Here is a 72089-nt window from a genome sequence, read left to right on the forward strand (position 1 = left end):
GGGTTGATCCGGCGGAAACCTCTCCGACGCTCAAGTCAGACGTGCGGATAATCAATAATAGCTGAGAGAATTTTTGTAGAAGGAGTGATTGAATAAAAATGTGTACCTTCATTAAATGAATTTAAGTTCTATTTATACTTTATTGATTGAGCCGAGACAATTTATCGGGCCCAACCTTATTTGGATGTGATTGGGCCTCTGTAGATATAACTATTAAGTTGGGCCTGTGGCCCAGTAAATATGGGTCTATCGGGCTGGGCCAATAGGCATATCACTTAATATTTTAGTCAATGATATACGCTATTTAAGATTTAATTGATTAAAATTGCACATTATTAGTTGCTTTATAAATAATTAAAATTATATATGATTAATTTTATATAAAATAATCCACATTAATATATTATTAAGTTATACTTAATTAACTCTAGAAATATATTATTTTTTATATTATGTATAAAGTTCTACCAAAACGTACATTCAACAGTTAATTAACTTGATTTGATGATACGCTAGTATGGGGGGGGGGGGGGGGGGGTTGGAAATCGGAATGGAATTCCCGAATTACGCCATTTTTTATCCGAAAATATTGGAACCGTATTTTTCATTCTGATTTCCGATTCTTTCAAATTTATTATGAACGGAACTGGAAAGGTATATAAAATTACTAGAAATCTGATTTGCAATACGATTTTAGTTCGAAATGGTGTTTTGAAATATGTAATATAATTTTATGATATATTTTGTAATTTCATAATATAACATAGGTTATATTTTATATGAAAATTATAAATACCGAAGGGTCAAGTAAATTAAAATCTTAGAAAAGATTAATTGGCATCAGAAACTTTATGTTACATTTTTCCTTACAAGTAAATCGACGTTTCAATTCGTTGTTCCTACATGTGATTTTTATTTATTGTGTTTTTTTCGAACTATCTTTTAGATTTTCTTGCATATTCCTGCAAAATTTCAAAAAGAATTGAAAAATATTGTGAAAACTTCCATTATATCAGAATTTGGAACAAGATATTATATATTAATGTAATTTCCGAAATTTTTGGAATCGTGCCGATTCTGAGGCGTTCTGAAATCGGAATGAAGTTTTGCATTCTGATTTTTTTGGAACGGAAATTGGAACCCATTTTTTACTTCTGAATAAATTTAAAAAATTTCCGAAAAGACCATTTTCGATCAATTCCGTCTGATTGCCACACCTAAGTAAGTGCAATCTTAATACATGTATAATTAACATCGTTAAACATCATTTCAATAAAATATTCTAATAACTTCTAAAATCATCAGACATACGGCGACCAAAAAGTTATCATCATACATATGTCTCATAAAATAAAATAAAGGAAAAGTAAAAAAATGCAATGGGGCTAGGGGTAGAAATCATAATGGGATTTTGTAATTCCTGCCGATTCCGATCAAAAAATATCCGAATTTAGAATTGTATTTTCATTCCGATTTCCGATTTTCCAATTCTTTGTTGGCACGGAATTGGAATTGTATATAAAGTTATTGGAAATTTCAATTTCCGATCCGATTTTAGTTATGAATATTTTAATTGTTTTTCGAAACATATAATATAATTTTATGATATAATGTCATAATTCCATAATTTAATGTATATTAATTTTATATGAAAAACATGAATACGGTCCACAAAACTAAAAACCACAAAAAAATTAATTGGTAGCAGAACTATCTCTTGCATTTTTTCTTATATCAGAAATTCTGTGTTTCATATTGTTTTTTCTACATTTGGTTTTATTTATTGCAATTTGTTGAATTCTTTTTTGGACGTCCGTGCATTTCTCTATAAAATTCCGAAAAAGAGTGAAAACCTTGAGAAAATTCTCATTATGTCTGAATTTGGATCAAGAGATCATAAACCAAATCCATTTCTAAAATTTCTGAAATTTCGGTGATTCCGAGGCATTTTGGAATCAGAATGTATTTTTGAATTCCGATTTTTTGGAACGGAAATTGGAACCCATTTTTAACTTCCTAGAAAAAAAATGGAAATTTTCCGAAAAAGTCAGTTCCGATCCGTTTCATTTGATGTCCACCCCTAAATGTGGTTCACACTTCACATGTCAAGAATTTGGATAACAGTTTAATAAGATGTTCCATGTAATTTAACTTGGGGTTTTTGTGATAAAGTCCCCAACCAAGCATGTTTATTATTCTAGGTTTATGGGCTATATATCTTTCACCAATAAGCCCATCACTTTAATATTTATTATAAATAAAGGAAACACTCATGTATATCCCAATATTACCCTCAACCATTTATACCCAATTCTTAATTGTAACCCCAATTTAATCAATTTTGTTCACAAAAATCCAATTTTGACCACAAAAATTCAATTTTGACTTTTTTTTGGAGCATACTTTAATATGCTCCAATTTCATCCTTTAACTTAATTTAATCTCAATTTGACCCCAAATTTCACAAATTATTCAATTTTGACCCAAAACTTTTTTTTTTCACAAACATTTTTTTTTCAACAAAAATTTTTTTGCCGCCAGATTCCGGCGTTGACTTTTCAATTCTTTTTTTTTTTCTCTTTCAGATTTTTTCGCCGGTTTCCGGCGTTGACTTTTTTTTTTTTTTTTTTTGCTTTTTTCTTTTCTCTTCTTCCGGATTTTTTCGCCGGTCTCCGGCGTTGACTTTTTTTAGTGTTTTTTTAAGTTTTTTTTTTTTTTTGGTTTGTTTTTTTTTTACGTCCGACGCTAAATGTTGACCGTAATTGTGCTGTCACTGACAGTAAATTAACGTAATTATACTGTCAATGACAGTAAATTAACGTAATTGTACTGCCATTGACAATACATTTATGTAATTGTGCTGCCGTTGACAGTAAATTAATGTAATATTATTATTTTTTATTTTTTGTTGTTTTTTTTTATTTTGTTTGATTTGTTGACAAGTCAACGTTATTATATTACTGTCGTTGACAGTAAAATAACTGTAAACACAATAATATTACTGTCAACAACATCAATATTATTATTTTTTGGGGTTTTTTGTTTTGTTTAAGTTATTCACGGAGTAACGTAATAATATTACTGTCTATTATTGTAATATTACTGTAAACACAATAATATTACTGTGGTTGACGATCATATTACTGTTGTTATAGTAATATTGTTGTCAACCACATCAATATTATTATTTTGTTTGGATTTTTTGTTTGTTTGTGTTATTCATGGAATAACGTAATAGTATTACTGTCTATTATTGTAATATTACTGTGGTTGACGGTAATATTACTGTTGTTATAGTAATATTACTGTCACTCACAGTAATATTAATTCTTTTGGTTTTTTATTATGTTTACATTTGTTGAACGGTCAACATAGTAATATTTCTCTATTACACAATAATAATGAGTTTTGTTATGTTAATATTACTGTGCTAGAGATTAATATAGCAATATTATTGTGTTAAACTGTAGTTTAGTTTAATTTTACTGTGTTTAACAGTAATATAGTTAATATTACTGTCAATCACAGTAATATTGCTGTTTAAACGAAAAAAAAAGGTTACAGAAAGATAGAAAAGAAGAAGAAAAAAAAAATTTGAAATGTCAACGCCGGAATCCGACGGGAAAAAAAAAAGTTTTTGAATTTTTTTTTTTTTTTGAAAAAAAAAGTTTTGGGTCAAAATTGAATAATTTGTGAAATTTGGGGTCAAATTGAGGTTAAAGAAAGTTAAGGATGAAATTGGAGCATATTAAAGTATGAGGGGTTATTTTAGTCCTTTACAAAAATCTGGACCATGTGTGGACTTTTTGGTAAAAGAGTTTTTTGTCTTGATCTCTTTATAAATAAGTACCCATTGATAGGCTTATTTGTAAAGACCCCATTTAACTTTGATACTTTCCATATACGCAATTATCTAATTTTTTGTAATTAGTTTAAATTAATTTACAAACAATGTTCAAGATAACTTCAAATTATGGACTTGTTTTTTGGAAGGTCCTTCACCAACAAAATATTTATTTGTGGTAACGGAATCTATATTTTAAATGTTATTCATCAACATTAAAATGGGTTTATGTTAGGTAAAGAAATTAAAATCATCAATGCACGGAATTATCAAACAATAACCTTTAAACATGAAAATAGATTTTTTAACCATTAAAAATTTACGATTTATCCGCTTGTTGAGTACCCTAATTATGTGAGAGGTTTTTGAAAGGTCGGTATTCAAATTTTTTATTTGACTAAAAAATTAAATGTTAAAAGAGAGAGAACAAAACTTAAAGAGCTCACTTGAGCTCCCATTTAAGGATCAAATTTACTTAGAAAGTGAACTCTCATCTTGGGAGCACACTTAACAAATGTGATCTAAGAGTTTTAAATAATCAACCAACGACCACAAGTCATGCAGCTAGCTAACAAAGCGCGTTGAAGACTTTATATTGCATTTAGTAACCCTCTGTTATACTGAATCGGGAAAAGCTTCTTGTGTTAAAAATATAAGAAATCAAAATTCTTCTTATGCATTTTTTTAGCACACAACCTCATTAATAGGATGTTTTAAGGGATAGATTGCTTATAAAATTAAATTACAGAGGCTTTTGATAATATTTATAACACATGAATTTTTTTAACAATTAGAGTAAACACATGGGTGATAAATGCAATAAACCTCAAACAATATAAGATATAAGTTAAATATTCAACATACATATCATTTATGAAAGTATCATCGATCTTATCATATGCTTTTCATAAAAAGATACTACGATGACATACTTAATCAAATGTAATTTCATTTTACGGGTTATAAAAGTTTCATATATAATTTCTTTATTATTAAAGATGTTTATTTAAATTACACATTTTGATAAAAGAAAAGTTATAAATTTATATCAATTAAAACAATAATAAATAAAAACATTCTAGAGGTTTGAGATGTAAATCATGAAACTAAATCAAAACACTAAAAATATTTTACGGATTATTATAATAAATTGTTTTCTAATGGTTCATAGATCCTAGTCGAATTTGATTTCTCCAATAAATGAAATACAAAATTCTCAACCTTTTATATTTTGTCTATGTATTAAATAAAAGAAAAAAAACAAAAACAAAAAAAAAAAAAAAAAAAAACAAAAAAAAAAAAACAAAAAAAAAAAAAAACAAAGAGAGAGAGCAGTAATGTGTGTCAATATATCAATTTGATATATTTATTGCAATATAAATAACATTTTTACCTAAACAATCATTAAACAATCATAAGTAATACGTACATATGTAATAACTTACTAATACGGGTAGAATATGTATCACAAAAAAGTTAAGAAACAAAAAACATTCATACTTTTAAAGATAGGGAGATATATATAATTGTTAAAACTAGTACTATTTTTAATAATTAAAAAATATAAATATGTACTTAACTTTTAATTTTTAATTATTTTATTAATAATAAAAAATAATATGGGACGGTGTTATGAAATCCTCAAAATATTAAATGCAATAAATTATTAGAATAATTTGGATTAATTAATTAGTTTTTTTTCTTCTTGAAATATGATAAAATTATAATATATACTATTTGAATTAAAATTTAAGAATGTAAATATATTTTTGCAACGTTTTATGAACCTAATATTTTTTAGCCTTCCCTTCCTAATTTTTTATCCCTGCTCCAACCATTGGCCACATCTCAACTTGTGATTGTATGTTTAGGTGGTTGGATTTTTTATAACTCAATTTCTGATAAGTATATTTACATACAAATGAAAATAGGTATATTATCAAAATATAATCCTAATTTAATAACTCCATTCTAGTTAAAAAAAAATTAATTTGATGTGTGTAAATGGTGGTTAAAATGAATATATACCTTGACAACCCACTCAAGTTGCTCTAATCATTGACCCAAACAAATAATTACACCAACCTCCATTATTTGTGACTTATTGCTCTATATTTCTGTCAAATCTTGGAAATTAAAGCAATCTCTCTCTCTCTCTCTCTCTCTCTCTCTCTCTCTCTCTCTCTCTCTCTCTCTCTCTCTCTCTCTCTCTCTCTCTCTCTCTCTCTCTCTCTCTCTCTCTCATACATATGCAATTTGTAAAGTGATATATAAAGAGATACGAAATCTGAGTCTGATTAAGCAAGAGGTCTGGTCCTGTCAATATATATAGTTTCCACACATTATATTAACTCACTATAACATAAAATTACATGGTCAAACGCATCTGACTTCTGAGGAAGTCTTCCCAATTTCTAATTAATATAATAATATTGCACCTTTAATATGATGTAACGTTACATCAATAATATAATATACATACCCACTAAAACTTTTTTTAGTTTCAAATCTTCAAAGGTACAATAAATTCAAAAGTAAATTAATTCTTCAATGGAAGGAATTCAAAAAATTGGTAAGGTATGACGTCATCACTGATGTCATTCATGGCTGCACTACCGGATTCCTCCTTGTCATCTTCACAGCCGCCGCTCCCCAGAGGAAACAGTTGGAGGGTCTGTGCATCTCCGCCACTGCCCCCGGCGGCGGCGGCGGCGGCAGCTGAGTGGTCGAAATTTTCAAGAATGCAGGGTTCCATACAAGTAGAGACAGGAGGATATGGAGAAGAGATTATATGCCACGTGGCATTCCTCTCTGCATGATCGAATTGTAGCCATCCATCTGATTTGCATTCTGCGTCTGCTGCTGCTGCTGCCCCTTGTGTTGCAACATTTTTCTGATAGTAATTAATTAAATGCATGCATGCATGCAAAATTCAGATCCATCAGAAATTAGTATATAAGTCAAACATGCATGCATGCAAACGAATTAAATACTTATAAATATCGATACTCTTAATTCAAAGCAACCAAAAAACACCCCAAAATTGGTTAGAATCACTTAATTGCTGTTAAACCAAAATTGGTGAGTTATTAATAATTTAATATTAGCAAATGCCCCCCTTAAATCAAGTTTTTTTGTAAATTAACCCATAAAAAACTCCACTATTTAGAAGATTGTATGTTAAGCAAATGAACTATATATAGAGGAACTTTTTGCTAATATTAATAATATGATGATTTATTTTAACAATTCGATGTAACATAGGAAAAGTAAATTAAATGCGATATATATACTCGACTAGCTAATATTAATAAACAATCAAAGAATTTCCTATCACGACGACGTTTATGGATTTTCCGGGTCCCCTAAAAGAATATTACGTTGCCTAATATAATCGGCCGGACTTCATATAATTTAACTCCATATGTTATTAGACTTTAATTTCTTGATTAATATTTCACCTTTTACCAAGATTGTCTTCAAGTAGGTCGAGTTGGGGGTAGAATGGTCTTTTACTATACATGCTAGGTTTGCAAGTGAAATAAATAAGCACAGACCCCAAAAAGCCTAGCTAGAGGCAAGCAATGTTTCATAAAAATAGCAGCCCCGACAGAAAGGAAGGATTGCATGCAGCTTTTTCACACTCTCTTTTCATTTAATTTCCCAACAAATTAAAATATAAGCTTTTTTTAATTAATTTGCTGCTGTCTTCCCTCCAAAATATATTTGTATTATTTTTAAGGGACTATAATTTATATAAATATATAACATTTTCTTCGGAATTTAATTAGAGATTTTTATCACATTATAATAATTTTATCTTAATAAAGCAACTCCCCCTACTAATCTATTATACAAAAAAAAAAAGAATAGAAATTATTAATAAATTTGATATTTTTATTAGATATATTGTAATAAAATATTAATGTAAAGACATGATGATGATGATGTAATCATATGCTAATAATGAGGTAATTAGTGGGATTTAAAAATTGCTTTTTTAATTAGAAGATATATATATATATATGCTAAGTGTTACAGAAATAATTAATATAAAGGTGTGTACCTCTGCCAATATTGTACTACTAGAGTTTGTAGGCGATGCCCAGTTCTTGGATTCTTCAACCTCAAATATTACTGTCCCATTTTCCTCTGTCCAAACAAACACAAACAAAAATATTACAGACCAACTTTACAACTCAACCAACAATATTTCCTATTTAATTTTTTTGTTTTATATATATAAATATTAGTATTCTTTTTAATTAAGACATACTATTATTAATTATTATTACCTGGTGATGATGATGATTCTTTGTTTTGTACATGATGATGGGTTTGAGTACTATAGTTATGGGTTGGTGGTTCATCAACGACTTGATCGTGGTCGAGCTGGCGGCGGCGTTTTTGGCGTTCTCTAGCCTTGTGATTCTGGAACCAGTAAAAGACATTTTTGCCCTCAATCTTGCCGTAGCGGCGGAGCTGGGCGGTGATGTGCTGGATTTCCTCCGCGGACGGAGTTCTTGTGCCCCTCCTGTACAATTCTTCTAGGGTTTGTATTTGCTCCAGTGTAGGGTTCCACCGCGTGCTCACCACCACCTGCTGTTTCGTAGCGCCGCCGTTGTTTAACTCTCTCTTGTTTTGATCCCCGCCGCCCATTGCTGCTCAAAATCATTACCCATCGTCAAATAATAATTCATTCAAGTATAAACAAATTAAGAGAGAGAGAGAGAGAGAGAGAGAGAGAGAGAGAGAGAGAGAGAGAGAGAGAGAGAGAGAGAGAGAGAGAGAGAGAGAGAGATGACTTGCCAAGATTGTGATTTAGGGTAAGAAGATCAGTGCCGCTGATGCGGGAGCAGGCGGTTGTCCGTACAAGAGGAATATTCCGGCCGTTAAAGGAATCTTGATTAATGGTGTTGAACTCTACACCATCGTTGTACCCCATCATCCACATGATGTTTTTTTAGGGTTTCTTATAAGGGTTTATTATATATATATATATATATATATATATATATGTATATAATTTTTTGTAAGGAAGCTAAGAGATGAGAATTGGAAAATCTTTATAGGATTTCTAATATACAGATTCAAATGATTCGAAAAAGAAATAATTTCAAAATATGTATTCACATGAAGAAAAGAAAAGGGCTTTCACTAAATAAGAAAATATAGGAAAGGGTGAATTGTATTATATTGCACTTTGACCCTCTCGAGTCTCGAGCATATCTTTTTGGCGTCACTTTGCCCCTCCAAAATTAAGTCAATATTTATACTAAATAAAAGTTATTCACATTCAAATATCAAAAGTCTTAAATTAATTACTTATATAACTCAACCAACATACTTTATAAAAATCAATTAATAAGATACAACAACAATAAAAGAAAAGACAATGTATCAAAAAAATCTGGTTAAACCCTTTCGTTTGGGTAAAAGTATTAGATTGAACCGGTCAGGTCGACCGGGTATAAAATTGGGTTCAACCGGATAAAACCTATTTTAGCTAATATAATCCGATTATTTTATATTATTATAATATTTAATTAGTTTTTGAGAAATATATGACGTCTTTTAATAAATGCAGGACATTTTATTCAATAAATTAAAATCTAGCACCGACCCATCTTTTTGTTTCAATATTTTTCCAGAATATTGCGTTTATTAATCATCATAATACGAATTTATCAAACTTTAGCATAACACAAACTAGTGTCAACCGCAGACGCATATGCTCGTTTTTTCTAGATTTGTGTAGCTTTCCCGGCCACCAAATTTTGTGTATTTTTATTCCACAAAAATCACCATAAAGTCTTTTACTCTAAGCAGAAACCTCTTTTTTTCAATTTCACGACAAATGTATGAACAAATTTTGAGTTTAGTGTTTTTCCCCCAATTAAATTGTACAAGTTAAAAAATCTAGGTCGAATTTAGAAATTCAACACTAAATGTAATAAATTTAAATATAAGAGTGAAATGTACGAGTTTATTTAGAAATAAACTTAAAAGATGACAAATAAATGGAATAATTTTTATTTTTTAAAAAATGATCTACATTTGCTCCTGTAATTTAAGTTTAGGCTTTAAATACTACAAGCATCATAGAGTGGAGGGTATACCCTAACCCAACCAAAAGATACGCAGAAATTAAGAGGTGCAAAACGGGAAAGAACAGTAGGCATATATATATATATATATATATATGTATGTATGTATGTGTGTGTGAGAGAGAGATAGTGATAGAACAATGGGGACAGAAGGAGAAAGGGAAACAAAGGAGAAATGGGTGTTGGTTATAATGGAAACAGATAAAGTTATAAGAACGACATGTGGTTGACGGACGACTGGCGCTATGTCCTATGCATGTATGTACATGTTATCATGATGATACCCAATATAATGGATGCACACACACTCGCACACGCAGATCAGATATCTAGAGAGAGAGAGAGAGTAAGAGATCTAGAGAGAGAAAATAAAAAAGGAGAAAAAGAGAAAGGATGGATGGAAGAAATAGAGCGTGGAATTCTGGGAGTTATTGGGAGAAGTGAAGAGAAAGTGACGTGACGATGATGAGGGTTATCATAACCCTCATCACACCTTCTTCTTACAACCTCATTTATTGTTCTTCTTGTCTCTCTCTCTCTCTTCTTTCACCACTTATTCTCAATCCAAACTGCCCCTCTCTCTCTCTCTCTCTCTCTACATATATATAGATATATATTATGTGTCTTGTCTAATATAAATTATATATTTACACACAGTACCTAGCTCACCAATCACAAAGGCTAATATGTTTGGACTACATTCATGAATAGTCAAGTCGTCTTTTAATATACTATACAGTTTGAGTCAAATTAAAACTCAATTATTTTGTGTGAGTATTTCTTCTTTCCCTTCTTCTATAAGTTTAATTAGTCTATATGATTTAGTAGTTGTACTTAATGAAATGAGCTCTTAATGAAGATACTAATCAAATCATATCATCTTAAGTATACGTACTCTCAACGATCATAATGTACCCATCTAAACTAAGACGAAAACCTTCAAAATATTGTGCATCACATACAATAAAAATGTGAAGCTCCAATGAGATAAAATGGGTACAAAATTGAGAATATTCTATATAATTTATAAAATTCCACTAAATTTGAAAACAAGAGGGTAGACTTGTAAGAGATTTATAGTTGAATGTGGTTGTAAATACCCAAACATAAGGGGGTTTTCGTAATTTATCAATACCTGGAGGTGGTTGTAATTTACCCAAGAAAAGAAGAAGAAGAAGAAGAAGAAGAAGAAGAAGAAGAAGAAGAAGAAGAAGAAGAAGAAGAAGAAGAAGAAGAAGAAGAAGAAGAAGAAGAAGAAGAAGAAGAAGAAGAAGAAGAAGAAGGAGGTTAACTCGTCATAAGTTAATTCCATTTAAGGCCGGTTTGGCTAGCTTATTTTAAACAGCTGATATTCTTACATCTAATAAGATGTTTTAAGAGCGGATAAGCTGTTACATCTTGTTTTTAGAATTAATGTTTAAAGTGTTTGGATAATGAATTTATTTGTCATTCTACTCATTACAGAATCTTAAATAATAATATGGGGTGTACTTTTTAAAAACTCCAACAACTTATTTTTTTAAAGGACGAATGACAAAAATGTCCATCACATGAGACTTAAACGCACATTGATCCACAAAAAAAAAAATATCTCAATTAAACTCATCCCCATGTCTTTAGTCTAAAACACCCTCCATAATATAATTCTTATCAATTCCATCCATTATGCTCTACCTTCTTTAATATTACACATTGACCCCGGATTTAAACAAATATATCACATTAACCTCCGAATATTTTTTTTCAGAAAATGTTTTTTTTTTCTGATTTTTTTTCCGGCTAGATTCCGGCGTTGACTTTTTTTTTTTTTGGAAACCTTTTTTTTCTCATGAATTTTTTTTCCGGCCGGTCAACCACTGTTGACCGCCGGTCTCCGTCGTTGACATTTTTTTTTTCGAATTTTTTTTCTTAGAAAAAAATATTTTAATTAATATTACTGTCTTGGCTACTAAATTACTGTCTGAGACAGAAATATTACTGTTTGGGACAGTAATATTATGAATATTATTTTCCCGAACAGTAATATTATTAATATTATTGTCTAAGACAGTTAAATTACTGTTGGAGACAGTAATTTAGCAGCCAAGGCAGTAATATTAGTTAAGATAATTTTTTAACAAAAAAAAATTCAAAAAAAAATTAACAGTTAAATAACTGTTGGAGACAGTAATTTAGCAACGAATACAGTAATATTAATTAAAAAAAATAATAATAAAAAGGTCAATTAACAGTTAAATTACTGTCTCCGACAGTTAAATAACTGCTGGAGACAGTAATTTAGCAACGAATACAGTAATATTAATTAAAATATTTTAAAAAAAAGTCAATTAACAGTTAAATTACTATCTCCGACAGTTAAATAACTGCTGGAGACAGTAATTTAGCAACGAATACAGTAATATTAATTAAAATATTAAAAACAAAAAGTCAATTAACAGTTAAATTACTATCTCCGACAGTTAAATAACTGTTGGAGACAGTAATTTAGGAGCAAAGACAGTAATATTAATTAAAATATTTTTGAAGAAAAAAAAATAGTCAATTAACATTTAAATTACTGTCTCCGGCAGTTAAATAACTGCCGGAGACAGTAATTTAGTAGCCAAGACAGTAATATTAATTAAAATATTTTTTTAAAAAAAAAAAAAAAAAGTCAACGGCTGAGATTCGGCGGTCAACAGCTGTTGACCGGCCGAAAAAAAATTTCAGGAAAAAAAAAAGTTTTCAAAAAAAAAAAAAAAAAAAAGGGCTACGCCGGCGACCGGCAGTCAACGGTGGTGGCGGGTCAAAATTGAAATTATGGTTAAAATTGGTTAATGGATGAAATTGGGCTAAATTGGGGTGTAAATCATGAAATTTGAGTTGAATTGGGTTTCAATGAAATGGGGGTAATTTTGGTATCTATAAAAGGATTTTCCTTATTTGCAAATAAGTTTGAATGAACTGAATTTATTTGAAAGACAAAAAAGTTGTATGTCCCTCTTTTAATTAAATGTCCTTGTCATGGACCTATTGTCATTTGCCCTTTTTTTAAATTCTAAGATTAAAAAAAAATGCCAAATATTTTGTAAGAGCTTATAAGCTCTTAAACATCTTATAAACCTAGGTAAACACCCTCGTAGTGTTAAATACCGAACGCCTAACTATATATATAAATATATAATAGGGGTAATTACATTAATTGAATGTGATAGAGAAAAATCAAATAAAGTGAGTAAAAGAAAAGATAAAGGGTAAATTACACCGACACCCCTGAGGTATGCTTAAATAACTGTAAGGTCCCTATGGTATCGATAATTACACTCACCCCCTGAAACGTAGTTATAAACTCTAATGGGATAATGCATTGGATACGTTATTACGATAGGATTCTTAGGGACTATTGATTTCAGGAAGTGGTGGAGACGACAAAGAGTTATGGGTGATTTAAAAAATATTTCGGGAGGCATGTCACCCCATTACTCCCCATAACTCTATGTTATCTCCACCACTAGCTAAAAGTAATAGTTCATTGGAACCCTATCGGAATAATGTATCCAATGCATTATCCCGTTAGAGTTTCTAACTACGTTTCAGGGGGTGACTGTAATTATCGATACCATAGGGACCTTACAGTTATTTAAGCATACCTCAGGGTGTCGGTGTAATTTACCCAAAGATAAAAGAAAAACATTGTTAAAAACGCTATATTTTATAGGGTGAATTGAAAAAAAAAATCATGACAAAAGACATTTAATTAAAGAGTCTATTAGAGACACCTCCTCAATATTTATTTTAATAAAACTAAGACTCATTTTATTATTTGTATTTGAGAGATTACTAATTCTCATAAATTCATTTCACCCTTACATTATTTCAATTTCCCACCCCTCTTCCACTACCTATATATTATTCTAATTTCTACCTTTTTTTCTTTATAATAAAATTAATTTAATTATTTTTTTAATAAATACATTTTAATAAATTCGTCTTTTTTTTTTCCTGGTAGATTTACCATATTGTAAACAACTACAAATTACAATAATCAACTACAAAATTATAATCAACTACAAAATTATAATACGACTACAATTTATAAAAAAAACAACTATAAAAAAAACACCACAATCCAACTACTTCAATTTACCGAAAACAACTACAAATTCATCAAAACCAACTACAAAATCATCGAAAGTAACTACAATAGTATCGGAATTTACTACAAATATATTAAAATCAACTACAAAATCAGCGGAACCAACTACTAATTCTCGAAATCAACTACAAAAGAATTAATTTTCTTGTACGACTAAATCGTAAGAGAAGGGCTGCAACCGATACCAAATCCTAGCATCGCCGTGTCAAAACCATCGACGCCACCAAAACCTAGATAGCGACCAATACCAAACCCTAGAGCAACCAATCACGTTGTACCACCTAATATGCGGATATTTGTATCACAACATCTCGTCGTTGTTGGAATAGAAGAACATCTTACCGAGAAGCATCGTGGCTTTGAAGTGGAAGAAAATCACGCATGGAAAAGCACCTTTGTAGAAGATGTTCAAGTGGTTTCCGCCGCCGGAGATTTCATCCCAATCCCGCAAAGCCCTAGCCGCCGACCTAAGAAGAGCGTTGTGAAGAGAAATACACGAGAGAGAGAGAGAGAGAGAGAGAGAGAGAGAGAGAGAGAGAGAGAGAGAGAGAGAGAGAGAGAGAGAGAGAGAGAGAGAGTTGTGAAGAGCGTGATAAAAGAAATTTGTGAAGTCATAAGAAGATGTAGTGTTTGTATAGAATATGAGGATATATTGGATAAATTACCAAATAATGTATTTCTATTTAATTAAGGGAATATTAGCAATAACCCTCTCATCTAGTAAATGTAGTTAAGGAAAACCCTCATCCGAAAAATAATTAGAGAAAATCCCTAGTATTATTAACTTGGATAATTAATAAATGTAATATCTCAATTATATCCTTACTCATAACCCTAAATTTTAACATGTCATCTTACGTCTCTTCTCTCTGCTCTATTCTCTCTTCTCTCTTCTCTCGTCTCGTTCTTTCTTCTCTCTTCTCTCGTCTCGTTCTTTCTTCTCTCTCTTTTTTTTTTTTTCTTCTGCTCTATTCTCTCTTCTCTCGTCTCTCGTTCTCTCTCTCTCTCTCTCTCCCTCTCCTCTCTCTCTCTCTCTCTCTCTCTCTCCTCTCTCTCTCTCTCCCTCTCCCCTCTCCCCTCTCTCCCCCTCTCTCTCTCCCTCCTCCCCCCTCCCCCCCTCTCCCTCTCCCTCTCCTCCTCCCTCCCCCCTCCCCCTCTCCCTCCCTCCCCCCTCCCCCTCCCTCTCCTCCTCTCTCTCTCTCTCTCTCCCTCTCTCTCTCTCTCTCTCCTCTCTCTCTCTCTCTCTCTCTCTCTCTCTCTCTCTCTCTCTCTCTCTCTCTCTCTCTCTCTCTCTCTCTCTCTCTCTCTCTCTCTCTCTCTCTCTCTCTCTCTCTCTCTCTCTCTCTCTCTCTCTCTCTCTCTCTCTCTCTCTCTCTCTCTCTCTCTCTCTCTCTCTCTCTCTCTCTCTCTCTCTCTCTCTCTCTCTCTCTCTCTCTCTCTCTCTCTCTCTCTCTCTCTCCCTCTCTCTCTCTCTCTCTCCTCCCTCTCTCTCTCCTCTCCCTCTCTCTCTCCTCTCTCCCTCTCTCCTCTCTCCTCTCCTCCCTCCCTCCCTCCCTCCCTCCCTCTCTCTCTCCCTCTCTCTCCCTCCCTCCCCCTCCCTCCCTCCCTCTCCCTCTCCCTCTCCCTCTCCCTCTCCCTCTCTCTCTCTCTCTCTCTCTCTCTCTCTCTCTCTCTCTCTCTCTCTCTCTCTCTCTCTCTCTCTCTCTCTCTCTCTCTCTCTCTCTCTCTCTCTCTCTCTCTCTCTCTCTCTCTCTCTATCTCTCTCTCTCTCTATCTCTCTCTCTCCCTCTCTCTCTCTCTCTCTCTCTCTCTCTCTCTCTCTCTCTCTCTCTCTCTCTCTCTCTCTCTCTCTCTCTCTCTCTCTCTCTCTCTCTCTCTCTCTCTCTCTCTCTCTCTCTCTCTCTCTCTCCCCCTCCTTCTCTCCCTCCCGCTCCCTCTCTCTCTCTCTCTCTCTCTCTCTCTCTCTCTCTCTCTCTCTCTCTCTCTCTCTCTCTCTCTCTCTCTCTCTCTCTCTCTCTCTCTCCCTCCCTCCTCTCTCTCTCTCCCTCCCTCTCTCCTCTCCCTCTCCCTCCTCTCCCTCCCTCCCTCTCCTCTCCGCTCTCTCTCTCTCTCTCTCTCTCTCTCTCTCTCTCTCTCTCTCTCTCTCTCTCTCTCTGCTCGATCAGAATTCGACCGGAATCGTTAAATAATGCTCCGACGAATTGGCCGACATATTGGGTGAAGAACCGCTGCAGCCATCGGAATTGGACACAACCATTTTCTCGTTCTGGATTGAACGAGAAGGAGCCTTCCCATTTGAAATATTTGTTGCAGGTTTCCCAAAGGCGAACAACCATCCATCACTCCGACCAATTCCAGCCTCAGTTGCTTTTGTCTGGTTCGAAATCAGCTAGTGTTACCTGTTGCCTTGACCTTACCTTCCATTTAAAGCAATTATAGATCAACTATGTTTTCTGTCTAATTTATTGGTAAATAATAATCTTTTACGACGGCATGGGATACAGATGTGTGGCGACGTTGTGGTGACAATGGGGAGGCAGATCTAGGGTTTTTTGGTGGATCGGGTGGAGGACGGCGCGTGTAGAGAAATTCGCACAAGCTGGAACATTAATCGACTATGTACATATTCAATAGTCGATTAAGCTAATCGACTATGCTCTGGTAGTCGATTAAGGTTGATCGACTCCAATTTTTTATTTTTTTTTGGATTTTTTGTTTATTGATTCCAATTGTATAAATCAATTATAATGTTTGTATATTTTTTTTGTATTTTGTAAAATATAGTTTATTTTGCATTTTTTTTTGCAATTGTGATTTATTATGTTTAGTAGCAGATTCTTAATCGACTATGCTTCATCATAGTCGATTAATATACCTGATATAGAAAAAAATTAAAGAATTTCCTTAATAGGCTATGAAGCATAGTCGATTAAGGCTAATCGACTATGCTCCATAGTCGATTAAGGAAACTGATACAGAAAATACAAAAAAAAAAACTGAAAAAAAAACGAAAAAAAAAAACGCTGAGCGCGTGACACAGTGATGATGTGGTGGGTGCGGGCAAAACTGGAATATATAATGGCTGAAAATGGGTGTGGACTTTTCTCAAATGGAGAGAAATATTTTGGGCCTCTCTCTATTAAAAGAAGTAATGAGGGGTTTTTTCTCAAAGAGTCCCTTTAATTAAAGTATAAAATGAGGAAGTCCGTTGCAAAAAAAAAAAAAGGAATGGGCTTGTAGAAAGGCAAATGTGTTTTGAGGGAATTCTCAAATGGTTTTACTAAATAGTTAGAGCTAAGTGAAGAAATGGTCGTACATGTAGTCCGTTCTGTTTTGATATTTCATGACATACCAATGGCTGAAGACAAACTGTTTTAGTTTCATTAATATATTTCATTATTTTATTTAGAATTGTAGCAGATTTTACTGTATAAAGGTCAAGATTATGCTCTTGATACGCTCTGTTAGAATGCATTCAATTAGACAATCAACTCAGTGATCTAGAAGAAAGAAGGCACATTTTACTACCCTTGAGATACAAGTTCACTTGAGATATATCTTTCAATCTTTGTAACATATCAAATATATCATTGTATGCAAACTTATGGACAATATATAAAGTTCTTCCATGAATTATTTATTCTTTATAATTATACATAGTTTCACTTTGTGAAATTATTATGTCATTACTTTGACAGGATGATGGTCTGGTATATAATATGTCAAACTCAAAATACCCTGAGGTATGTTCTTAAAATATGCAAGTCTCTTTTTTTGTTTATGAGAACCTCTCCTCTTCTATGTTTCGAATTTATCTAAATTCTCTAACTCTTAGACGATCGAGACCATTATAGAGCTACTCTAAACTTGCGTTCATGTGGAGTGATACTCTTTGTAAAGCTTGTACGAACCTAACCTTCTCTTTACATTACTGTGAAGCATATAGACCAATTAAATTTGTGTAGAGTATGTTTGGAACATAATTTACATTCATGCTCATTGCTAGCTGGAAATTATGTTAATGCACCAAGCTTCTGAGTTTTTTGTTTATTTTCCTGATGTATGTTTCATCGTTTAATAAGGCAAAAAATGGAATTGGTTAAAGAGCGGGTAATCCATAATAAGCAGAACATGTTGCATAAGGACTAGGTGTGCCATGAGAAACATTGCAATTGGATGATGCATTTTGGTTATCAGAAGTACATTGTTGTCCTACCAGAGAGTTATAAGAGTTGTATTAGTTTTCAATGATTTCACATAGACATCATTAACTTCAACAACTATCATATTACAATAGCAATAGTAAACAAAATCTCGTAATTGACTGCAAATTTGATCATAAATCTCGAAAAATATGTTTTCCTAGGATTCACCTGAATTTCAATGTATATGCAATACAAAGAAGATAAGAGAGGCCTTTTAAGTTTGATTTGATGTAGTTTATATTTCTCCAATATTTATAGAAGTAGCAATATGTTTTTGGCCTAAAACCAATTGACTCGTATTTTATAAAAGACATTTTGCAACCTAATATGGATACAAAAAAATTATTTTTACCATATAATAATATTACAACACGTGCAACGCACGTGCACCTTGCTAGTTTCGATAAAAAGAGCAAAATGAGAAAACATAATGAAAAGACAACTGAAATATAAATTTATGTCTAGGTATCGAGAAAGCCCTGCCAACGGTGGGTTAGACCCATCGGCGCCATCATATCACCGTCCAAGGCTTCGATCATGACGTCATTCATTCCCATGTTCCATCGGGTCCTCCCTAATTTGGGGCTCGTACTCCATAATCTAGGGCTCCATCATCATAATGATATTTCCAGAGACATTATTAGTTTTGCGCATCTACTTACGGTTAAGTAATACAACTATCCTATAAACATTCATACCACATGCGTCAAGCTCATTCTGGTATGTTTTAGAGTTGCAATGATTCTCAACCGCTTCCTCCTCAACTTTCTTCAAATGGGCAACTCCTTGCGCTGAAGTCAACAAGTGAGAACCCTCCATTGTCTCGTTCAGATATTTCGCCATGAGCTGATCATGCGGAACATGTAGCTCGGCACACTCTTTGCGTTCCTTCTTTTTACATGGCTCAATATGTATCTAGCTCTCCCTTCCGCAAGGCTAGCTCTACCGACAACTCTGATTTCGGACATGGGCATCCATAAAAAGGTTGTTCAACTCCTTACTTCTGGATAAACGCCCTTTGTCCCCCCTTCTCATGAACATGTATGAGCTTGACTATCGTAATATTACTAGCTAGGTTGGCATTCAGCACAACATTAAGTGTATCGACATGTGTCGTTGCCAAGTGTTGTAAATCATACTCGTTGGAAATGGCTTGAGTCTTCGACAAAGCAAATCGATCATTATGCGGGTCCCAAAGTGTGTCTCCACGCCTCCCTCGCATGAGACCCCGATGAGAAACAAATCATGCTCAATCGACATGGGAAATGATGAAGTTTGCTCAGGTTTTGAAAGTTATCTTATTCTCCAATATCAGTAACGTCCACCACATCAAACCCTACCAAACCACGCTTTTTGTGAATGAACGTTGCAAGAGAGTTACAGAGCTCCACATTTTGGTAGTCTAGGAGGCTCGCATCGTCCACATCCCGAGTTAAAAGTTACTCTTTGTCCGCAAACTTACTTTTGGTAACATTGAAATCGTCAAATGTTCGGGAATTGCCACCTCCCGAAAAACCGCTATCCCTCGTACTAGATCCCTGCCTCTTGTGGGGTCTTAGCACGTAGAGAGCTGAAGTCCGCTTCACATCCCGAGTAGGCGCTACCCCCTCATACTAGATCTTTGCCTCTTGTGCGGACAGGGAGAGACAACTATCTGTGTTGTGTCTTAGCTCGTAAAGAGTCGAAGCCCACTTTTCTACTCTCAAGAATCAAAGTTCAAGGATCAAACTCAAACAATCCAATGTTTTGCGACACTTTTGTAATTGGATGATGCCTACATCCCTCTTCTTTTTCAGCTTAGGACCAGAATCAGAATCCGTATCACACCATTCGGTCGATACTCCCCAACCTTGATCTAGAATATAGAAAAATCTTTCGGCCCAATCATCCCAAGTAGTTGTCCTACGAGCTGTAAATTTGCATAAGCTACATGGGTAAAAGATGAAGAATATGCCATTATCCAACTGACGAAAAGTAAATAGCGCTTGAAAAAGGCTGATACTTGGCAATAGTCCGACTTGCCCCACTCGATGACAGAAACCCAAAAACATAAAGTAGCACTAGGCGCAAGTTGCGACATGCGAATCCCATCATCCAAACATATCGACCTCAGTTAATACAGTGTCACAATCAAGCACAAAAAAAAAAAAATCACATGCTTTGAGGCCAGAGGTGTTTTTCCGGCGAATCATCGGAGAGCGAGACGCTCACTGATTCTTTCCCATCACCGCCGTCTGAAACCATCGCCGAGCCAGACAGATGATTCGTCGATCCATGCAGCTTGCTGACAAATTCTCCAACTCGTACCTGAACTCTACTAGGCAAATATGCATGACTCCATTAACAAGGGCCTAGCTGTCGGAACGATCACTCGATTTATAAGAATCATCGCGGAGCAAGATGCCCACTTTTATAATTGTTTTTGATTTTCTAATAAATTTCAACTTTTAGTTCTTGTAATTGAACTTTTAGTAATTTTCAAATTTTAAAGAAAAACAATATGCAAATATATTACATATTGATCAATTAAAAATGGCGGCGGTTATATGCAAGCCCATTTTCTTATTAGTTCAAAACCACATAAAAGAATTTATTAGTTCAAACCCGTAAATTAATCTAATTTTATTACATCAATACCAAAGATGACAAATATACCCTTATCCACAAATAATACTCAAATACAAATAAATCATATTTTTAATTTGTTCAAGACCAAAAATCAAAAATATAAAAAACAAAAAAAAAAAAAAAAATATCAGGACTGCCGCCGCTTGATCGTTGCGACGCCGACCAGTGAGACTTCCACCGCACCGACGATGACCAGCGACCCACCCACCGCACCACCACCAACAAGTAAGTCCTTTTTACTAAACTTTTGTTTGTAAATTCGAAAACATTAATCGAACATCGATGTCTTTTTTACTAAATTTCTATTTGTAAATTCGAAAATATTAATCGAACATCTATTCTTGATAAATATGTATGAACGAACATTAATCTATGCTTATTTCTTGTTGGGTTGCAATGATTTGGCCGATATTGGAAAAAAAAAATGAGATTGAAATTGGTTTTTTTTTTATTTTTTTTCGTTGGTTTCCCAAATCGGTTTATCCAGACCGATTTTGTACACGGAAATCGACGTCATAATGCCGATTTTTGTTAACCAAATTGGCTACACAACGTCGACTTTACAAGTCAAAACCGGCGTTCTAATGTCGATTATTGAGTACAAAATTGGTTTTCGGATACCGATATTTTTTGGATTTTTTTTCTAAATAATACATTATATATTTGGTTAATTGATATTTTTTAAATATTTGAAACGAAAATGTTTATCACCATTCGGTGGCGTCTCCCACTCCTTTAACCCAATCAAGTAGAGCTTTCCGTATCTCAAATATTTATTCATTAGATAATTCATTTGGATATTCCTCCATCAATCCCCTAGGTTGATACACGAAAGTATGAGAAAACGGACTTAAAAAAACACAGATAATAAATCGGTATTTAAAAACCGATTTTTGTAGTACAATTCGGCATGACAATACCGATAATACATAAACCAATCGGTGTTGTCATGCCGATTTTACTACAAAAATCGGTTTTTAAGTACCGATTTTTATTAAAATAATCGGAATGTGGTTACCGACTTTAGTAACAAAAATCGGTATTTGCAGACCGATTTTTTGTATCGTTGAATTTTTTTCCCAACAAAAAAAAACGACCCAATAGCAAAAATAAACGATTAAAATATATTTCATTGTGTTCTCCACCTTTGTAAACCACCATATCATTGTTTTATGGTTCCATTCCATCGTGAATGTTTGATATGTATTTTATAATTTTGGTGTGTAGGATTTTTTGGTGGGTTTGTGAAGAAGAAGGAGAAGAAGAAGGAGATTTTTAAGTCGTGAAATAAGGAAGAGGGATTTCTGGATTTATGTATTTTATTTGGTCTTGCACAAAGAAAATAATTTTTTTTTTATGTTTTAATGTTTTGTGTTTTTTATTTAATTTTAATTTCATTAAGGGTAAATTAGTATTTTTATGTTGGAGGTCTTGAACTAATAAAAAAATGGGCTTGCATATAACGGCAGCCATTAAAAAATTTGGAAGAAAAAAATAACTCCAATTGAGAATGTCATGTAAATATGGTAGAAAAAGAGCAAATGAAGGGAGAAACAAATTTAGTCTGTGTAACACTTATAAATCGACTATATTATATAAAAATATTATAATTTACCCCTATCAAATGCAAATCTTACAATTACATCCCTGGTAGTAGTTGGGCAAAATTGGAATTTTTGTAGGAATATTGGAATCTAAAAGAATCATTTATTATTGAGTCGTAAGGGAAGAAATGTTAGACGATGAATACATTAAGGGGGTAAAAATGTAATTATGCAAACTAGAGGGATATTTTCAGAATTTAATCTTACTTCAAAGGGTATTCCTAATTACTAGGGTTGTGCGTTGGTTGGTTTGGTTAAAACCCGGTCATAAAACCGACCCTACTCATCCAACCAACTTTGGTCAATATTGAAAACCGTTATCGACCCAGTTTACATGGGTTGAGTGATGGTTGCAAACCAATTTATTGGGTCGGTTGATGGTTTGGTTGATGGGTCATTCATCTAAATATTTTTAAATTTTATTTAATATTTTATTAGTCGTTACAAAACTATATTTTTATAAATTAAATATGACTAGTACAACAATATTCAAATAAAAAATTCAAAACATTACGGACCATATATATTTTAATTAAATATAAATAGTTCAACAAATAATAATCGTCCAAATATTTAGGCTACATGTCTTAAAATTAAAATAGTTCAAAATAGATAATTAGGTTAGATTTATTGCTTTTAGGATTTTGGTCAATATTAAACAATTTTATAAATGTGACATAAAATAGAAATTTGAAATAAAAAATGTTAAATATTTTAAATAAATTAATAAATAATAAATTAATAAATAAAGTTGGTTGGCCGATAATACCCGACTAACCAACTTTATAGCATATTAAAAATCATTATTGACCCAACTATACATGGGTTGGTTAAGATTATCGACCCACTTAAATGAGTCGGTTGATGGTTGATTATCCATCACAAATTATGGGTCAAAAATGGGTTGGTTGGTGGTTAAAACCGCACAGCCCTACTAATTACATGAGATTTTATTGATATGATTTTGATAAAGTAAAATTGACAGCAACGAACTGGTATACAAAGTCAACAGATCAAATTTTAATCACGAAACAAATACACATTTCTAGGAATAAAAAATAGAAAATAGAAAATAAAAAACATGAAAAAAAAAGAGATAGAGAGAAAAAAGAAGGGTGCAAATTTAGATCGAATGACCTATTTTAATAGGAAAATCGGATACTATATGATGATTAACACATGGATAGTGTAAATATAAATATAATTGATTCTAATAATTGGAAAAAAAGAAAAAGAAAAAGAAAAAAAAAAAAACCAGTATAACCTGTGAGATTGGTTAACTTGTAACCCCTCTAACCCTAACTATAATAGTGTGATTTATTAAGAGTTATGACTTAAGAGTGTCACATGTCAAAAGATTAGTGGAATCCGATCTATATTAACTATCGGCTGATCCGCTCAGAATTTAATCTCAATAAAGAAACTGCAAAGAAGAATCTGAAAAACAAAACAACCATATTAGATCAAGTTCTCCAATGCATTTTTCCGAAATCACCATTATCGGACCCATGTATTTTCACCATTGATTTACACGATCAAACACACACACACATATATATATATATATATATATATATATATATATATATATGTGTGTGTGTGTGTGTGTGTGTGATTATGCGTAAAATATGTATGGATCTAAATACTTGTATTGGAGGTTTCCTATAACAAACCCATGCCTTTGTGCATGAACAAAGTTCTCATCTTTCATTATTTATTAAAAAGAAAAAAAAAAAGAAAAAAAAAATTCATCTTGGATTCAAATAGAAATCGAAACAAACCATCAAAAGTCGGATAAAAAGAAATAGTTAATCCCCATAAGGATACAAACACAGTGAAAGTCATCATCATAAACTGGTAGAAACTATCATTCAATTGGTCAAAATCATCAATAACCAATTTTATTAGAACAAGTAAAAACCAACTTCTTACTATCTTAGAACATACAAAAGCTACTAAATAGTGAATACCACTTAATTACTACCAAGGGTTTCACTTTTTGTTGGCAATGAATAAACCCCACCTCTGCTCGCCCGACGAGCTCCTAACAAGCTTCGCTTTCCATCCACCAACTATTTCATTATAGTCTTCCTGCAAATCAAATAAAATAAAATAAAATAAAAAAAACGTTGAAAATTTATGTGACAGTATATAAAAGAAAATGATAGCCGAACAAGAACGCACTTCAGAGAAGTCCCTTATAAATTCTTCTTTATCCTTCTCTACTGCATCCAGTTCCTTCTCAAGAACTTTTATGAACTGTAAATAATAAAACCGTAAGTTTTAGTTACTCTCAGTAAAAATAAAAAATGCATATTAACAAGAAAAAAAAACCTAAGGCAAACAAGGGCCCACCTGATCGGTTCGATCCTCAGCAATGACCTCATCAAAGCCAGCATCTCCAAGCATCTGCAAATAAGTACAAATCTAAGGCCTTGTTTGGTGTTTGGTTATTCCAATAATTTTTTTACGGAAATTTTGCTTCTATCTCCCTTATGTAGGCTCGTTTGGGAAATGGTTCGTGTATTAAAGTCTTGTTGGTCCAATTATACAATAGGGTCCTAATAAGAATGTGAATGATATCTTATGTAGACTAAATCCCGTTTTGCAACCAAACGAATCCTAAAGTTACCTGGCTGTAAGCCTTCACATCATGCAAATCATAACCCCTTTGCTTAATATACTCTGCAAATTCAGCAGATGGAGAGCCTACGTTTCTACAGTAGTCACTTATGAGTACTTTGCCACCTGGCTTGAGCCACTTGTAGAATGATCTAAACAGTGCAGGTTTGTCCTGTGAAAAATGTGAGATTAAAAACATTTTATAATCACGCATGTCCAAATTCTAGAGTCGGAACTAGCTTTTGAGAAAATTTATGTTAGAAAAAAATTACTTGGATGTGAAGGATTGTGTCGCGGCTATAAATGACATCAAAGGTTCCGTCGGGATATTCTTTCTTGGTACAGTCAGCAACCTCGAATTCGACGGCACAATTGAGACCAATTGCATGTTCAAGAGCGAAAGAAATCATATTGACGGAGAGATCAATTCCAACAACATGAACATCGTACTTATCGGCCATGAAGAAATCACCGCCTCCAATTCCACAACCAACGTCGAGTACTTTCTGCCCAGGCTTGAGATCCAGCTTCTCTACAAATTCTCGTGTAGTATCTGCTCATGAAAAGTAATTCAAGAATTGACCCACGAATTAAAAATTAAAAAAAAAAACACGAAAAAAAACAAGAAAATCGGACCAATTCCTCCAGTGCTGACAAAGCCACGTCCAAAGACACGCTCGTAACGCAATATTCCACTACATTTGTATTGGACATTATCCAAGAACTTTTGGAATCCTTTGTCATCATCTGAGCCTACCTTTTGCCACATCCAGCAAATCTGTGAAAACAGAGTAATGTTTCAATAATTTCTATTTTCAAGAAAGAAACTTTGTACTTGGTGAAATGGAAGGAATGAAATGACAGGAAATTGATTCTAAAGAAACTCAATCAATTGTAGTAGCCATGTCGGTTGAAGCTTTAGCTTAGTTATGACGGAGCATTTAATACTTCCGAAGTTGTCAAATTAAAGTTATAATCGCTGAAGAAGAAAACAGGGCAAGACATGAAGCAAAAAACAGAAACACATTACCTGATTCTGATTCTTTTTGTTTTTGACATAAGCTCCAATGCATTTGCAACCCATAAGAGCAAGTTCGAATGAATTTCCAGAATTTTCATGCGAATGGCATTCTTTAAACACCTGCAAGTTCAAAATTCTCAATCACAACAACAAAATTTAAAGAAAGCCAAAAGTAATCATCAAAATGAAACACTGACTAACTAAGTCCATATTAACATGTAATGTGAAGGTCATAATATTTTCAATATTCATCGAGAAATCAGCAATGTTTCTAGTGCATACGCATGGAGAGTACACATTGCTAGTTCAACTATAAAAACAAATGTAAATAAAAGTATATAAGAACTGACCTTGGTATAGAATCTTGGTTCACGGTAATGAGTTGGGTTATTCTTTCTCTTGTGGTCTCCAGACTGATGAAAACAAGATTCTCTGAAAAATATGTACCCACCGACCTTCAACCATTTGACCATTCTCTGGGCAAGATTCTCAACCTGAAAAAAATAATGTATAAAAATTGGTTATTACAAAAGCCCATAAAAGTTTCTGACGGGGATTATTGTGACTAGGGTTTTCACCTCTTTGTCAGAGAGATACATCAACAGCCAGTTTGAAAATATCAAGTCGAAAGATCCGTCAGGAAAGCTCAAACTGGGAGAGGTGACATCAGCACACATAAACTTGACATTTTTATGATGTCCGTTGATGATTTCATTCTGTAAAACATTAACGATAATTCGATAAGTAAAAAAACACCAAAACTTAAAAAAAAAAAATGATGTACGACAATGACCTTCTTTATTGAGCCTTCAATGAAGTCCAAAGCGACAAGTTGGCCTGCCTTCTTGGCTAATTCACCGGTGAAACGGCCAATACCAGCTCCCAGTTCTAGAACTGACTTTCCTTCATACGGTGGGAGCAAAGATAGCACCTAAAACCATGCATTAGAAATATAGTTGTCTATATATTATGTCCCAAAATAGAAGGATTTGTTCAATAGCGGCACTGATAAGGTACAACATAATCTTGATTTTTGCACAAACAGAATATACCTAGAAATATAAGGAAAGTGTACAATGAGAATGGCTATTAAGAAGTTGTCGTGCATACAAAAACTAGTAACAGTTAAGAGAAAATAAAAGGTGTCGAAAACAGAACTGTGCTGTAAACATATAAAACATTGATCTAAGCAAGACATAACTTGAAAAACGAAGCAGCAATTTATACTTCGGTCGCATATGGCAAACTTGCAGGTGTTAATGGAAGGAGCTGTACTAATCTTACAACACATTTTTTTAATGGAAGTATCCTTGCACAGTACAATTACTCTGAAATCAATTTTATTTTTACTGTACACGTGATAAAATAATTTCGCTATAGAAAACGATTAAAAATCATTTAAAATCATAAAACTACAAACATGTCCTCTAAAGTTGGTCCCTACTAATATAACTAACTGAGAGCACATAATAATATTTATTCAAACTCTGTTGACAGACCGTAGGGCCCTTCGATTTTATTATAAAATTCCCAAAATTCAATGAAAACAACATTGACAGCTACCAAATAAACCTTAGTATGCATATTATTTTAAATTTCGCATGGACTCTTTTTTAGTCGAATCCATTGAATGATCTCCGATCGAAAAATGAGGTACTCAAATGCAAATGATCCAATATTATGGGTATATTAAATGAAAAGATCCACCTAAATTTCATGGAAATCACATAAAACAATAAATCGAGATAGAAACTTACCGACTCGGAGATAATCGAGATACAAAATGATCAGATTGATAACATAACAACAATGCAGTATTCTCTCCAGAGAAAAAGGTAAGCAGATTCACATATATGAATTATATACTTATCATATGCATTTAAATCCCCCAGAAAAAAATAAATTAAAAAAAAAAATAAACATATCATAGAGATACCTCAGGCCTTTCTTCTTTGTCGAGATCAGATGCTTTGGAATCAAGCATCATAGATTCCAAAGTGAGGTCGACAGAGTGCTCAACCCAGTAACTCTTTTGCATCTCGCGCTCTTCATCTGTACATCAAAATTCACAATTATTCAAATCTCACTTACCAAAATGTTACGAGAAAATCAACCCAAAAAAAAAAAATTTAAATACAATAAAATCACGAGAGTTGAACGAACGAACCTTGAACGGCAGCCATGGAAAAAATGACGACGACAAACAGCAGCAAGTAACAATGGGAGTGAGTGGCTATTTAGTGAGAGACGCGATTCTAGAGAGAGAGAGAGAGAGAGAGAGAGAGAGAGAGAGAGAGAGGAAGGGAAAAATGGTGGATTTGGAAGAATGAAGAGTGATTAAGAACCCTCAATGGCAATGCGAGATCTAGAAAACGTCCTTGATCTTCGATTATGGGATCTCCCCTTTTGCCGCATTACCTACACACCTGGAATGGAATACAATTTCGCAATAAGATCATATATTTATATATATATATATATATATATATACGGTTGAAACAGAAAAAAGAAAGGGGTGAAATAATATGCTCTAAAATGGCTGGTGAAGAAGAAGAGGATGCTAAATCCTGATATAGATGGGGAAACGGGGTTTAGAGGGGTTAGGGGAGACAAACGGGGTTGGTGAGATTTCCGTTTTTGACTAAATAAATATTGACGTGGCATTAATCTGATTGCACCTCACGTGTTAAGTCAAGTGTGAAGGGTCCGAAATTAAAAAAAAAAAAAAAAAAAAAAAAAAAAAAAAGACTTCAATTTCCGTCGATTTCCACCCATTTATTGTTTATTCTTGAATAAAATATTTTGTCACGAATTTCCAAAGTTCTGATTTCTATTTTTTTTTTGGGCAAATACTGATAAATTCCTAAACCCAAACATAAAGTGCGGGTCAGTCCCCAACAATATTTTTTAAGCGTATTGGACCTTAAATCAAACATAAATATGCACTTAACTCCCTAATTGGTGTGCAAAGACCGAAAAACCCTTCACTTTATTTTGAAATTACCTGCAAATTCTGACAAAACTTTTCACCTACTTTTCATCTACTTTTCACGCGCCGGTTAGAATCACGCTCCATAACTTTTAACTGTCCGTTGTCATTCAATTTTCAAACCATTTCTTCAGCGGTTTCGGACAGTTTTTCTTCGTGCAAGCGATTCTTCAGATTTTTCGGTTTTTGTTTGCTTGTATAAATAACTACAACAAGGCGGAAAGTAGACAGGAAACTAAAGTAATAATTTACGAAGAAGAAGAATGGTGAAGACAAACAAGGGGAAGGAGAAGCAAGGTTTTTTTTTTTTTTTTTTTTTCAGGAATCGATAATAATTAGTGTTGTTGTTTTTTGTTGCTGTTAGCAAAAAACAAACTGCATGTTCTCATATTGAATGATTTTGAACATTTCCAGTAGTGGGTAGTATCCAACGGCGAGATTGGGGTTTTCTGAAATAAAAAAATCGAACAACTGGTTCCAATAAAATGTTGTTTTCTTGTTTATGCTTGCAAAAATTGTTCATTTTCTGTGGAATTGCATGATTTTGAACAGTTTCGCTCTTGGGTATCATTCGTCTGAAATATTAGTATTTTTCCAAATCACTTTTTGTCATAACAAGGGTTTGATTTTGGGCATTAGATGTGTTTAAATAATATAAGTCTTACTACACAACGGTAGTGCTATTGTAGTTAGAAGGTATAAAAAAAGGTAATGGCAGTTCTTCTGATGTAATTAAATAGTATATGTCGTATTGCCCAATAGTATAAGTACTGTAGGTGTATGGTATTGATACAATATAGTGACGGTATAATTACAATACCTACATAGTACCATTGTTATCTTACAATTGTATTTTTTCTGATTATTGTTTTTCCTTTATAATCGTAATACACTTGCAGATGATGACGCCCAACAAGCATGCAGGTGCTCTCCTAGCGCCTTCAAAGAACAAATGGACATAATTAAACCTATGATGACGGCCAGACACTATGCTGCATTGGAGGAAAATCCTTTCGGGCATTTCTTAAACATGCCTAAGATATACCATAGTTTCTTAAAGGTGTCTGTTCTATTGAAGAAGACATACAACGTGGAGACACGTACGTTCTGGTTTGGAGGTAAAACTATCCCTGTCGTCTTTGATCCTAGGGAGTTCTGCATCATGATGGGATTACAGTTTAAGGGGATACCCATCGATAAAAACCTGGAAATAGAAACTCCTTTCATTAGACGTGTTTTTTGGGGTAAATTGACCCAAGTAAAGCGTCATCAAATTGCTGAAAAATTGGAAGAGTATGCTGTTAGGACCGACCAACAATCAATTGAGGATTTTTGTAGGTTGTACATTATTTTCGCTTGCAATACTTTCTTATTGCCAAAGGGCAACTTTCAACTGCCGAGGTACGTTTATCCACATGTTGACAAATTGGAGCGCGTAGGAGATTTTGCGTGGGGAAAGTTGGTGTATGATGTGCTCATTGAAAATATTGAGGCACACTTGGCTGGGGCAGGAGGGTATTTTGATGGTTGCACCATTGGGTTGTTGGCATGGGTGAGTGAAAGGATCACTTCTTTGGGATTCGCAATAAGCGTTTTCGAATACCTAAGATTTTTTCGATGGTCCGACTCTAAAATACCAGCCGATGAACGTCAGGCTAAACATCTTTTTAGAGAACTCACACCAGACAAGGTAACAATTTTGATTTATGCATTTTCATTGTGTTATTTGCTTACGCAATAAACTAATGTACAATTTGTCTATATGTTTATTAGGTGATATCATTCTCCGTGCACAAAGAAGAGAGAAAGTTTTTGGTTTCACCTGTGGAAGAACTATCTGGTCCTGTGGAGGTCGGTGGAAAAGTCGAAGTCAGGCGTGTAAGTGAAGAGTACTATTAATGAGATGGACATGTCCCATTTGTAAACCAACGTGATGTTGTTGTATTACACTAATCATTGTTTATTTTATGTGAACTGCAGCAGCATTTTGGAAATGCACAACAAGTGAAGAGGAAGAATGTGAGATTGGAAGAGACAGAGGGGAAGAAGAAGAGAAGAAGAGCTCTTATTTTTTAAGAGGAAGAGGAGGAAGAGGAAGAGGAGGAGGAGCAAGATGAAGGGAAAAAAGAAGTGGAGGAGGAAGATAATTTTTTTAATGCTGTTGAAGAACTTGGAGATGAGGAAAAAAAAGAGAAAGAAGGAGAACAAGAAGAAGAAGAAGAAGAAGAAACCTTGATAAAAGTACTGAACATGGAGAGGGAGAGAAGGTCGAAGGCAAGAGAAGACAATCGAAGAAGAAAGAGTCGAGGACAAGAAAGCAGCGTAGTCTCTGCTAAACTGCCCACAACAGTAATTATGCCTTATAATTTAATAATAAGTATTATTATTATTATTATTGTTATTACTATTATCACTAATGATTCATTTGGATATAGTTTGTCGTAGATAATTCTACGTACCAGGGGAGAACAGACTATGTATGTCGAGATGAGCTTACTGATGTAGAGAGGGCAGTATTGGATGGGTACCTCGTTGATGTTGATTTGAGGTAAAATCACTAACTTACTGAACATTTGGTATATAATAACTTCTTATGTAGTATCGGCGTACTAAACAAATAGTGCATGTTTAATTCTATTGTAGTGCAATTGTGATCGAAAGAGGCCCAAACGTATTGACTGGAAAACATATGTGGGATCTTTTGTTTGATCAGCATCTGAGTGGGGAGCACATCGACATATACATGAGCCTGTTAAATTCCGAAGCGATCATGGATGAACATGGGCATGAGATTGATTATCTCGAGACCCCTGCCCAGGTATAAACTGGTTTAACAAATATGTTGCATTCTGTGTATACTGGTTTATCTTATATTTTTTTTATTATGTTTCGTAGTATGAGATGCTGGCACGAGATCGAATGCACTTCAGAAAGATGGGTGATACAGAGTTGGATACCTTTTTAAAGAGTTTAACATATTTTGGATCTACCGCAGTTGAGAAGCTTGGAATAGCACGTCTCTACAGCAAAAAATATGTTCTGATACCTATAAATCCCAAAGATCACTGGTTCTTGCTTGTATTGGACCCAAACGAATTTTTTTTTCGACATTGGAACTCCCTAGACCATTCTCCGACGAGCCCAGGAATTGCAAATTATATCGTAAGTCCTTAAATCGATGATTACTTCATTAATTTATATATTGGGGAATGTGGTATATGTTTTATTAATCCATAGTTTGGGTACTGTGATTGAACGGTGCTGCAATATGGTAATGAAAATACATGTATACTAATATAATAGTATATTTTTGTAGGCGAGTTATTATAGCAGGGTGATTGAAAATAAAACCGCGTTGGATATACCTTCACATGTCGAATGGGTAGAAGGATGCAGACAACAAGAAGGGAATGATGATTGCGGGATTTTTGTCTGCATGTGGGCATATTGCCATGCTAGAGATGACGCTGAGACTTGGAAAAAGGCGAAAACTTGCTTGATCAAAAAACTCCGTCCAAAACTAGCACTTGTCTTCTTAAAGCACCAAGGCGTGGATAGAGAGGCAGTAGATGCTGATACTTTGAACATATTTTGAACAATTTTTAAAATTGTTTTTGATTATCTTTGAACAATCTGTTTTATGGGTGTTTTTGGGTTGTGATTGTCACGAACAATATGCTTTTGACTTTCTTTGCATGAACAAGTACTTTTAGATTAGTGTTTTCATGCGACGATGGTTTTAAAACTTGTCCCTTTTTTGTGGTGTTGTGAAACCTATTTTGAATAGTGTAAGTGTTTTGCAAATTAGTTTTTAATACTCTGATCTGTTAGTTTCTTGTCGATGCGTATAACCTACCCATCTATACCATTACCTAAAATGAGGAATACCATAATGTTGATAACTTGAATTGCTCAAATTTGTTTTGCACATTTGTGATCCATAAGTTTGGGAAAGACATTAAATATGCTTTAAATTAAGGTTGTAAGGTTTTTTCAAGTTAGTTTTAACTTTGGGGTTCAAAATGGAAAGAATGTATCGAATTCCTTACAAGATACACTACTAATGTGCAAGGCTTCTATGTATAAGTGATTGTTTTCATCACAAGTGACCATATTCAACAACTATCAACTCCCAAGTTGTTTCAATTCTTGTAAATGAGTCACAGAATGAATAAATGAGGGATGAGATGGTTTTCTATGGTTGTATTTACCCCAAATGATACTATAACAAGGGTATTATTAGTACAGTACATAAGTACTATATCGTTGGGACACGGATACCAAACAACGGTTCCGTCCATCCATATACACGCCACCGAATATACTAGTCGTTAGACCAATCAATACCATAATATTGATGACTTGAATTGTTCGATTTTTTTTTTATACATCTGTGATCCATAAGTGTGGGAAAGACATATAATATGTTTTAAATTAAGGTTGTAAGGTTTTTTCAGGTTAGTTTTGACTTTGGCGTCCAAAATGGAACAAATGTATCGAATTCCTTACAAGATACACTACTAATGTACAAGGCTTCTATGTATAAGTGATTGTTTTCATCACAAGTGACCATATTCAATACCTATCAACTCCCAAGTTGTCTCAATTCTTTTAAATGAGTCACAAAATGAATAAATGAGGAATGAGATGGTTTTCTATGGTCGTGTTTGTTGGGGATCGTGCATGTATACGCAGCAGAATTTAAATTTTTAGATCGAACTAGTTTCGATTACATGCATAAACTAATCACATAGTCAACGTACCTTATCGCTTCCGCCATACATATGGTAATTATCGATTTAATTGGAAAACACGTAAAACCAAAAATTACGAAACATGCTTGTACATCATTCAATAAAATCGAAACACGTAATCACATATTACTCATAATCATAAATTACAATTCATACAAACATGCTCGAATTAATTTACGAAAGTTTCGATTTATTTACCTCTTGTAGCGTGAGATTTCGACGAATCGAAACCTAGAACCAATCACGTACAAGCTGCAAATTACCAATCCTTGGGGCTGCAACTCACGGCTTGAACAAGCTGATCCAGCAGGTGGCGGACGGCGGCGCGTGGCAGCAGCGGCGGCGGCGCGTGCGGTGGTGCAGCGGCGCTGTGGCGATTCCGTCAGGGCAACAGCTCCTCTCCAATTAGGTTTCACTTCGAATAAACCGATCTCCCCCTACTGTAGCACTAGATACAAAGGGGTTAGATAACAAGGGAATACGATAGAGAAAAGAGAGGAAAAACCGGCGACAATCGGCGGCGATCGGCGGCGGCGCGGCGGGGCTGCAACGGCCGAGAGGGCTGAGCGGCTAGGGCTTGGACGGCTAGGGTTTTGGTGCATAAAAATCTGATCTCAAACTCTTGTTTGAGGTCTATTTATACTTAGGGTTCTCAACCCTTGTGGGCTTAAGTCATTGAGCTTGACCCACTGATGCATTAAGTCCATTCCCTCGTCGGCCTCGTTTCTAACAAATGATCGTTCACAAAATTATAACAAAATTATATTTGTGACGAGCTCAAAGTCCCCGTCGATACGAGTGCCTCTTCGAAATTTCCAAATTCCAAAATTGGAAACTTCCACTTCAGTGGACCTGCTAAATCGGGAAACTTCCCAATTTAGAAAGTTCACTAATTTACGCATGTCTCTTTCTCTACGTTTATTCCGACTCGTAATCCACAATCACGAATCTTGGACTCAATCATATTGACCTCCAACTTTGCAAAGATAAACATATTAACCTATGCTCATTGTTATCAAGGATCCGTATTACACGAGAAGTGTGACCCTCAATGGTTCAGGTGTATGCTAGCCATGGGCTCACAACTCTTTGTGATTCGAACAACACATTGTTCTTATACGAACTCCTCCCAAGAGTCCCGATTAGAGTAAAACTCATTTTACCTAATCCCCGATCAAATCGGTGCCCAACGAATCAAGATTGGCGTCTAGCAACTACGCATCATGATTCCCTAGATACAAATGAAGTGCCTGCAAGAACCTTATGATATAGTTAGCGTACAGTACGATCCCTTCGTAGCACATGTCCCGATTGAACTAGAGGCATTGGTTCACCGAGACCTCTTATAAAGTTCAATAACTGTGCGAACGTTCTAGGTATTATAAATCCGTTCGTGTGCGACTTAGGGAAACACATTTCCCTAATCACCCCACTATCAACTCTGGCCAGAGATTCCATGGATTATAAACCGTCAGAACACACAGGACATCCATGACTACTCAAGCGCTCGAATCCCCTACTACAATGCACAGACTTCACACTAGATTTCGGATTGCACGAACGTTGGCCCTTGGAGTGGTCCGCGGTGGGACTCAGGGACAGGTCACGATACAATCGGTCCTCTAGTGAAGTCACGGTGATGTCTGGGTCTTAAGGACTAATGGTGTACAACTATATCTTAGAAACCTATTACTCGATGAATGAGAACCACTTATAGATTTCTAGGGCGAGGGAGTTCAGTGAACTCATCTAATATGAGCACCCACTCAAGTATGCCGATGTCACAACACCGAGGAATAATGAGACGCAGTACACATACACTAAGTGTTAGTCTAAAAAAGGAAAGGCCGGTATCCTCATTATTGGCGTAACCCATCGACTAGGAACAAGGTTTAACAGTTACATTACATTGCTGAGTTATCTCACGATTCTACTAGATCAACTCACAGTAATAGAGTAACTCGTTAGGACTATATCTATGCTACTTGCATGGGATAACAGATATAGAATGCCAAATAAGATATTTTATTATTACGAACGAAAAACGATTGTTTTATTACAAGATAAAAGGAAAGACCACAGCCACAAGTTGGCTTGTTGGTCACCTACTCCAACAGTGTTGACCCCAAATGGTACTATAACAAGGGTACCATTAGTACAATACATAAGGACTATATCGTAGGAACTATAATACGTAGATATTGTACGATCCATGCGTGAGTTGTGAACGTGATATACAGAACAATAGAAGAACAGTAACTATCACTATATTGTATGAGTACATTTCTTACGAACAACAACAATTGATTCATCGATAGAGTTAATTTATTTGTAAGTACCCAAAGTACTTACACATTGACATTACAATACGATTAACGAGCTACAATACACGACACTAACTTTTAACTCGTATTGTTACGGTGATTAGTTAAGAAACAATACATAGGTTTGACAAATCATGTAAACTGCAAATATTACTAGGTTTAACACTATCAAACTTTGAATTACTCCAGCTTCATCTCTGGAATTCTTCACTTTACTTTCGCGATGAACTTGGTTCGTCGATCCACTCGTAGCTTCACTTTCTTCATATCGAGAATAGTTGTGGGAGAAAGTTTGCCCAATTTCAAATGGCTCACACCAATGAAAATAGCCATGGTCTGGGCAACAGTAAAATAGCCTCCCTGGATTCAAACTTGTCTCCGAAACCATGATTATTGTTTTTTTCCCACAATCACGACGCTTGCAGTTATCTTTTTTATATTTTAAGCTACTCTTTTGAGAGTTGCTACTGGAAGAAGCCATGAATGAGAAGCAGATGAACATAATTACGTGATTTTTATAAGTTCTGACGACAAAAATAACGGCTATATTATTGTAACGGTCATAAAATTCAAATCGATTCACTTATTATTCTTCTGTGAACCATATTATGTTGTACGTTATACCATATCAACGTAATAACAATACTATTGTAACCAAAACAGTGCGCTCTATTGTAACTAAAACAGTCATATCATGGTACATACAAATGGATAAATAGTACGAAGTACATGTCAACAAAGTACAAACAACATAAAAAGAAAGTAGAAACAGAGTAGTGCTACGGGACTGGTTGTTTGCACGTACGGCGATTATGTCCAGGTTTACCACACCGTGCACACTTCGTAGCACGGGTTTCGACTTGCGATGGAATTCTTTTCGTCCTTCTACGGCCTGGTTGAGCTTTCGATGCAGGTGGATTAATAAATACATCTTCCGGGACATGATTTGTTTGTGCATTGTACAAATCAAATTCCTCATCAAAAGAAGGAATTGGATTAATTGTGTACTTGTATACTTCTTTGTACAAATCAACCTGGAAGCAAGGATCAACAAATTCAAATACCGAATATCCTTTCGACTCAATACATGCACATGCATGTTTGCACGGAAGTTTATCCAACTGCCAAGATTTGCAAGTACACGTCCTAGTCTCTAAATCAACACCATACGACTTATCCTCTTCATACACCTCATAACGCGTACCACTGGATCTGGTATATTTTAATAAGCGAGAGGCCGTATAGTTGATTAATAATCTCTTTTCAACTCTTGGACACACTGTACCAGCCATGACTAAAGAATCTTCCCATCGATTACCTATCATCTTCATTATTTTGATTCATATCATATCAATCATGGATGGAACTGGCAAAGATCGTTCATCTTTAACCCAACCATTCCAGCATTCAACTTGGTTACTGTTCATTATTCCCCATTTATCCCCAGAAAAGTATGCATTGGCCCAACGATTGGGATCCGAGTCTCGGATAAATGATTCCGCACGAGGCATTGATTGAACTATTTGAGATATATGTTCCTCAAACTCTTGCCGAGTAGGAGCAATTGCAGCCTTATGTAGAACACTCACCCAATATGCTTTGTTGTGCAATGGATACGATCTTAGAACCTTTGTTCTAAAGTTATCCTCCAAATGTCGCAAACAATAAGCATGGTTGCTACCAGGAAATACCAGTGGAATGGCTTTAATAAGCCCCGAATGACGATCAGAGAAAATTGTGTAATTTTTCAATAAATCCCCATTGTGATAAACAAGAATATCTTTCAGCTTATTACAAAACCACTCCCAATTCCTTTCATTCTCGGCATCAACAATTGCATAGGCCAATGTGTATAACTCATCATTTGGATCTTTGGACACAACAGAAAGTAAGCAACCTTTGTACTTATTTTTAATATGAGTCCCATCCAAACATATCATTTGCCTACACCCACGGTGGAAACCCAAAATAGAATTTCCAAAACTAATAAAGATCCGAAGAAACTTTTGAGTTTGAGGGTCAATCTCATAATCGGCACAACTACAAGGGTTATTCTGTTTTAGTGCACGACAATAACGTCTCAGTTTATCATAACAACTCGACTCATCCCCATGAATGTCTTACATTGCTTTTTCCTTACCTCTCCACGCCGTATAGTACTTAAGCTCCACACCGTACTTTCTTTGGACCTCATTCAAAATAGTAATTGGTTTGTAACCTGGCTCATCTCTCAATTTTTGTTTCATAAGTTGCGAAATCCACGTAGCATCGGCTTTGGGATGACCCCTTGTACAAAGAGTAGCATCACCACAACTGTGCTCAAGAATACATTTGCGAATGCCGAATAACTTGTCTGATTTATGAACTGATGCATAAACCCTCCATTTGCAATTTTCAACAATGCATACGGCTATGATCTTTTGTTGATCATTTTTCTTGTACTTAAAGGTTCGATTGTTAGCAATGCAGTAATTTTTTAACATAAACCTAAAATCATTAGCATCTTTGAAAATTTGATTCTCCCCGCGTATGCAATGTCTCCATGCATCAATTGAATCTCCAACCGGATTGTACTCAATTTGCAACGGACTGTTGGAACTAACAGACTCACTGGAAAATGCAAAAACAATGAAGCAAATTGGATTATTACAATGGACTACAAATAAATTGTAACAATTGAAATAAGTACTTTGAGTGGAATGCTTGCATACGAGAACTCAATTTATAAGATACTTGATATACAATCATTCCATACTATTAGTAGCCTTATATGATACTACGAGCTTAGTTATTCTACACTATCACTATAGTAACACGATACTATGTAGTATTATATTCTATGCTATGATCACATAAACAAATTGAAAATGCATACAAAACAGAATGGCTGCATACCCGTTGCTGGGGGTCCTCCTTCTACGCCCATCAAGTTCATCAGTGCGGCTCACCATAATGTCGACCACACTCATGTGCATTACCAAATGCAATGTAACCATATTCACCACGTCTTCGTCAGAAGTCAGTGTGACAAACATTCTTTCATGGGGAGCCAAGTACTGGAGCACCAATTTGTCGGGATGTATATCGTTCCACTTCATTAAGATAGATTCATAGATCTCATTTAAAGTCAAATCATTCTTAATGGAAATGATGTGCAGATAATCACTGTACCGACAACTTCCAATAATACCAGCGGCGATGGGGTTTGATTCACCATTTGCTGCCATTGTGGGAAATTACAGTTTTTTTTCGCGGTCGGAAAACAAAAAGTTGTAACAGAGAATATGAGGAAAGGAATAGGAGAGAAAAACAGAAGAGAAAAAATGGAAGAAAAAGGAGAGATGAGAGAGAGTGTAGAAGAAATAGAAGAAAGAGGAGAGATGAGAGAGAGTGTAGAAGAAATAGAAGAAAGAAGAGAGAGTGTATAAAGTGAAAAAAGTGGGGTCAGGGACTGAACTGCATGTTTATGTTTGCTGTAGGGACTGACCCGCTAGTAAAACATTACTGGGGACTGACCCGTATGTTAGTTTTTGAGTTGGGGATTTATCTGTACTTGTACCTTTTTTTTTGGAATGGAATTAGGGAATATAGATTAAATTCTGATTATCTATTCGATTATAATTCGATTCATATTATTGCTTTTTTAAATAAAAAATTGCACTTATAATACTAGCTTGGGCACCGAAGAATCGAATCGACTATGGGACGACCACTATGCGGCAAAAAATTATAAATATAACCTCAATATTAATTTTGATATTATTAATTCAAGTTACGCCTAATTGATATTGCAAGATAAAAAAAAATGAAAAACCAGAGGGAAATCATTCCACCAACAAAACCCAACATTTTCTTCTTCACACTCATTCTATATATTTTTTGAAAAAGAAACAAGAAAAAAAAAACTCAACTCTTTCATATTCTCAAAAAACCCTCATCACACAAAACCCTCAAATCTTACTAAAACTTGCAAAGGAGGACATTATGGACACACAAGACAACAATATGGATGATTCTAAGGTCGAAGAACACAATGGGGTAAGAAATATTGTAATTTTTTTAGCTTCGTGATCGTTTTTCTCGTTTTCCGAAAATAATTTCTCGTACACAAAAAATCGACATTTACAGGTCGATATTAGCAAAAACAAATGACATAGACGAGTCGATTTTTAAGCCAAAATCGACACTACAGTGTGTCGATTGAGTCTGAAAAAATCGACGTCAGCATGTCGTTTATTTTGCTAAAAATCGACATAGTGATGTCGAATTTAGACAGTTACAATTTTGTAAGCAAATTTTCGGTTTTTCTTGCAGACTTATGTGCCTAGAGCGTGTAGTAGAACTAATGTATGTAGGGAATTAGCTTTGAATTATGCACATGAATTTACCACTCATGAGGAGTTTGCAAAAATGGACAATTTAGTTACATAAGTGCGCGAAGTTGGTAGCCGACTAGGAATGATAATAGTAGTGAAGTCTTCAAACCCGGGGAAAATAGACATAGAAGGCCCTACGTCGTGCTTGTATGCGAGCGTACTGGAGTGTATCGTGGCAATAAGGTAACCCGGTCAAGATGACGAAGGAAAGGGAAAAAGGCAAACAAGGTCGAAGAAATGTGAGTGTCCTTTTGAGTTGCAGGTCATAATAATAGGCATGGAGATGAAGATGTTGGGTGGTGTTAACTGTCGTATGTCGTAGTTACAACCACTCAGATTTTGAAAACTTTCAAGGCACTCATACGCTGGAAGATTAACAAGTGAAGAGATGGCACATGTAGAAGACTTGCCGAACGCATTGGTGAAATCCAAGGCAATCTTATCATCACTAAAGTTGAAGAATCCGACAAACGTGTCTTTAATTAAGACGGTTTAAAATGCTTGTGAGAAGATTCTGTTCAAAGAGAATGCTGGTAGAACTCAAATGCAATTGTTGATGTTGAAGTTGTCCGAAAATAACTACTTTGGACAAACAAACATAAGCATCTTGGAACGAACACTTCTAACAGGGTAGAAGGTGCACATAAACATATAAAGAAAGAGTTGCGAAATAGTATGAGCCCATTTGTTAAGATTTGGACTCATATTGACAACCTACTGATGCATCAACATACAGATAGCAAAGCTTCGTTTGAGAAGAGCAACACAGTTACAAAATAAACGATATACAACGAGCTTCGAGGATGTGTGTCATTGTACGCTCTTGAGCAACTCAAATTTGAGGTGAATAACTCACGTGAGTTGCTTCTGAACTAGTTTTTGTCGTGTATTGCGATATCTGAACCACTTATGGATTACCTTGTGCGCACGAGCTTCATGGTAACATCGTAAATCGCATTCCCATCTCATTGGACTAGATAGATCCGTATAGGAAGCACTTGAGCATGGAGCCAATGATTCGTACAAAGAATGATATTCTCCTGACTGATACAGAAGAAATAGACGCATGGCAGGCTGTTTTCGATCCGTCCGATGCAAAGAAAGGTGTTCAATTGCTTATGAAATTGCGGGAGATTAGTCACCCCGAAAGTAACTCACTGAAGGAGCCAACGAAAAAAGTTGTTACCAAGGTCGTCCCGGAAAAAAGATTGCGTATGATAAATCAACCCGACGCAACTCCTCCAAATTTGAGTACGTGCAGAATTCGAGCAAAGATAGTTGTTCCCTAAAGATAAATTTTTTGAAGTTTTATCTCATGGTTCATTTTTTGGTTTCTAATGTAATAATACGTGACATTGGTTAAACAATGTAGATTATGTCCTAAAAGTTGCGCTCCTAGTTCCGGTACCCAAAAGCAACTTAAACAGCTTTTGCCGCAGTTGGTCACTATTTCAATGGTAACCGGCATCTTCAATCGATGCATCGGTATATCCGCGGTGTTGGAAAAACTACCGGTAATGTCGAAAACTTGTAAAAAAATAAGGTGTGAAAAGATATCAGTAAAAAATCGATACCATATTGTTGATAAAAGCAACAATTTTCAACACTTATGTGTCACAATTATTGACATCAATGTGTCGATATTTCAGTGTAAATTTTTTTCCCTTCTATATTATGCATTTAACCTCTTTTTATGGTAGATTCGAGAAAACTCCCAAGGATATATATATATATATATATATATATATATATATATATATATATATATATATATATATTCGAAGTTCCGAAGATTCTGGTAGACATAAAAAATATTGCGTTGGATGATAGGCTTCGAGGAAGATAATTGGAGTCTAGTACGAAGAGATTCGGTCGATGAGCTCATCATGAATGATGCTTTCTACATAAATATTCACAAAGTTCGAGATATGCTTCATAAATTGGAAACAAGAATGACGTGTTCGGCTACACCTGTCCCTTATGAAAATTAGATGTCGTTTACAGATATGGGTCATTTTAGTGCGTCTAAATATGACATTATGCTCGTACTGATAACGCAGCTGCATTATTTTACATTTCTCCCACTCTCTAGTGACCTCGTGCCAGAATGACAAAGACAAGAGCATGGGATAGCGCTCGTTGATGAAAATCATTTTGTGCATCTTGTTTTGAAGAAGAATTGTCCTCTTCCCCATGTTGCAGATTATTGGAGGCGATACCATAACCCTAGAGCTAGTGCTTGAAAAACTATTGATATTGAGACCAACATGAAGAAAATCAAACCAACACACTATCTACTTCTTCTTAAGTTTCTTCCTCTGAAATGTTAGTAACGGTGGTGGAACGGTCGACGGTGTTGTATCCGGTGGTGGAGCGGTCGAAAATGGTGGATCCAGTTATGGAGTAGTCGTCGACGGCGGTGGTAGGAGCGTCAATAGCGAACAATGCAGCAATCCCCTCATCTTGGTATATCCATCATCGGTATCTTGCTCACGTATGCGAACCAATGTAGTCCTCACCATCGTAATAATCTGAGAATCACGGGCCTCTAGTACTAATAAACGAGCTGTCTGGTGGCGTCCATGTGCCTGTGGTCGAGAAACTGGAAGCGTACTGAGTTTTGTGATGGACCGCTCCCTATACCAATTCATGTAGTCGGGGGTAGTGTCCGGCTCTCCTAAAGACAATAGAATTGATTTGGACCATTTATTAGGCAACTGATCTTCCCATCGCTCAGAATATATGTTTTGGTACGGCTAGGGATGGCAACGGGTCGGTTCTGGGTCGGGTTTGCCTAAACCCAAGACCTGACCCACGAAAAATATATATAACCAAGACCCGCCCTAACCCGTTTTAACTTAGACCCAGACCCGCCCCAACCCAAACCCTAACTAAACGGTTCTGACCCGTCAGACCTGCTAGACCCGTTAACATAAAACAAGTTTAATATTTCTTAACTTTCATAACATTTTGATTGTATATTTTTACGAAATAATTTCAATACTAAAATACAATATTTTAAAAAATCTCTACAAGTGATATAACATGAACAATACAATTACAATTAATTATATTTAACTTGGATAATAAGTAATATTCAAAATGCAAGACAATTAGCGGTGGTCGGCAAGTGATAAATATTAATCATAAGAAATGAGATTCGAAAAATAAAATAGTGAAAATAGGTAAATGAGAATAAACAAGATGGAAATTGATAGTTTGATAAATGAAATTAGAAATTATATATATATATATATATATATATATATATATATATATATATATATATATATATATATATATATATATATATATATATACGGGTCGGTTCCGGTTCTGGGTCGGATCCAATAAGACCCGTAACCCGACCAAGAACCATTTAGCTGACCCAGACCCGCTGCAAACGGGTCGGTTCCGGGTCCAAGAGGCAAACCCGTACCCATTGCCATTCCTAGGTACGGCCCAAATACAGGATGAGGTGTGCGCCGCTTCTGCTTCCTGAACATAGCATCCGACACGTACAATTGGCCGAGAAATTTATGTACATGCCCAAATTGTCTCAAGACCCTGTCCCAATGGCGGAACTTAAGAGGGGCAGGGGGGGGGGGGGGGGGGGCTGTTGCCCCCCCAAGAATTTTTTTTTTTTTTTGCTATTTTGGCATAATATTTTTGAATATTACATTTGCCCCCCCAAAGGTTTTGTAAATATGTGTTTTAACCCTTAATTTTTTTGTTTATTCTCCATAATTTTATATAAATTATAGATATATATCATATTTAATATAAAAATATATAATAAAATGGTTAAAACTTGTACTATTTTAAATAAAATTTATGAATATATTTATTTATAGATCTTTGATTTTTTATATTAATGTCTCTAAAAATTAATACGAGATGGTGCCATGAATCCCATTAAGTGCAATATATTATTAGAATAATTTAGATGTTTTTGTCATGCTTGAAATATGATATATATATATATATATATATATATATATATATATATATATATATATATATATATATATATATATATATATATATATATATATATATATATATATATATATATATATATATTATTTTAATTAAAAATTCGCAGTATAAACCTATTTTTTCAATGTCTTGTGAACCTAAAATTTTTTTCGGGTCGCTGCCCCGAACTCCGAAATTTTAGTTAGCCCCCCCTACTTTCTAATCCTGGCTCCGCCCCTGCCCTGTCCGGATGGTAAGGCTCCAACATGTACTACAGCATGCCACTGAACCACGTGGACTCTGGCATAGGAAACCTGTCACGGAGGACCTCGTACGGATCCCATATAATCTGCGGCAGTAAATAAATTAAATTTCATTCAAATAAAAAAATAAAATAAGGAAGCAATCGAAATGATTTCAATGAGTAACTCATTGGAGCTCAGCGCAAATCACGGGCTCTATCATCGCTTGAGTCGGACTTCAATAGATATATCCATCGTGTAACCAACGGTCCATCAATCTCGCGAGACCTAACCGTCGGTATGAGACGTGAGAAATGCTCGTAAACCCAAGCATGAAGAAGCGTCAAATATCCACTGACTTGCTTTGTATTAGCCCTTGATGCATCCGACAATGCCTCATAGAGTAGGTACAAACTAGTTGTACACCCACGCGTACGTTCCAATGTTGTCCAAATTCTCTAGCAAACACAACAACTGCATAGTACCCATATTCTCCGTATTGTCCTGGAATATCGTACATGACGACACGTACAACATAAATACCCTTTGTTGCATACGTCTTTTTATTCTCATTGTCACTATCTGTCATAGAATTGAAAGTAATGCGCAACCCCTCCAACTTAAGCGTCTTCTGATTTTGACACCAACATTTGCTCGTCGAATCAAACACTATTCCAAAAATTCGTTTTATGATTGCTTGTGATGATGGCCCCATCATTCTAATTTGTTGAATAAATATTGTCCGTCGTACCACTAACAAACTGTCAAGCTACTGATATCGTCTAGCGTGATAGTCATCTCCCCAAATAGTAAATAGAATGTACAAGTTGCCGGTTGCCACCGCTCTATGAAAATCAACAACAATGCACTATCTATCACCTTGTATGAATAACGTACAAGGGGCATCAAATCGGACCTCTCGACAACCTCGGTCATAAAAAAAAGCCATTCTCTAACATTTGTGTGTGATTATAAACCCTCACACTTTCGCGCTCTTACAATTTTCATAAGAACAAACATTCAATCAATAACTCAATAACTTATAAGTGTAAAGGTACCTTTTCTGGACAAAATTTGTCGTCCGATATGATTCTCAAACTGCGGCATCAAGTCAGGTATTTGTTGTCATTTGGGGCCAGCCGATTGGCTACTAGATCCACCAACTTCGGTGGTCAATGTGACCGATGGAGCCTCAGATATGGACAATGAAGGCTCAATATCGGTAGGTAAACGATTTACGATTAGCTGGTGGATCGGCCTGAGTAGCTTAAGAATTACCACGTGGAACTTTAAGATTGACTTGAGCCTTTTTCTTGCGCTCAGAAGCGGTTTGGGGAATACGCGGTTCCACTGCAAAAAAAAATATCAATCATTTAAAAATAAAATAATAATTTTGCGAAAAATAATTCGTGTAACAGTCAATTATCGACGTTGAGGTGTCGATTTTTTGTTCAAAACTCGACAGAAATAATGTGTCAGAAATTGTGCAAAAACTCGACATCACAATGTCGAATTTTCTTTCAAAAAACGATACAGGGTTTCTGTCGAATTTTTGAACAAAAATCGAAAAACAAATGTTGAAAAAAGTTCTAATAATCGACAACAACTTGTGGTCGAAATGTAGTGAAAAATTCGACACCAATGTGTCGAAAAGTTAGAAAAAAATCGACAAGTTCAAGTCGATATTTTTAAAACCACAACTTCTTCAACAAATGGTGGTGGAATCAAACCCTAAAATCATCCATTATGTATTCAATGGACTTATATTCATTATTCTAACAACAAAATCAAGTTTATCACATTTTGTTTCTCAAAAAAAGTTAATTCAAAAAGTAATTGTTTACTTCCTTTTCGTGATTATGGCGGGGGTTGTGGCGGCAACAGTTGCAGACGGCGGAGTTGTGGCGGTTGTCGACTGCTACGGCGATGGCGGCGAATCTGCAATTGATTTTTTTTTCTCCTCATCTCTTCCCTCCCTTTTGTTTTTCAATTGTATTATTTTTTTTTTTTATTTAATTTGATCATGCAAAAGTAATTGATAAAATTAAGTTTTATTTTGTTCGTATTTTACTAAGGTCATTATAGTTTTTTACACTAATTCGGTAGAAAATTTAATTTGGTCTTGCCCTAAGAAAATTTTGCAATTGCATTTAGTCGCCGCCTATTTAAATTTTCATTTCTCTACCTTTTCTATGAATTTTGGTATCGAACTTCATGCTTATGTGCCATTGCCAGCCATTTCTAGCTTATCTTATTGGATAAAGATCAGTTAGTTTTGTTAGTTGGGTTGAGTCAGCTTTTTGTTAAGGGTCCATTATACATAAGTTCATCATGGTATATTTATTCATGAATGGAGCATACAAAAAATTAAAAAAGTCCACGCATTGTCTAGAGGTGTGTAAAAGACTAAAATACCCCATCACATTTTAATATGCACATTGTCTAGAGGTGTGTAAAAGACTAAAATACCCCATCACATTTTAATATGCTCAAATTCCATCCTTCAATTTAATTTAACGTCAATTTGATCCGAAATTTCACAAATTATTCAATTTGGACCCAAAATTCAGTTTTTGAGTGCAATTTCGTCCGTACTCATCGTTAACCGCCGGTCAACCGCCGTTGACGTTTTTTTTTTCTCCTGATTTTTTCGCCAGTTTCCGGCGTTTAATTTTTTGATTTATTTTTTTCTTTTTCTTCTTTCTGCCGTCGCTGACCAGGGGTCAACGCCGGTCTCAGGCGACGTTAACTTTTCTCTTCTTTTTCTTGATTTTTTTTTCTTTAACATCTTTTTTCCCCGTTTGAACATAAATATTGTTATGGTTGACAATAATACTTATTATATTATTGTTTAACACATTAATATTAATTATACTACAGTTTAACACAGTAATGTTGTTGTACTACTCTCTAGCACAGTAATATTAAAATCACTATTATTGTATTAATAGAGTAATATTAATAAGTTGAACATTCAACAAAGACAAACATAATAACAAGCCGAAAGAATTAATATTGATGTGGTTGACAGTAATATTACTATCATCCACAATAATAGTACTGTAACGACGGTAATATTACCGTCAACCACAGTAATATTATCATCAACTACAGTAATATTACAATAATATTACAATAGTAGACAGTAATATTATTACGTTAATCGCTCAACAAATCACACAAAACAAAAAAGGAAAAATAAAAAAATATAAAAAATTGATGTGGTTGATAGTGATATTATTGTGTTTGTAGTAATTTTACCGTAAACGATAGTAATATAATTACGTTGACTTGTCAACAAATCAAATCAAATAAAATAAAGCCAAAACAATAATAATATTGTTGTGTTTGACATGTGTACTGTCAAGAACAGTACAATTACTATCAGCGACAGTATAATTATGTTAATGACGACTGTACAATTATGGTCAACGTGCAGCGGTGGACGTAAAAAACGTATAAAATTTTAGGGAAAAAAACACTAAAAAATTCAATGGCAAAGACCTGCGCTTAATGCCGGAAACTAGCGGCGGAAAAAGAAGACAAAAGAAAAAAAAGTCAGTGGTGGAAACCCGGCGACAAAAAAAAATCAGAAAAAAAGGTTTAAAAATAAAAATCAAAATTCAATTTTGTGGTCAAAAGTTGATTAAATTGAAGTTAAATTGCACTTAACGACAACTGGCCAGCAGGAAAAAAAAATGTTTAAAAAAAAAAGTCAACGCCGAAGGCCAGCGGTCTCCGGCGATGGCAATCAAAATTTGATAATTGGTGAAATTGGCTAAATTGAGGTGTAAAATACGAAATTGGAGTTTAATTAGAGTTTCAAGGAGTTGGGGGGTAATTTTGGTATATATATAAAAGAGTTTTTCTTATTTGCAAATAGGTTTGAATAAGGTGGATTTATTTGCAAGACAAAAAAGTTGGATGTCTCATTTTTTATTAGGGGCTCTTTGAGGAAGCTCCCTAATTATTTTTTTAATAGCGAGAGGCCCAAATTATTTCTCTCAATTTGAAAATAGCCCACATCCATTTTCAATTAGTATCTTTTCCAGTTTTGTCCCCGCCCGCCACATCATCACCGCGTCACGCGCTAGTTATCAGCAAATTTTTTTTTCATTTTTTTTTCTATATCAGTTTTATTAATCGATTATGAAGCATAGTCGATTAAGGTAAATCGACTATGAAGCATAGTCGATTAAGGAAATTCTTTAATTTTTTTTTAACTTTTTTTTTTTTTGTTTTTTTAATTTTTTTTCTATATTAGGTATATTAATGGACTATGATGAAGCATAATTGATTAAGAGTCTGCTACTAAAAATAACAAATCAAAACTGCAAAAAAATGCAAAATAAACTATACTTTACAAAAACAAAAAATATAGGAACATTATAATTGATTTATATAATTGGAATCAATAAACAAAAAATCCAAAAAAAAAAACAATTGGAGTCGATCAACTTTAATCGACTACCAGAGCATAGCCGATTAATAATCTGCTACTAAAAAAAACAAATCACAACTCCAAAAAATGAAAAATCAACTACATTTTACCAAAAAAAAAAATATACCAACATTATAATTGATTTATACAATTAAAATCAATAAACAAAAAATTCAAAAAATAAAAAATAAAAAAACTGGAGTTGATCAACCTTAATCAAATACCATAGCATAGTCGATTAACTTGATCGACTATTGAACATGTACAAAGTCGATTAAGGTCCCAGCCTGCGTGAATTTCTGTACAGGCGCCGTCATCCGCCCAATCCACCAAAAAGCCCTAAATCTGCCTCCCCATCGTCACCACACCGCCGCCACACCATACTATTCAACAAATCCCTAACAAGAATAGAATAAATAAAATAAATAATTTATTAAAAAAAAACACAAATTAGCATTTCAATTCAACGTCAAAAAAAAAAAAAACCAGAAACAATTCAAGTTGTTGACAACGTCCTCGACGACGATCGCCGGTCAAAAGCTTTAACGTCGTCGGTTGAAACCACCGCCACCAACTATAGATCTGTCACCATCCTTCACGCGGCGGCGGAAGGCGGTGGCAAACACTCTTCCACCACTACCACCATCGATTGACATCTTGTTTTTCCTCCAAATTTCAGTCGAGAAGAGAAGAGAGAAGAGAGAAGATGAGAAGATGAGAAAAGGAGAAGAACGGCAAATGAAATGGGTTAGGATAATGAGATTTAATATTAATGGATTAGGGATATTAGCTAAGAGAGTTTTCTCTAATTATTTTTAGGAATAATTATTTCCTTAACTCATTTTCCTAGATGAGGAGGTTCTTGCTAATTATCCATTTTAATTAAGTGTTTTTGTCATGTACCAATTTGTCGTTTACTCTTTACCTAAATGAACAACGGTCTGAATCTAGATTAATAAACCTGAGTTGTCAAGGATTTCCACATAAAAACCCCTAATTATAGTATTTAGGAAAAGAAAAATGCAAACTTAAGATAATGAAGCTAATTATTTGCTAAAGAGAGAGAGAAAAAAAAAGGAAAAAGAACTTGATATAGATAGATATAAATGAAATAGGGTTTTTTGCAAGAACCACCCTTGTGTAATCTCTAATTGCTGAAAAACCCCTCGTGTTAAAAAAATTAGCAAGGAGCCCCCTATGAAAGTTAGTCAAAGCCAATAAGGCCCCTAACATCTTATCGTGTTCTGCACGCGCACATTGTGCGGCTGGGCTGCATATTTTGACCTAAAAAGATATAAATACCCTTTAAATAAAAAGTGGAAAATTACATATTGGCCCCAAAATTTTCATAGCCCCAAATTGAAACTTTAAGAATTTTCAATTCAGCCCTTGACAATTTCTAAAACGCCCTCTCTCCAAATCATCTCATCCCCAATCAAACTCTCCACAATTTTCACGCAAAACACACACACACAATGCTTCCTGATGGTGCCCTCTTTGCAAATATATTTTTTTTTTCCTGCAAAATGTTTGGAAGGTACCTCACCAAAACAACCCACTCCCAAATCTGCCTTTCCTCTGTTCCATCTCTCTCGAGAAACTCGGACCACTTCAACCGGCGACATATTCCACAGTTCCGTCGACGAAGAAGGGGCACGAGCATGTTGAGTATGGGGCGGCAGCGGCGGGTGGGTATGGTGACGGGGGCAGCGTATGGGGGCAGAGTATGGGGCGGGGGCAGCGGCAGATGGAGGTAATGGCGGTTGGATATGGTGGTGACGGCTAACACCGGCAGAGTATGGGGCGGCGGCGGGTGGAGGTAATGGAGGTTGGGTATGGTGGTGGAAGATTGAAGGAAGAAGGGGAACAACAAAAATGGCTTATTTAATTTGCTGATTGTTGAAGAAGAATTATTTTGAATTGTGAAAGATTGTGTGAAGAAGAATTGTTGAAGATTCCAATTATTTCCTCTGCTCTGCTCTATATTTCTTGTTTTTTTTTTCACGAATTTTCAATTGGATTTTCGGTATATTGCAAGGTTAATTTTGTCATTTCATTTAAGTCAACAACTAAATCTGATAAAAAGGGCTGTGTGCTATACAAAACCAAACATAAGGGGGTATTTGCTAATTATTTTATCATGAGGGCTTTTATGCCAATTAGAAATAACACAGGGGGGTCTGTGCTATTAGCTCAAATGAAATATGATCAGTCAATATTAACTTGAAAGTTAGGACATGCCAAACTCTCCAATTCGCTCTCGTCCCAGAAATGAACTCTAACTCGAAGGCCAACATTCCCATATTCCTCTTGTTCATTCAATATTTCCTTAGCCGAAAAAACCGCAGAATCGCTGCAATATTTCAGAACAATAGTTTCGAGCGTCGGTACTTCTCCAATACCCCAAGGAATCTCCTCCAACTCATCCAAATCTCGAAGAAAGAGTTGCTCAAGGCATGGGAAATGTGAGCTCTCTGTCCTCCAATACCTCAGTTCACCACAGTCTTCAATAAGCAAAAACTTCAAATTACAGAACTGCCCTTCAACCGTTTCCCACTCGTCTCCTTTAAAAGCATCCGTATGCAATTTGAGCACTTGAAGAAGCGGCAACGAACCGATCTTTACCGACATGTCTTCCCAACTAAGACAAGTCCGATTTAAAGACAACTTCTTGAGTGAGTTTGGGAAGTTGAGGTTTTGTAGTAAATAGCTCCGAATATTAATCGGCTTCTCTTCCGGAGCGAAGATGCAGCCGAGTGATTCGAGTTTTTCGAAACGGCAGAGGTTGTCCAGACAGTAACATGACAGATCATCGAGATTCTCGTAGTATACTTGCAGTTTCTTGACGTTGGGAATTCTCTTCACCACCTCTTCACCGCATTTGAAGTTCCTTAATTGGAGGAGTGTTTTTAGGTTCTCCAAGACAATTATGCCATTTCGATCTCGTCCGTCCATTTCAGGATCGGGGAGATCAAGCATTATGAACTCGATATGCCTTAGTTGATGCATCTTCCAAATTTCGGGTGGTGCTTTAGTATTCCATGCACCGTACACGATTAGTGTTTGTAGATTCCAAAGAAGATGGAGTGAAGATAGGTGGTTGGAAATCGACATCCAATCGACTCTAAAAGCAAGGTACCGTAGGTTTACTAACCGAAAAATAGCTTCTACCGAACTTATCTCTCCATAGTACAAAGCTCGATCGTTCGATTTCAATACCCTCAACAACCTCGTATTTAGAGATGGCAAAACCTCCTTATAATCGATTATCAAAGAACGAGTAAGTGATGGAGATTGAAAGGAACTATTGCTCATGAGTTGAGGGGTATATTGCTCATCCGTTCGATGAATACAAACTCGACGATGTGTATCTATTTGTGGTACACCATGTAGTCTTGTGACACAAACAAAATTCTCCTTTTGAGCTTGTCTTAAGCATAAATCTCTCAATAGATCATGGATGTTGCACAACTTTATTTTTCCACTAGACCCTCGAGTATGAACTAAAACGAGGTTTCTCTCAATAAGGTCGTTTAAGTACTCTTCCGCAACTAATTCCATGCTTTTCCCACTTTTCGGTTTCAGAAATCCTTCGGCAACCCATAGTTTGATGAGCCACGAGACGCGAATTTTATCATCCTCAGGAAAAACCGATCCCAAATACAGAAAACACGGCTTTAGATGAACCGACAATTGGTCATAACTCATACTTAGTATTCTCAAGCAACGCTCATTGTCCTCTAAATTCACAATCGAGGATATATTTTCTAAAACGTACTCCCAATATTCTCGCGTACGTTCCGACTTTGCTAAAAGTCCTCCAATCACCACAATCGACAAAGGAAGCCCTTTACAACTTTTCGCAATCTCCTTACCAATTTCCTCCAATTCAAGATTAGGACAACCTTGTTCTCCAAAAACATTCCGACAAAGTAGGTTCCAACTTTGATCGTCGTCTAGAAAACTCATCTCAATGCCACGAGAGTCGGTTAATTGAGAAGCCACAATTCTTAGCCTAGTGGTTACAATTATTCGACTTCCATTATTGTTATCCGGAAAGAAGAACTTCACCAATTCCCACGCCTCGATACTCCACATGTCGTCCATAATAATCAAATACCTTCTACCTATTAAAGTTTTATGCAACACAAGGCCTAATTCATCTTCCCTCATTGCACTATAAGTTTCCTTACTCTCTTGGCTTTTAATACAAAGAAGAATATCTAAAAGGATTCCCTTCATACTAAATTCTTGAGATATTGTAGCCCAAGCAAGCATATCAAAGTGTCTAACTATAAGTCGACTTACGTAAAGATTTCGAGCAAGCGTAGTCTTACCAATGCCGCCCATACCTACAATTGGAATGATCTGGCGAGTGGATTGTCGTCCGCTCAGCATATCCATCATTTCTTCCATGACGTCATCGAATCCCACGGTTGCATTTTGTCCCGTTAAACGAGATCTTAACGGGCCAATATCAACCGTCGATGAATCTTTATGGAGAAATAATCCCATGTTATTCTCTTTCATCTGCATTACTTCTTTCTTGATAAAATCCATTTCTTGTATCACTTCCTTTAGACAGTTATAGAATTCTTTATCCGAAGCGATGTTTGCCCCGTGGATATGATCGACTATGTGGGATTCGATTATGTCTTGGACCGCATAAGTTGCGTTTGCAATCCGACTCTCCAATAAGTGGTATGTGTCTTTGCTGCTAATTAACTGGGAATAACATTCAAGAAAGTCGAGAAAGAAAGTCACGTTTTTAACGAGAGGTTCAATCTGAATTTGGTCGAGAGAAATTGGAGGGTGAGGATGAAGCTGGATCTGCTCTATGATATTCATAACAGAAATTAGAGCTGCGTAAGCTGCCATCTATTATTATTTCTTAGCTAAATTAAACTGATCGGAAGATATGTCTTTTATTTTTTTGGAAGAATAAGATATTTATGATGAAGATATAGATAGATATGTATGTGTACTACGTACAGCTCTACTCAATTATTTTTGAAACTTGTGTGGTTCTGCTGAAACCTTGCTTTAATCATATCCCTTTCGCATTTATTCTCCATTTACAAAGTCGTATGTATCATCTTCTCCGCATTAAACAATTTCTTATTATTTATTACTTTTAGTTTATCAATTAAATTCATTTTTTTACTCTATAGTACTATTACTATATTATGGCATCATATGTTCTACTTTAAATGCTAAACACTCAATTACAGAGGAATTTTCAATTTTCCCAACTATTAGTAATAATTAGGGTCATTACAAATAAGCCCATTAATGGCTACTTATTCATAAGAAAATTCAGATAAAAAAATTCTTTTACCAATAAGTCCACACATTGTCCAATTTTTTGTAAAATACTGAAATATTGCGGTCAACGCTGGTCTCCGACGTTAACTTTTTTGATTTTTTTTTCCTTTCTATAACATTTTTTTTTTTTCATTTAAACAACAATATTGATGTGATTGACAGTAATATTAACTATATTACAGGTAAACACAGTAAAATTAACTAAACTACAGTTTAACATAGTAATATTGCTATATTAATCTCTAGCACAGTAATATTAACACAACAAAACTCATTATTATTGTGTAATAGAGTAATATTACTATGTTTACCGTTCAACAAATGTAAACATAATAAAAAGCCAAAAAAAATAATATTACTGTGAGTGATAGTAATATTAATATAACAACAATAATATTACCGTCAACCACAGTAATATTACAATAATAGACAGTATTATTATTACGTTACTCCGTGAATAACTCAAACAAAAAAAATCCAAACAAAATAATAATATTGATGTGATTAATAGCAATATTACTATAACAACAGTAATATTACCGTCAACCACAGTAAGATTATTGTGTGTACAGTAATATTACAATAATATACAGTAATATTGTTACGTTACTCCGTGAATAACTCAAACAAAACAAAAAACCAAAAAAAAAATTAATAATATTGACGTTGTTGATAATAATAATATTGTGTTTACAGTCATTTTACTGTCAACTGCAGTAATATAATTACGTTGATTTGTCAACAAATCAAACAAAATAAAAAAAAATAGCAAAAAAGATATAATAATAATATTACATTAATTTACTGTCAACGGCAGCACAATTACATAAATGTATTGTCAACGACAGTACAATTACGTTAATTAACTGTCATTACAGTATAATTACGTTAATTTACTGTCAGTGACAGCACCATTACGGTCAACGTTTAGCGGCGGACGTAAAAAAAAAGAAAAAAAAAACTCTCAAAAAAAACACTAAAAAAAGTCAACGCCGAAAACTGGCGAAAAAATCCGGAAGAAAAAGAAAGTCAAAGCCGGAAACCGGCGAATAAATCTGGAAGAAAAAAAAAATCGAAAAATCAACGCCGGAATTCGGCGGCAAAAAAAACTTTTTGAAAAAAAAAAGTTAAAACTGAATTTTTGTGGTCAAAATTGGATTTTTGTGGACAAAATTGATTAAATTGGGGTTACAATTAAGAATTGGGTATAAAGGGTTGGGGGTAATTGTTGGGTGCTAAATAACTAACACGCAAGTGCACGTATCGCAAACAAGTAGTAAAAGTGGACTCGTAAGAGTCGGATGTCGATCCCACAGGGAATACTCAAATTACCTAATTCTAAGTACCAAATTCTAACAATTATGATTCTTATCCAGCCTACGCAAAGTTGTCAAATTTAATCAACTAAATAAATTAAACTAATTAGGAAAGCAAATAAACAAGAGAGAATATCAATATAAAAACGGATCTAGAATTTTATATTCCCCCTATGCAAGAATTGCTCACCCAAAACCCCTCAATTATGAAATATATGATTCATGATTATTAACCCGAGACACTAATTTACTCATAACCCGCTGTCGCGTGTATTATGAGTCTATTATTCATAAACGGTTCACTATATGTCTATGCAAACAAATTATGAATAAAGCATTAACTAACAAGTCTCGTAAAAGGCTACCTAAGGCGATATCTGTATGTCTACGACACCACATGCAATTGACACACTCATCCGGTGAAAACTACTCGAAGGTTCTTATACTTACCGTCTAATTATCAAAATAGCTCTGTCGAGTCGATCCCAATAATCACAGATAAACCACATAAATTGATCAAGTTCATGCACTAACAATCATAACAAGTATAAGAAATAATCATAAAATCATAATTGCATAATCTCAAGAAAACGGGATCACCATCCCCACATAGGGTTCCAATAAAATCCTAGATTAAAAGCTTAGCTACTCGTAATTCTTATGATAAACAAAATAGAATAAATAAAATAAATAAGAAAAACTATGCTTGAGTCTTCGTTGATCTTCGTTCTCCGCGTTTTGTGGTGTAAAATTTCGTGCTTATGGTGTAGAGACTTGTTGCTTTTATAGGCTTTTCTTGATAAGGAAGTAGAGGAAACCTAATAGGAATCAATTTCCGTCACTTTCCCCCACCAGGACTTGTTTGTCGATTTGTGCCATGTTGGAGTCCGAATTTTGGAATATTGTGTAAATAAGAATTGTAGCCCTTGAAATTAGCTTTCCAATGCCGTCCAAATCACCTAATTCGGAGTTCGTATGAGAGAGATATGCTCGAAATGGTGGACACTGTCAAAGCTGTGGCGGGATTCCTTCTTCCAATTTGATTTGTTTCCTTATTTGCAACTTTTTTCCTTTCTTTTTGATCTTTTTTCCTTCATGGACACCTAATTCTCGTTTTTCACCTATAAAACACAAAATCAATCAATTAAAGCACAAATATAATTAAATCTAAACAAAAGTTCCACGTAAAGTAAACGTATTGAGTGTAATATCTACACTCAACACACCCCCAAACTTGAACATTTGCTTGTCCTCAAGCAAAATCTAATCGTAAGCAAAAACTCAACTACCGCATCTCATCACATAGATTAATGACTAACTTCACGTTTTCAGAACTTGTAATTATAATGAAAATTCTTAGGCATTCGCAAGCTCAAAATTCAAAAGCACTTAGTCACTTACCATAGCCAAAAATCACAAATCATGCAATTGCTTCAAGCATCCTATATTTGTAAATTAAAGATAGAAAAAAGTTATGCTTACATGTATATGTTTGACTCCAAATACTCACCAAAATATTCTACTCTACTAATATCGAACATTAAGCTATTGGGATCATTGGGGCTTTTTGGCTTTCAATTGTTTGGCTATTTGGTTCGAGGTAGGAAATATGGGTATATGTGGCTATTCTTCTTGAATTGAGGTGATTACGCCAAAATTTGAAAGATAGGCGTTTGAAACCATGAATTCACCTGTAAGGACTTTAATAAACTCGATTCTTAAGAGTTCAAAAGTCTCCACTTTTCTCTTAAGACAATGAATCGAGCTTTCAAAACAATTCAACAACTAGTCCTTACTTCTCCCTTCTAGTCTCTTCTTCTTCTTTTTCTCTTTTTTTTTTCTTTTTTTTTTTTCTTTTTTTTTATATATATATATAGAAGCATATATATTTGTCTTTTTTTTTTTTTTGAAGAAGAAGGACCTTATAAAAAATTTCGACCGAACTCCAAGGGTTAATTTTTAAAAAATCTCCACTTTTCTACCTTATACACTTTGGCTAAAAGAAAGAACGCCTTTTCTCCGAGGCTCAAATCAAGGTTCTAATGATAATTTCGATAAAAAGGTCGGCTTGAAAGGCTCAAACGGTTCAAAGAAGGCCCAAATCATATCCCAAATCACTCACTACTCAATACTTCGTATCATAAATTTCCTAAGGTGAGTTTTAAAACCGAACGAAGCATGATTTAGCACAAATAAATTCCAAATTTAAAATACAAAACATTCAACCAAAGCAATGCACAAGGTGTGATTCCTAGCAATAATTCGCTTCTACGTTCCGTTGAATCAAAAGCTAAACAAATATCTAATCCTTATCAAAACAAAACAAGCAATTTCATCATTAAACATTGATCATCTCTCATCATTATAACTCATCGATGCATTCGACTCAAGCAATTGTTTTTATTTTTATTTTTTTTTATTCCGAAAAAACGATAAAAGCAATAAAAATAAATAAAACCTAATGCATGCAAACTAAAACAAATGAGCACAAAAAAACATGTTTTTTTTCACCCCCAAACTTAAAATTTTCGTTGCCCTCAACGAAATTAGCACAAAGTTTAAGGATAGAAAACACCTGATTTAGTCGGAATCGTTGTCTTCGGGGTGTGAGAATTTGTGGGAAAGAAATCTGATTTTCCTCTTGCGAAGATGCCCTCTATGTCTCTCGGATGACTGTCCCGATCGCAATTCCTACCTTAAAAATAAGAAATCAAATAAATTAATTAGAATGCATGCCTATGAAAATAAAAATAAAACATAAAATTAAAGAAAAATATGAAAAACAGTAAAGCTCGGGTTGCCTCCCGAGAAGCGCTAAATTTTAAGTCTTCAGCCAGACTTTGCTTCTTGAAATTGTTATGTCCAATCCAAAGCCTTGTAGATTGCGCATCCATCCATGAGCTCTATCACTTCAATTGCAACCAAGACATGGATAGCAATGCAATATATCACGGTCCACCTTAGCTTGTAGTCTTTTTTGGTTGTAATCAATCGGTACGAAGCCAAGATGGGATCTTCATCACCCGCTCCCTCAAATCGGTATACAAAAATCTCCAGTCTGCGTATAACCTCCACCTCAAAAATATTAGTCTTCTCATCAACCACTCTTGATGCCTTCAAATCCACATTTAGATCAACGACAGAGCCCACAACTAGAATATCTTCAATCATTACATCCATGTCCTTCTTCTCTTGTTCTGAGGGATCTTCGTGGTTTAGCTCGATTGCCTTCTCAGATTCATCATGCTCAAGTGTCTTCGTAATTTCTATTTCTCTCACATCGACACTATTTTCCGGACATAGAAGATTTTTCTCACCGCAGGCTTCACCCGAATTTTCTTTGATATAACCATTGCCGATTTCGTCTGGAATATTTTCAAGAGACTCAGATTTTAATTTGAGCGTCATCTCTTCCAGTTGTATCTCCATGTTTCGAAATGATGCTTGAGTGGTATTCATGAATTCGCCAATGATGGATACGAAATCAAGTTGGTCATTAGTGGTTTGTTGCTGCGATGGATAATAATTTTGAAAATCATCAAATTGTGGCTCTCTATGTTGAAACTCGTTCAAATCTTGGTCCTGAAAGCTTTGCTCGTATGTGTTGGTATAAGTGTTCCAATAACCTCTGTTGGTAATTTCGATGAAATTCGTCGCTTTTGGTGATCCCCAGCATTGATCGGTGTAATGATTTCCACCACATGTTGAACAAAACGGAGGCATATCATAGGTGTTTTGGAGGTATTCGTCAGATGGAAGCCATTCATATCCCGTTTGAGGTGCCCGAACATTGTAACCAGACATGTAAAAAACACAAAAAAAAAAAACAAAATTAAAAATTAAAGTTAAATGGCTGAAGTAAAAAAAAATTGCTCAAATTTGATATTATAATAAATAGATAATTTAGCCGTATTCCCCGGCAACGGCGCCAAAAACTTGTTGGGTGCTAAATACCTAACACGCAAGTGCACGTATCGCAAACAAGTAGTAAAAGTGGACTCGTAAGAGTCGGATGTCGATCCCACAGGGAATACTCAAATTACCTAATTCTAAGTACCAAATTCTAACAATTATGATTCTTATCCAGCCTACGCAAAGTTGTCAAATTTAATCAACTAAATAAATTAAACTAATTAGGAAAGCAAATAAACAAGAGAGAATATCAATATAAAAACGGATCTAGAATTTTATCTTCCCCCTATGCAAGAATTGCTCACCCAAAACCCCTCAATTATGAAATATATGATTCATGATTATTAACCCGAGACACTAATTTACTCATAACCCGCTGTCGCGTGTATTATGAGTCTATTATTCATAAACGGTTCACTATATGTCTATGCAAACAAATTATGAATAAAGCATTAACTAACAAGTCTCGTAAAAGGCTACCTAAGGCGATATCTGTATGTCTACGACACCACATGCAATTGACACACTCATCCGGTGAAAACTACTCGAAGGTTCTTATACTTACCGTCTAATTATCAAAATAGCTCTGTCGAGTCGATCCCAATAATCACAGATAAACCACATAAATTGATCAAGTTCATGCACTAACAATCATAACAAGTATAAGAAATAATCATAAAATCATAATTGCATAATCTCAAGAAAACGGGATCACCATCCCCACATAGGGTTCCAATAAAATCCTAGATTAAAAGCTTAGCTACTCGTAATTCTTATGATAAACAAAATAGAATAAATAAAATAAATAAGAAAAACTATGCTTGAGTCTTCGTTGATCTTCGTTCTCCGCATTTTGTGGTGTAAAATTTCGTGCTTATGGTGTAGAGACTTGTTGCTTTTATAGGCTTTTCTTGATAAGGAAGTAGAGGAAACCTAATAGGAATCAATTTCCGTCACTTTCCCCCACCAGGACTTGTTTGTCGATTTGTGCCATGTTGGAGTCCTAATTTTGGAATATTGTGTAAATAAGAATTGTAGCCCTTGACATTAGCTTTCCACTGCCGTCCAAATCACCTAATTCGGAGTTCGTATGAGAGAGATATGCTCGAAATGGTGGACACTGTCAAAGCTGTGGCGGGATTCCTTCTTCCAATTTGATTTGTTTCCTTATTTGCAACTTTTTTCCTTTCTTTTTGATCTTTTTTCCTTCATGGACACCTAATTCTCGTTTTTCACCTATAAAACACAAAATCAATCAATTAAAGCACAAATATAATTAAATCTAAACAAAAGTTCCACGTAAAGTAAACGTATTGAGTGTAATATCTACACTCAACAGTAATATTGACATATACATGAATATTTCCTTTATTTATAATAAATAGTAAAATGATAGGCTTATTGGTGAAAGAGATATAGCCCCTAAACCTAGAATAATAAAGATATTTGGTTGGGGACTTATGCACAAAAACCCCTAATAATTAATATAGTAGTTCTTCCGCATCAAAAAATATTTTAGTTAAGAGCATCTCCCACCGGTTGCTATATCGCCATTTTTTCATCCAATTTATGTGTTTTTAACATCCCATATTAAAATTCTTATATTGCCATTACACCTAAAATTATAGAGATTTGTTTTTAGCCTCCCACCGTGGTCAACCCCCATATTACTATATACTCAAATCCTATTTTTCCACCAATTTTTTTGGTGAAGGAATTTTAGTCTCCCACCGACCATTTTCCTATTTTTCCACCAAATCCTATTTTTCCTACCAAATATAGAGCTGAAAATAGGATTTGGTGTAATTAACACCATGGTAGTTAAACTCGCGAGATATTGCGATATTTATCGCGATACGGTACGGTCCCAATCAAAACGATACGACTCGGACTCTGTATCGGCTATGTTAAAATATCGGTAAATATCGCGAGATATCGTATCGTATCGCCATATCATGCAACGATACGATATTTACGATATTAGTCAAAACATTTAAAAAACAAAAAAGAAAACGAAATATTCACAATTTCAAGTCTGAAAAACGGATTTCAAAATAACCCTTCAAATTCACAACCCTAATCAACCTTTCTCACTTCAATTTCTTCAAAAAAATATCAGAATATGGCAACCCTAACTCGATTTCTATAGATTCTTGTTATTTTTTTGGAGTCAAGTGCGAATTTATGAGTGATAGATTAATCTTTTAGAAATTATGAGTGATAGATTAATCTTTTATGAGTGATAGATTAATCTTTTAGATTATCAATTAAATTCATTTTTTTACTCTATAGTACTATTACTATATTATGGCATCATATGTTCTACTTTAAATGCTAAACACTCAAGTACCGTGGAATTTTCAATTTTCCTAACTATCAGTAATAAATTTCTTACTTTACTTTTGACATAAGCTTTTATTAACCATTCTTACTTTCTTTTTGGAATTAGCTTCGTGCTAAGCATTGTTCCTCTCCAAGCATTATTCCTCTTCTTATCGAATCAGCTTGTACCTAAGCATTCTTACTTTCCGTTTTACATTAGCTTTTAGATAAGCATTCTTACTTTCCTTTTGGTATTAGCTTCGAGCTAAGCATTATTCCTCTTCTTATGCAAGTTGCTTGTGCTAAGGTTTCTTACTTTTCTTTTGGCTATAGCTTCGAGCTAAGTTTTCTTAATTTCCATTTGGCATTAGCTTCGAGCTACGCATTCTCACTTTCCTTTTGGCATTAGCTTCGAGCTAAGCATTGTTCCTCTCCTTATGGAATTAGCTTGTGCTAAGCATTCTTACTTTCGTTTTGGCATGAGCTTCGAGCTAAGCAGTGTACCATTCATAATGGAATTAGCTTTTTTTTTATTATTTATTTTTATATTTATTTAATTTATATATATAAATATATATATATATATATATATATATATATATATATATATATATTTATTTGTTTTAATCTTTTTAAATTTTTAAATTTTTTTTTTTCAATTTTAATTTTAATTTATTTTTTTATGGAATTAGATTGTTCTAAGCATTCTTACTTTCCGTTTGGCATTAGCTTCGAGCTAATCATTCTTACTTTCCTTTTGCCATTAGCTTCGAGATAAGCATTATTACTTTCGTATTGGCATTAGATTTGAGCTAATCATTGTTTCTCTCCTTATGGAATTATCTTGTAGTAAGCATACTTACTTTCCTTTTGGCATTATCTTCGAGATAAGCATTCTTCCTCTTGTTACGGAATAAGATTTTGCCAAGCATTCTTACTTTCCTTTTGGCATTAGTTACGAGCTAAGCATTATTACTTTCCTTTTGGCATTAGCTTCGATCTAAGCATTATACATTTTCTTATGGAATTAGCTTTTCTTTATTATATTTTTATATATTTATTTATTTTATAATTTTTCTTATATTTTTTTAAAATTTTTTAAATTTTTTGTTTTTTTTTTTAATTTTAATTTAAAATTTAGCTTTATTTTTATTTTATTTTATTTTTAATTTTATTTTGATTTTGATTTTGATTTTATTTTTTTTACGGAATTCGATTGTGCTAAGCACTCTTACTTTTCGTTTGACAATAGCTTCGAGCTAAGCTTTCTTACTTTTTTTTTTGCCATTAGCATCGAGCTAAGCATTATTACTTTCCTATTGGCATTAGCTTTGAGCTAAGCATTGTTCCTCTCCTTATGAAATTAGCTTGTGCAAAGCATTCTTACTTTCGTTTAAGTATTAGCTTCGAGGTAAGCATTATACGTTTTCTTATGGAAATAGCTTTTGTTTAATTATTTATTTATATATTTATTTATTTTACAGATTTATTTATTTAATTTATTTTTTATTTGTTTTTATTTTTATTTTCACCTTTTTTTTTAATTTTTTACTTTTATTTTATTTTTATTTTTTTGTTATTTTTTTTTGTTATTTATTTTTTTTATTTATTTAATTTTTTTTTATTTTCTTATAGAATTAAATTATGCTAAGCAGCCTGAATTTCCGTTTAGCATTAGCTTCGAGCTAAGCATTCTTACTTTCATTTTGTCATTAGCTCCGAGCTAAGCATTATTACTTTGCTATGGCATTAGCTTTGAGCTAAGCATTGTTCCTCTCCTTATGGAATTAGCTTGTGCTATGCATTCTTATTTTCCTTTTGGCATTAGCTTCGAGCTAAACATTTGTCCTCTTCTTATGGAATTAGCTTTTGCCAAGCATTCTTACTTTCCTTTTGGCGTTAGTTTCGAGCTAAGCATTATTACTTTCCTTTTGACATTAGCTTTGAGCTAAGCATTGTTCATCTTCTTATGGAATTAACTTGTGCTAAGCATTCTTACTTTCCTTTTGGCATTAACTTCGAGCTAAGCACTCTTTATGTCCTTATGAAATTAGCCTGTGCTAAGCATTCTTATTTCCTTTTGGTATTAGCTTTGATTAAGCTAAGCATTCTTAATTTCCTATTGGCATTAGTTTCGAGCTAAGCATTATATCTATCGTTTTGGCATTAGCTTTGAGCTAAACATTATTCCTCTCCTTATAGAATTAGCTTGTGCTAAGCATTATTACTTTCCTTTTGGCATTAGCTTCGAGCTAAGCATTATTCCTCTCCTTATGGATTGTTCTTGTGCTAAGGATTCTTACCTATGCTACACGGACACGGATATGTGGACACAGCGATACGCAGATATGGACACGGTGATACGGCATTTCTGAAAAACTAGGATACGGACACGCGAGGGATACGCGTAAATAAAAAAAATATAGGGGTATATTTATAAATTGTAAAAATATAGGGATACATTTATAAATTGTAAAAAATATGTATATGTCGTCATCGCATAAGAGAACCGCTTGTTAGGATAGTAGACTAAAAGTCTCGCTTTTAGCTATATAATTTTATTATTGAATTAATAAAATAGTTTATTATCATTTTATGAGAATCTGCACTAGGGTATTCAATGCATTTAATTGATTGTTTGTCAATTAATTAAAAGCATAAGTCTAATATTCTAATAGTATTCGAAATGGTGTGCTACGGCGCACAGAAAGATCATTTTGAAAGTTCGTTTAGAATATAAAGATAAACGTTCACAATCTAGATGGAAATGGACTAACCATTGGTAAAAGATTGTAACACAATATTTAAGTGATTGGTCTTGATCACAGTAAACAGCGAATAACTTTTGTAGTTATTGTTTTGACTTATTGTGGTAGCACATCCGGCATGTGTTGAACCGGACAAAGTGAAATAATTGTTTCATCACTGTTCAAAATGAAACTGTATTATTTCTAGTTGACAGTAAATTACTTACTCTCTTAATCCCTAGATAATTAACGTACATATTTAATTGATGATCTCTACTTTGATGTCACAATGGGAGAGATTCCTATATTGAGTCAAATGGCCCCCGGTGCGTTGGGTAGAGACATTAAGAATTAATAGGTGGAAATTGATTATCGAAAGGAATCCACATCTCTGAAATATGAGATTGATAATAACCCTTGAGTAGCTTATATGATTTGTTTATGCCAAGTCCTGGCCAGGTGGATTTCGTATCCGGCATACTCAAATAAGTTAAGCGAGTAAGACTCATGAAAAGAAACCATTTAATTTATTTAGCAGTGAATAAATTATTTGGTGGTTATAAGATTTCTTAATGTGGGGAGAATCTAAGTAATGATCGACCGGAGCTCGAATGTAATATTTGAGAATATAAACGGGAGTTCAATAATTATTTGGTAGTGAAAAATAAATAATTATTTAATGATTAATTAAATGAATTCTTTTAAGAGTTTGGATTTAATTAATTATTAGTTGCCCGATTTATATTTTCTCCTTTAGTCCCTATTGTAGCCCAATGGATTTCCTAATTAATCGAGAAAATAAAGTTCAACCAATATTATATATTGGAATTAATATAGCCGAAAATTAAGTCCCCATTGGATTGCAATTTTCGACTATATAGAGTTGTAGAAGGAGTGAGATTTGTTTCCATGTAATCCTCTCTATGTGTGACTCTAATTCCTTGTGCTATATATAATAGAGATTATGTTGATGAGAGAATAAGAATTGCTACACGCCTATTCACGTTCCGGAGATGAGAATATTTTTCTCTTCTTCTTTTCTCTCTAAGTTTCTCGATTATAGATTTAGATTTCTTCAAGTACAAGTCCACCCTTGTAGAAGAATTATTAATCCGGGATATACAATAGAAGACTATAGGTTTTTAGAGCAAACTATAATTCCCGAATTTTCTGAGCAGTCCTGCGAAGAAAATCACCATAAATCAACCGTTAGTCGGATAGGCACGAAATTTATACAGTAGCTTCCTAACCCTTAGATCTACTATCCATCCAAAGGGTTTCTCGATCGGATCAACGATCGCGGAGATATCGGTGAAGGAAGAGGACTGGAAATTTCTGGACAGCAGCTTTTACGAAGGTTGAAGGCTTGACGTGGATCCTCGTTCGTGCGCCGAAGATAGAAACGGACCTGCTCGCGAAAACTGTAAGTTGCTAGATTAGATTTACTCCGCTTTAAACGAATCTAATCAAAGCATGTTAATAAAATTAAAACCGGCTAATCTAGAACCTCTTGCGAATTTTCATTGAATCCTGGGCTTCACATCCCAACACCGCTCGCCCTTGATGCTCGTGTTCTTGGTCGCCGTCGCTGCTAGACTTTTGGAGTTTTTGGTGGATTCACAAAAAAAACAGAGGAAATGTGTATTACAGAGAAAAGAAAATGCGCATTTTTTTTATTATGGCTCTCTCTTAAAACGTAAGAGAAGTGTCCCAACTTTTTTAAAATTGTGGACACTGCCCGACACGGGTGTCCGAGAAGTGTCCGGGCATGTCCGAGTGTCCAGGTGTCGGATACGGGGACTCTTCACCTTCTAGAAGTGTCCGTGCAGCATAGGTAATAATTAATAGGGTAAACTTCAATTTACCTGCGTGAACTATACCCAAGGTGTAAAATACACCTCTGAACTTCAAAATGAACCAAAACAACCCCTCCGTTAAATATCCGTCCACCATTGCTGATGTGGCGTGTTACTTTTTTGAATTACTACCTTTATTCCAGCTGTTCTATTTTTTTGACTAATTTACCCTCTGTTGAATATATATGTTTATGAGTAAATAATTGCAAAAACTCAGTAAAGGCCAAGTTGCAATTTATATTAAATTTCTGAAATTAAATAAGGACTTGATTGCAATTTCCCAAAAAAGAATCCGGCACCTCTACACCTCTTCCTCGCCGGTTGAAAAAAAGAGGCCTCATTTCATTGTATAGGCCACCAAAATGCTTTCCTCAATCCTCCCCATCATCAATTTTAAATCTATTTCGACAAAGTTTAAACCTAGAGAAAATCGATGAAGAAGAGGAAACTCCGTCGTGTGTGCGGCCCGATGAAGCTGATCGGAAGAAACTCCATCGCGTCGTCGCCGCCTCTTTTCCTGCTCAGCCACCACCACCGTCTCCGCCATCGTCTTCGCCGCCCCTTTTCACAGCCAAGGCCGCCATCGACTCTTTCCACCGCCTAGTCACTTGTGGTTACTCTATGGACTTTCGAAGCAAAATTCGAGATTTAATTTGAGTGGTGGAGGGGCAGACCAGGAAGAATTGATTTGGTGGATTGTATGGGACTGTGGGTAGAATTGAAGGTTTGAGATTCTTGGATGGAGTATGAAGTTGCTAGCAATTGGAAGAAAAGAAAATTCTGGGATTCTTAATTTGAAGAAGAAAAATTTGAAGGTTCTGAGATTTTTAATTTGATGAACAAATTTCCGGGTTTGTCTAAAAAAAAATTCAGAGCAGGAAAAGAAAAGAAAGAAGCGGAAGGAGATGAAGAAAAAAACAGAAGAAAAGGTTGGAGGACAAAAATGTAAAAACACTTAAAAACTACCGGTGTTACTTTTCTACTGTCTTTTAACGTTGACCCAAAATCCACAAGTGCTATTTTGGTACGTTTTGAAGTTGAAGGGGGGTATTTTACACCTTGGGTATAGTTCAGGCAGGTAAATTGAAGTTTACCCTAATTAATATAGTAGTTCTTTGGCACCAAAAAGTATTTTAGTTAACCCTACAAAGTTGGGGTTGTCTAGGGTCCGAGAGGGCTGTACTTCTCGGACCCTAATTTTTTTAATCTTGTGCGTACATAATACTTAAGTTTCAATCTCATCTATTGATTTATGTGTATGATCCAGTACGACATAGTACGACACTAAAAATTTAAAAAATAATGTACGAACCCAGTAAAAACACACCGTACACCACCGTACACACATCGTACTTTTTATAAATTACATATTTAACCTTATAAACTCAAATAAAAAAAAACAAAATATCTATTAAGAAATATTATAATAATCATAATTAATTAACAACACTACGCGATCAAATAAAATCAAAGCATCACAAATTTTCTTCCCAAAACGAAAATCCCCATCTCGACAAGCATATCCCCTTCTTCTCACGAAGAAATCAAAGATGATTTCTTCGTATGTTGAAAACTTTGGATTGGTTGAAGCACTCCACCTATTCGATGAAACACCTCTCAAAGACATAGTCATGTGGATTGATGATTCGAGGTTGCGTCAATTGCGGAAATCTAGAGATGGGTTTGCGGCTTTTTAACGGAATGTGTGAAAAGGAGGTGAGTATTGCTTTGTAGTATAGGTCTAGTGTTTCGATTGTTTTCTGATTGGGGTTTTGAATTTTTCCTTTCCCATGGTGAAATGGTTGAATCTTGTACCCTAGTTTGGTGTTGTTGAGGTGTTGACAAAATTTCAAATAGGAATTGTGTCTGGTTTTGGATTATCTGATTCTCTAGCTCATTGCACTGAGCTCTATGGTTTTTTTGCATTGTTGTTCGTGTAAAGAACTTAAAACCGTACGGAACAAGTGGAAATGGAGGAAAGGCAGCCCAACCTCAACCTCATCAAATGCCGCTTATCCTCTTGTCTACACCATCACATCAATTAGTAGAAGCCAATCACCTATCTACCTTTCCGATCTTTGAGGCTAATCGAATGAAGGGGTTTTATCCAGAGTCATAATGGCCAATCAGCACTAGTAACCAACTATCAGCCGTAATGTCGCTTACCAGCTACATATGGGCAATCAACACTAGTACCCAGGATATCTCGTTGATTTCTGCAAATGCTGAGCCGGTGTTCTGCAAAAGAATGACCTTGCTATCTTTGCAATTGACTTTCGCATGATGTGATGCCGAAATCTTCTGAACACATTTGATGATGTGATGGAAATTCATGAAAAACTTGGAGTAGAATTTCTGATGTTTGTTATTGATAAAAAAAAAAATGTGATTTTATTTGCAGGGGTATTGTTTTCGTCTTTGTTCGATGTTGTTTTGTTTATATGGTCTCTTTGTTGGTTGTCGATGTGATCTTGGAGTTGTGTTGTAGTAGTTGGTTCTTCGTATTGGTAGGTCTTTTGATTATGCAGTAAACTATGATAGATCTAAGTTGAATTATACATAAGTTTCGGCTTTTTACAAGTATTCACATTTTCTTATGCCAAAGAATTTTCTCTGGTTCACTACAATGTCACATTGCTCATCCTAAATGAGGTGCAGTACTTCTAAAAAAAACAAAAAATAAAAAAATAAAAAATAAAAATTGAGGTGCGGTGTTATAAAAAAAATTAAAAAATAAAATGAAAATGTCTCCCTGGATCTTATAGCATTTGTTTGAATTGTTTCTTTCTGATAATATTCTTCTATCGATTTGTTCATTTGCATCCATCGTAAAACTAGAACATAAGGCATTATGTTTTTATATTTTTGGTTGGTCGAATTTGCAAAAGAGCCTTTACACCAGAAAAATTGACGTTGAGATATCATTGCAAATGAGCGGAACATTCTTTGCACATGTACTCCAGAAAAATGTATAGAATCAAATGCTTACAATTTAACAGTCCATATTTTTCATTGAAAAACAAAATTGCGAAAAAAAATCTCCAGGGGCAGCAAATCTATGCCTGCAAGAACCACATCAACTAAGATGTATCTGAAAAATCTGAGAAAAAAGTCTGCAATAATGCACACAAAAAGAATAATAAGGCAGCAACTATCAAGGCGTTAAGAACTGTTCCATACATTTATCGGCTTTGACTATTTTAAGGCACAACAGTTATTGAGAATGCTTATTTTATGGTTAAAAAAAAAAACCAAGCAAGTACCTATATGTATCAACATTATTACAAATTAAACAACACTAACTCGAAAAAATATTCCATTTGCTCCAATCCCAATATATATATATATATATATATATATATATATATATATAAAGGGTGGTGTTATGACAGTGTTATATATAACACGGGAACATCGTTACTTGCGGCGAGATGGATGTTTCTCTAGTGTCCATCTAATGGTTGTTGTGAAGGTGCTCAAACGATTAATCATTACACGGACTTGAAGGACGAGGCAGCTCACAGTCTGCCCACCAAGTGTGTCATTCAGTCCACAAGTTCCATAGTGTGGCCATGCTTGTTATGCTCTTAGATGCACATGTTCACTAATCTCTCACACCGATAAGAATTTGGTGAAAAATAAGGTTTTGTGGATTCCCGATTTCTTACTCATAAGAATTTCGATTTTTTTTTGTTGGGACAATATCTAGGGAGGGAGAAACAAAGAGAATAGATATATCTCAATAATCCTAAATTGTTTCGATTTTTGTTTTTTTTTTTTGTTTTGCTGGGACGAACTCTATAGAGGGAGAAGACTTGAAGGTAATGACTGATGATAAAGAAGAAGGCTCGAAATAAGAATTAATGATGGATGCGAAGAACATGGTGTACGATTTAACGAAGAAGATGGAAAAACGAAGAAGACAGAAAGAAAAAGAAAAAAAAATGATGGATCAATGATTAGGGCTTGCAGTACATGGAAGAAGATGAAAGAAAAATAATTTAGACGTACGGTTTCGTTTTGTTTTGCTTTGTAATTAAGCTTAGATATTAATTGTTAATTTATAATTAAATTTTAGTTTTAAGGGTTTTAATGTAATTTTAGTCATATGGTAGGTATCGTACACATTTTTCTTGGGTTCGTACTAATCTTACGTGGCACAATTTTATTGGAAGATTAGGGTCCGAGAAGTACAACCCTCTCGGACCCTAGACAACCCCTACAAAGTTAACTTAGCTCTAATTGGAACCATATAAAATTAGGGCGAATGGTAAATAGGTCCATGACAAAGTACTTAAATGCACATAGATCCAGATAAAAAACACCAACCCTCGTTAGGAGAGTTGGTACCTAGCCTTACCAATTGGGTAAAAGGTCTAGGGTTCGAGTCCCCCTCCCCTACTTCCCCTTATAATGACTTGAATTACTCAAAAAAAAAAAAAGAAGATAAAAAACAGTCTCACAAATAAATCTATTCCCATGCCTTTTGTCTAAAATACCCCTCATAATATAATTTTCATCAATTCCATCAATTATACTTTAACTTCAACAATATTGCACATTAATCCCGTATTTGAACAAATATATCACATTAGCCTCCCATTTTCATAATTTTTTGAAAATATATATATTTTTTTAAATAATTTTTGTTAGAAAATATTTTTTTTTTTGAATTTATTTTTCCGGCCAGATTCTGTTGACTTTTTTTTTCTAAAACCTTTTTTCCGGCCGGTCAACCGCCGTTGACTGCCGGTCTCCGGCATTAAACTTTTTTTTTTTTTTTTTTAACTTTTTTTTTTCTCTCTAAATTACTCTGTTAACACCAAAATTATTGTCTGAGACAGTAATATTTAACGCCAAAACAGTAATATTACTGCATGAGACAGTAATATTACGGCCGAATACAGTAAAATTGCAGGCAAGACGATCAAATTAATTAATAAAGTAAAATTACTGTCTTGAGATAGTAATATTGCAGGCCAAGACAGTAATACTAATGAAAATAATTTTAATTTTTTTTAAATTTAAAAAAAAAAAGTCAACGCCGGAAATTGGCGGTTTACGGCGACTGACCGGTGATCTCCAGCGGTGGCGGTCAAAGTTGGGGTCAAAATTAGAATAATGGTCAAAATTGGTTAATTGGAAAAATTGGGCTAAATTGGGGTGTAAATCATAAAATTTGAGTTGAATTAGGGTTTCAAGGAGTTGGGGGTAATTTTGGTATACATAAAAGAGTTTTTCTTATTTGTAAATAAGTTTGAATGGTGGATTTATTTGGAAGATAAAAAAGTTGGATGTCCCTTTTTTAATAAGCAACAACTTAGTTAAAATACAGTGAAGA

The 72089-nt window shown here is 34.5% G+C and overlaps 4 protein-coding genes and 1 long non-coding RNA gene across 6 annotated transcripts; 2 read left to right on the plus strand and 3 right to left on the minus strand.

Moving 5' to 3' along the window:
• Nucleotides 1-6238: 6238 nt before the first annotated feature.
• On the minus strand, nt 6239-8973 carry LOC105961799 (uncharacterized). The gene is made up of 4 exons (XM_012986063.2): nt 8654-8973; nt 8140-8505; nt 7911-7996; nt 6239-6737 (listed from the first exon to the last, which is right to left on the minus strand). The coding sequence occupies exons 1-4, from the start codon at nt 8796-8798 to the stop codon at nt 6384-6386; spliced, it is 951 nt and encodes a 316-aa protein (XP_012841517.2). The 5' UTR covers nt 8799-8973; the 3' UTR covers nt 6239-6383.
• A 15322-nt stretch (nt 8974-24295) lies between these two features.
• On the minus strand, nt 24296-28729 carry XPL1 (S-adenosyl-L-methionine-dependent methyltransferases superfamily protein). Of its 2 annotated transcripts, none has more exons than XM_012986075.2 (12): nt 28334-28729; nt 28103-28218; nt 26960-27097; nt 26745-26882; nt 26517-26660; nt 26176-26286; nt 25782-25923; nt 25418-25698; nt 25156-25317; nt 24879-24932; nt 24708-24782; nt 24296-24614 (listed from the first exon to the last, which is right to left on the minus strand). In XM_012986075.2, the coding sequence occupies exons 1-12, from the start codon at nt 28347-28349 to the stop codon at nt 24516-24518; spliced, it is 1476 nt and encodes a 491-aa protein (XP_012841529.1). In that variant the 5' UTR covers nt 28350-28729; the 3' UTR covers nt 24296-24515. The 2 variants fall into 2 exon arrangements, with proteins under 2 accessions (XP_012841529.1, XP_088679000.1); XM_088822874.1 differs by having other exon boundaries at nt 28512-28675.
• A 1026-nt stretch (nt 28730-29755) lies between these two features.
• LOC148768080 (uncharacterized) lies at nt 29756-31532 on the plus strand. The gene is made up of 2 exons (XM_088822875.1): nt 29756-30845; nt 30929-31532. Exons 1-2 carry the CDS (start codon nt 30108-30110, stop codon nt 31052-31054), a joined length of 864 nt encoding a protein of 287 aa, XP_088679001.1. The 5' UTR covers nt 29756-30107; the 3' UTR covers nt 31055-31532.
• Nucleotides 31533-51465: 19933 nt separating this feature from the next.
• On the minus strand, nt 51466-54221 carry LOC105961802 (putative late blight resistance protein homolog R1A-3). Its single transcript, XM_012986067.2, has one exon. The coding sequence runs from the start codon at nt 54146-54148 to the stop codon at nt 51479-51481; it is 2670 nt and encodes an 889-aa protein (XP_012841521.2). The 5' UTR covers nt 54149-54221; the 3' UTR covers nt 51466-51478.
• Nucleotides 54222-68201: 13980 nt separating this feature from the next.
• Nucleotides 68202-69328, plus strand: LOC148768081 (uncharacterized). Its single transcript, XR_016033443.1, has 2 exons — nt 68202-68464; nt 68691-69328. It is a non-coding gene; the product is annotated as an uncharacterized LOC148768081 (long non-coding RNA).
• The last annotated feature ends 2761 nt before the right edge of the window (nt 69329-72089 follow it).

Source organism: Erythranthe guttata, chromosome 9, assembly GCF_056151865.1.
Source record: "Erythranthe guttata isolate IM_541 chromosome 9, IM_541, whole genome shotgun sequence".
In the NCBI taxonomy this organism is placed as follows: Eukaryota; Viridiplantae; Streptophyta; class Magnoliopsida; order Lamiales; family Phrymaceae; genus Erythranthe; species Erythranthe guttata.

Excerpts from the sequence above, each read along its gene's own strand:
- LOC105961799 (XM_012986063.2), bottom strand. The coding sequence starts at position 8,798 with ATGTGGATGATGGGGTACAACGATGGTGTAGAGTTCAACACCATTAAT. Across the intron at positions 8,506-8,653 it reads TACCCTAAATCACAATCTTG|CAATGGGCGGCGGGGATCAA; the intron begins GCAAGTCATCTC and ends GATTTTGAGCAG. Across the intron at positions 7,997-8,139 it reads AGAATCATCATCATCACCAG|AGGAAAATGGGACAGTAATA; the intron begins GTAATAATAATT and ends TTGTTTGGACAG.
- XPL1 (XM_088822874.1), bottom strand. The coding sequence starts at position 28,581 with ATGCGGCAAAAGGGGAGATCCCATAATCGAAGATCAAGGACGTTTTCT. Across the intron at positions 26,661-26,744 it reads TGTATCTCTCTGACAAAGAG|GTTGAGAATCTTGCCCAGAG; the intron begins GTGAAAACCCTA and ends TATTTTTTTCAG. Across the intron at positions 24,783-24,878 it reads CTGAGGATCGAACCGATCAG|TTCATAAAAGTTCTTGAGAA; the intron begins GTGGGCCCTTGT and ends TATTATTTACAG.
- LOC148768080 (XM_088822875.1), top strand. The coding sequence starts at position 30,108 with ATGGACATAATTAAACCTATGATGACGGCCAGACACTATGCTGCATTG. Across the intron at positions 30,846-30,928 it reads GAGAACTCACACCAGACAAG|GTGATATCATTCTCCGTGCA; the intron begins GTAACAATTTTG and ends TATGTTTATTAG.
- LOC105961802 (XM_012986067.2), bottom strand. The coding sequence starts at position 54,148 with ATGGCAGCTTACGCAGCTCTAATTTCTGTTATGAATATCATAGAGCAG.